The sequence below is a fragment of the Sprattus sprattus genome (genome assembly GCF_963457725.1).
Source record: "Sprattus sprattus genome assembly, chromosome: 4".
Taxonomy (NCBI): Eukaryota; Metazoa; Chordata; class Actinopteri; order Clupeiformes; family Clupeidae; genus Sprattus; species Sprattus sprattus.
In genome coordinates, this window is record NC_137923.1 from 6,753,955 (window position 1) to 6,826,043 (window position 72,089).

The 72,089-nt window shown below is 44.8% G+C and overlaps 2 protein-coding genes across 2 annotated transcripts in view; both read right to left on the reverse strand.

Moving 5' to 3' along the window:
• Positions 1 to 4,949: 4,949 nt before the first annotated feature.
• On the reverse strand, positions 4,950 to 58,809 carry b4galt2 (UDP-Gal:betaGlcNAc beta 1,4- galactosyltransferase, polypeptide 2; the record flags this gene model as incomplete). Its single annotated transcript, XM_080837890.1, has 6 exons — positions 4,950 to 5,100; positions 8,879 to 8,983; positions 16,348 to 16,470; positions 19,048 to 19,235; positions 35,805 to 36,040; positions 58,404 to 58,809. 6 exons carry the CDS (start codon positions 58,807 to 58,809, stop codon positions 4,950 to 4,952), a joined length of 1,209 nt encoding a protein of 402 aa, XP_080694016.1.
• Positions 58,810 to 71,314: 12,505 nt separating this feature from the next.
• Positions 71,315 to 72,089, reverse strand: part of atp6v0b (ATPase H+ transporting V0 subunit b) — a 6,319-nt gene continuing 5,544 nt past the window's right edge. Inside the window, exon 8 of the mRNA XM_080837167.1 lies at positions 71,315 to 72,089. This exon is cut by the window's right edge and continues 1,460 nt beyond it. The gene's annotated coding sequence lies outside the window, so the exon portion shown is untranslated.

Below are 72,089 nucleotides of genomic sequence, written 5' to 3' on the forward strand. Positions count from 1 at the left end.
TGCGCAGTATGTGGGCGACCTATCGCAGAACGGGTGAAGTTGGCGTATGTGCCGCCATCCGCTGGGGATAATGTTGAAAATGCATTAGATCTGTCAGTGGGGACAGCACACACTCACAGCTTAATTACACAATCTGCCCCAGTCTACACAGTCTGTGTCCCTGACAGTTTGGGGACATGATTTCCCCTTCTCTAATAAAACTGTCATGTTCTTTTTTTGTTGTGGATGGGATTTGACCCAGTATAAGATATCAGATTGAAATGAGTCTTTTTTCCCTCAGTAATGAGCCATCACATGAGCTTTTACATTTTGTAGACATAATTGTCTTGGCAGGATTTATATTGTACCTCATTCGTCCCTCAAGTGATGAAGAGCTGACAGGCTGACAGACTCACACTCAGCACCAAGCAGACATGCATGCATGGACACATACATTCACTCACCCATTCCACACACACACACACACACACACCCACACACACAAACACAGACACAGTCACAGTCACAGTCACAGACACAGACACAGACACAGACACAGACACACACACACACACACACACACACACACACACACACACACACACACACACACACACACACACACACACACACACACACACACACACACACACACACACACAAACACCTCTTTTGCTCTTTTGCTAGAAATGTGTGTCTTAGAAGGTGACTCAAACTCTTGGCTAGCCTTGAATGCACTTCAGTTGAAATTAGAATTTCAGTTGCAGTGTGGGTGTTTTTCTCTTTCTTGATGCTCTCTTTCCTCCCCCCCCACATCACTTCAAGGTGAGTCAGTGGCCTCTACACTAGTCAATCCATCATTTGGATTCATTTGTGAAATAGGCCTAATCATTTTCGTCTACACCAATGTAACATGAGCGCCATCAGTGGCAGTCCCATGGAAATGCTGACTCCCCAGTCATCACTTTGTCCATGTGGAATCAGCACAACAGCCTGGAAAAAGGCAGAGGTTAGTCCCAGTGCAAAGCCTTCCTGTCCATGCAAAATTCGGCCACAATGGGAAAAGTGGACAGTCACTTTAAGACACAGCCCCCAGAAAAAGACACCTCTGACAACCTTTAAACCATATTTGCCCATCAGATTTATTGATTGTATATAAAAAGTATGTTTGATATGACATTATGCATTCTATATAAGATATAACATTTTCTTGACATTCAACGTACAAAAACCTATATAGGTACAGTAAATCTTTAAAAATGCACCACAGGCTCCAATGCCCGAGGCGGTCAGTCAGTAGATGTTTGCTTCCAGTGCCTGTCATACTGCCCCTGTTGTGTGGTACAGCTGTCCTGCCCATCCTACAAATCAAATAAAGAGCTCGAAAAAAGAAGCTATCTTCCAGTTTAGTGAACGCCAAGCAGAAGAGCAAATTCCCAAGAATGAGAAAGACATGAGGAGAGAAAGGAAAGAAACAGAGGGACGGAAAAGAACAGGAAGAGCGAGAGATTGAGAGTAAATTCAGACTAGGAAACATGGCAAAAATAAAATCACAAGATAGAGAGAGAGCGAGATAGAGATAGAGAGAGAGTCGGAGGGAGGGAGAGAGAGAGAGAGAGAGAGTAGCTACCGTACATAGAGGACAATAATGTCAGGGACAGCGTGTCCATCTGTGGGCTTGCTGACCCAAGGCAACATAAAAGCAGAAAGCGATGAACTGGAAAGCCGACGGCCTCACCTCCCCCTGTGACCTGACTGGGCTCTGGGCTGTAAGATGACACCGAGACCCTGCGCTGTGGTTCTGTGTGCAGTCAGGAGTAGCCGTGATGGTTTATAGGCCCCAAGGTGACGGGGAGAAACTCAAGACTGGGCAATATGACAGAGTGTCTCATCCAGTTTCAGTGCAGCCTGTGTGGTTAAGCTGTGGCAGGTCCAACAGATCAGGCAGAGAGGCCAAACCATGCCATGGATTAGTGACATCAAACTCTAACATCCTAATTCAATTGGGATAGAGCCCACATACCCACATATGGGGTTTGTCATTAAAAGACCAGGGCCGCCACTGGCCAAATGAGTACTCTACACACAGATCATGCTTTAAGTACACTGTCAGTGACAACCCTGACATTGACATAATGGCTCATGCCACGTTCACACTCATAAGTATGTTTCAGTAACATTTCACCCTGTCCCATAGACCTTTTGGCATACTATGACTGCGTATTACTGCTAGATATGCAAAATCCTTGAATCGTTTGATAAGACTACAGAGTTTAGGTATGTGGCATGAATTGATAAGCATACAGTATGTGAGGCCAACCTATACAAATACGCCTAACATGGTAAGACGTTGATACATCTTGAAATTACAGCGTGTGGTAACTGCAAGCATAGCAAACCAACATTATATTGAGATTACCTTTGACATTAATATGCACACCGAGGACCAGCAGATATTCAGCTGCACATGAAATGCCAACAAGCGAGTACCGTCCTGTTTGTTTTTACAGGAAATGTAAAACGTTTTTTAAAATCAGGCAATTTTCTAATGCCAGATTGAGAACACACATGTATCAGTGGCATCTGTCAATTCATCAGTAAATGACAAGAATGCAACAATGCTACTTTTTTCAAAATTCTGAAAGGACTTGTTGACCACCATATACCCCACAAGGAAATAATGTTTCAGGAAATAAACTTTTTTAAGGCCTTTAGTGAACTGGAATTATACACTTTTTTTGGCCTCAGGTGAAACAAAAGCAATGATCCAGTGTAAGGAACAGAACATATTTTTTCCCAGCCACAGCAGTAGCACACTCAAACAAACAAACAGGCAGCAGCTGGACAGCCGAGATGGAGCTGAAGGGTCCTCCGAACATCCTGAACTCAATCTGTGCCCTCTTGTCCGGAGCAGCTGAATCTTCAGTTCAGGTCGGCAACAAAAAAACAAAAAAACATAAACAACTTCATATTCACACACAGCTCAATGGGAGGAGTGGCAACGGGTTGAGAGAGAAGGCCGAACAGGAAGAAAACAAAAGAGAAGAAAGACAGAAAAAAACAAAAAGGCAAATGCACCGAGCATTGATGCTCATCTGAATAAACAGAGAAAGAGAGTGATAGAGCTCACTGATAGTGTTCTCTTTCGTAAGGATGTGAGAGAACTGTCGAAAGTACAATAGAGATATCCACGTCACTTCACACAACAGAGACCTCAACGAAATAAAAATACTCCTATTCTTGTATTGGCCCTCATAACAAAAACAACTTGAAGGCATCAGTTTGGTGTTTCAGGCAGTACAAAACAAAAGAATGAACAAAAGAACAAGCTTAAGATTAAAAGAACTGAGGGGCTTCTGTAAACAATAAGTAGAGTTTGTGACATATTGCTACTTCCCATTGAGGGCATACAACTGTACGCCCTGTGTGATTTGAAATATCAACACAGCTGCTAAGGACCTCTGCAAAGCTTAATCAAGCTACCAAGATATCAGGTTCAAATCTGCTAATATAGCTGTAAAAATCCTTAAAAACAAGCCATTCTGCAGATGCCCAGTAGGGGGCAGCAAGCAAGAGATCCCATACAGGTGAATCTCCCCCAATAGCAGATCGATGTGTTTAAGAGATTTGGTGATCTGGGAAGATCAGGGCCAAATGCAGTAGAGAAACTAATTGATTGATTTCTGCACCAGGTTCCCCAGATTTAAAAAAAAGCCTTGCAGATCTAAACATCCAACCAACAACCAACCACAAACAAACAAAAATCTACTTCAAAACCAGATTTGTGAAAGCATTGAATATTCTTTTTTTTTTTGGAGGGGAGGACACTACAAAGAAAGGACCATTAGAAAAACTGTGTTCTCGGCACACACATACTTTGTTTACAGAACTGTTCCTGTGAAATTCACCACGAATCACAGAGGACAACCTATATGTCGTCCCTCCAGCAGGGCTTCCATCACCTGCTGCAGTAAATCTCCCCAGAATTCCAGAAAAATCGACCTCTGTCCATTTACAAAATATCTTCAGAGATGCACTTCATTCCGTGGTAAACAAAATGCTTTGTTTTCAGGAAAAGAAAGACATCATGAAACTAAGAAACAACTCAAGACAGAGCCAAAGAAAGAGAAAGAGAGACAAAATCACCCCAAAACTTATCATGTTCCATGAACATCCTTTCCAGCACCATTTCTGTCAAGCTCATCTATGTCCTTGGATATATGAACAGAAAGGAAGGAATTGAGAAAGAAAGAATGAAAGAGAGAGAGCGAGAGAGTAGGAAGAGAAAAGGAAAAAAGTCGAACGCTGCAGTCACTGCAGGTACAAGACACATTCATTCTGCAATATACAATATGTTCACACAGATTTACACCAGAGGAGCCGTCTGCTCTTCAGTCCTTTGATTCAGTCAGTTCCACCCCCCCCCCCCCCCCCCTTCTCCAGAACACCAGCAAAATGTCCTTAAGTGTGCATGAAAAAAGTCACTGCTGGGCTCCCTTCAAAGGACGACTCTCCAAAGTAAAGTTTACCAGTGACCGGCAATTGGCCCTGGCTGTTCAGTAGTGCTACTGCACGGAGTTACTGCATTAGTGGGAGGCCTTCCTTTCACGTCTGCCCCTCCAGGGTTTCTACAGAGAAATGAAGTGTGTGTGTGTGGGTGTGTGTGTGTGTGTGTGTGCGTAAGTACGTTCATGTGTGTATGTGGACCCTCTCCCCAGGTGGAAAGCTTGATCGTTTCCTGAGAGGTAAGCAACTTGATGTCCAGGTCCATGGCTTCCCTTGGTTTTGGATCTCTGAGAATGTCAATAAAGTGGATTTGAACCCTCTTTCTCTTTCTTCTCTTGGGTGCAAAAGCAGGAGAGTCCTGGTGTGTGTGTGTGTGTGTGTGTGTGTGTGTGTGTGTGTGTGTGTGTGTGTGTGTGTGCGCGTGTGTGTGTAGGATGGTGTGTAGCTGTCACCTCCTCGAGCTACTATCCCCTTAAGGGTCTGGGAGGGGGCTTGCCGATCTCCACGGAGATGTTGGTGTAGAGTGCGTACCTCTTCACAGAGACCACCCGGTACATCAGCGAGCTGATGCCGTCCTTCCGCATGGTGTTCTTCGTGTTCTGGATCTTTATGAACCTTAACCGCAAAAGACAAGACGGAAAATAACACCAAACTTTCAGTTATTCTGTCAAGCATCAGCATTTCATCTCAGTTGCACACATACCGACGGTTGCTGTTCCCGAGCAATTCATCTACTGTAAAAACCACCAGACAGATGGCCTGTGCTGGTGAGGTGTTTCTGATTGTCTGGGACAGCATTAGCCAGCAGATGGTGCACCACACCAGAGGAACTCCCCGGCCAAATGGTTGCTCCTTGCCGAGCCAGTGCGCTGACGAGGGGCTGCTACCTTCCCACGCCCTTTGAAACGGGTTTCTCTACCGCCTCCGGGGTGTTTGAGTGAACACGGCCGGGCATTTGCTCCAACAAGCCGGCCCGGACCGCGCAACCCCTCAGTCTTCAAAGAGTCACGCATCGATTTCCCAAAAAGCAAAAGGGCTTGAATGCTAAACGTAATCCATACGACAGAGAAAAAAAGAAGCATCCTTCAGCTATGCCTCTCATGGCTGTTGACAAAAAAAAAACTTGCACATTTACCAGAAAAGATCAGCAGTGATAAACAAGATAAAGTGAGAAAGCTTTAGGGACTAAAGTCTCTCAAGAGTCAAAGCCAGCATTGGAATGGTGGTAGCGAGATGACAGCCCACTCCTAACATCACATATCATCACTTGTGTAAACAGTACAGACAATGCTCCTATTCACACCCATGGCCTTTCTACTGGGTCCCAGAAACAAGCCCAACTAAAAGGCTTCAGTTACTTAGACTCTGTCATCAGCTTAAACATCTTTCATGTGTGGCCGCAAAGCGCAGCACACCGGCCAGGGATTACGGTTTATGCAAGCGTGGCGAATGACATTATGGTGCCAGCTCACACGCGCTCGGGATTAATATGCATACGACCGGAGTGTGTGGCTGGGCTGGGGTGGCTAATCAGGGAGATGGTGATTAAGGGCTCCGCCGTCATCCGCTGATGAGCACAATCACAATGTCTCATTAACCCAGAGCTCCCTGCATTTGGCCAAACAGAGAGGCAGGGAGAGAGCTATGAGAGCTACGGCCAAAACATTTATCAGTGCAAACGGCCCGCCCAGCTGAGCAGACACAAACACACACACAGACACAGACACACAGACACACACACACACACACACACACACACACACACACAGACACACACACACACACAGACACACACACACACACAGACACACACACACACACACACACACACACACACACACAGACACACACACACACACACACACACACACACACACACACACACACAGACACACACACACACACACACACACACACACACACACACACACACACAGACACACACACACACACACACACACACACACACACACAGACACACACACACACACACACACACACAGACACACACACACACACACACACACACACACACACACAGGTCACACCTGAGTAAACCAACAACCAGCCTCTCTCTCGGCAAGGGCACAGCCAGCCAATTTGGGGAGGTGTGTGTGTGTTTGAGAAAGTGTGTGAGAGAGAGAGAGAGAGACACCAGGAGGTGAGACACTGTAAACACTTTATGAGGCCAGAATTAGAATGCAAATAACTGTATGCACACTAAATTGTTTACAGTGAGGAGAGATTTCCATGGTGTTTATTTATGCCATGCTGTCCACGAGAAGACAGATGCGAGGCTGGCTGCTCACAGACAGGTCTAGGCTGTGCTATGCGGTGATTACCAGGCCTCTGCTGCACACGGACACTATGAGGGATGTGTGCCCTGAAGTGACTCAGTTACTGTAGCTGCGCTCGATGGCTTGACCACAGAATAACAACAACCCCGGATCACCACAGCGCCTAAGCCCACTGCACCAAATGCCACATACGTGTATGTCACACTTCTACTGTAAGCCTCTAGAATTTCTATCCATGACTTAAAAAAAAAAAAAATTAAAAAATCAAAATGTCTTCAGTTCGGGGAGCCTTTTTAAATCCAATACCCTTATTTTATGAAATCCCACTGGTATTTAAGTAATCCCAAAGTATTTTAACAAAGGGCCAAAAATCTAGGGAAATGCCTTAATGGGGTCTCTCCATTTCTTCCATTTTCATGGCAGCCATGAGCAGCTATGAATTATTTATCAGTCTCTTAAACGCACCAAGTCCATGTCACCTTTATAAAAGCTGAGCCTCCAGAATCCATACAACAGCAGGCACCCCGAACAGAGTGAGAGAAAGGAAGAAGGAGGGAGAGAGGGAGAGAGAGAGAGGTGAGGAATGAGAAAATGGAAAGTGAGCTGAAGAGATAAAGAGATATCCATCACACAAATGCCCCGTGTCACGGAGACTGATTTTCATAAAGTGCCGGTGCCCACTCCACACCCGTCTGCTTTGTCTATGCATCTCCATCGCCGTGGTCTGGACTGGTCATTTGTCCTGGTGGCTGATATTATACGGTACTGTGTCCACCGAGGCGATTGACGGCAAGTCAAATGACCCTTGGTCAGAGGAAGCTGACCACGAGGACAGGGGCCTCATATCAACGTTAGAGCAATGCCGAGAGGGCTGTTTAACTTAAGATCTAACTTAAAGTACATAGCACGGAAACTAAGGAGGACGTTTGAAGCTTGTATGTTCGTCAGCATTAACTGATTGAAAGGAGAAACAAAATGTCCACTGCAGATGTTTTCTCAAAAAAATGTTAACTGTTTGAGGAGAGCACATTTTTAAATATTCAACATTATACATTTTTAATGTATTTTTCAGAGCAAAACTTTTCCAATTCCAAATGTTACAAAAGCATGTCTTTTTTATAATATCTGATTAGCTTTTTCCATTTCCAATTAAGCCAACGCAGCTGCTTAATTGGCCCAATCTCTCGAGAGTCATTAGATACAAACAAACCACAATGTGCAAACAAAGGAAACTTGTTCACACAAGTGGTGTCTGAAGTCATTATCCTACTAGCGTCTCCCTTCCAATTCTGTCACCAGACTAACTTTCTCTGTTTGTTTGATGGTGCGCAAACGCCGATGCCGCGGGCCCACTTTGCCAAGTTCTGTTTCAGTTCAGAGGAACTCCTCCTGAATACTCTTTCATTTGCACTTGGCACACACTCTTTTCCAGAGAAGTGCTCCTGCTGTAACATCAGAGTGGAGTAGTCATTAGCATCAGTTGGTTGAGGCCGTTGAAGGAAATGTATTGAGAGAGAGTGTGAGTGAGAGAGATAGAGTGAGACAAAGAGAGAGAGGGAGAGAATAAGTGAATGAGAGGCAGAGAGAGCACTAAAGAGAAGTTTAAAGCTACGGGGGGCCACGAAGTATCACAAATACCAATCCAACTTCTGCGTCTGATAGGCATTCCATGGCTCCGTATCAGGTTTGGCGCCTCAGACAAAACTGCATGTTCTTCAATAATGTCTGAGACATGTTGCATACAGCGATGGCAGTCACTGATGGATGAGCTGCTCATGCATGAAAGAGTTGTCTTTAGCAGAGGATAAACACGCTCAGCGTTCCTTCAGCGAATTGGAAGCCAGCTGGGAGAGCAGTGGCGCTGACCTCACAGCGACCTTAAATGAATGCCGACATTAGGTCAGCGAATTCAGTCAACACAGATGTCAGGCCAAGCAAAAAAAAAAACAAAAAAAAAACATTCCTTCAAGGGCTGCTGCAGCGACAGTAATTTGACATCTTCATTAAACAAACGTTGAGCACGGGACCTGCGCTCTGGAGAAAAAAAAAGGCCCTTAATGATTGAAGTAATTATGAGACGCTAAAAAGAGCTGTACCTCTGTGGGTTGGGCTCGTTGTGCTTGTCTCTCTCGTGCTTGATCATCCGGTAGCGGCCGATCTTCACGTCTGGCCGGGACACCTTCATCCCGTTCAGTGTGATCCTGGAGAGAGACAAACATTCACATTTGCATTCACATTTATTTCTGTTTGCAGATGCCTTTATCAAAAGCAACTAAGAGTTAAATGCCAATGTGTATGTGTGCCAGTATGTGTGCTCCATGGGTACTGAAGCCCATGAAACATGAATGTTATCAGCTAACAAGTGGGTACTGGACCTACTAAAACAGGAGTGTTATCAGCCAATATGTGGATACTGGACCTACTAAAACAGGAGTGTTATCAGCCAATATGTGGATACTGGACCTACGAAAACAGGAGTGTTATCAGCCAATATGTGGATACTGGACCTACGAAACAGGAGTGTTATCAGCCAATATGTGGATACTGGACCTACGAAAACAGGAGTGTTATCAGCCAATATGTGGATACTGGACCTACGAAACAGGAGTGTTATCAGCCAATATGTGGATACTGGACCTACGAAAACAGGAGTGTTATCAGCCAATATGTGGATACTGGACCTACGAAAACAGGAGTGTTATCAGCCAATATGTGGATACTGGACCTACGAAACAGGAGTGTTATCAGCCATTAAGAGCTTATTGACCACTTGAGCTACAGGGACAGGCATGAGGGATGCTAGATGCTAGATACCCCCACTAAAAGAACACAGTGATGGCATCTGTTTATGTTCCTGCTGCTGAATGAACAGAGGGCGGCCTGACAGGGTAGCATTCTCCAGCTTTAAAGGGGAAGAGGATCCACAAGGAGGGGAGCAAAAAGGAAAGATAGAGAGGGAAGTAGAACAGGCTGGGTGCTGGGTGGTAAAGGATGAGCCCTTTTATACCCTGGAAGAATCGGTCAGATAGTCCTGGCCAAGCCTGATATTGCTGTTGGTGTCTTGGGGGGGGTTTCGGATAATTGACAACCAATAAACACAAAGCAGCTTGACATCATCAAAGGCTCATTCACCCAGTGGCAAGCACAGGCTGCAAGAGGGAAGGAGAAGCATTATCCGTCAACACCTTTCTTTGCTGCGGCCGCTGGGGATTTCCCGAAGAGGCTATACTCTAGCCGATAATCGCACAGCAGCACGCACACAAACAGACACACACAGAGACACACACACACACACACACACACACACACACACACACACACAGACACACACACACACACACACACACACACACACACACACACACACACACACACACGCACACACGCACACACACACACACACACACACACAATGTATATACAATCTCACACAAACACACACATACAATCACACTTTCTTTTGAAAGAGAAACCCAATTGTTTAAAGAGCAGCGGCTTACAGCCGCAAAGGATTGCCTGAACAATCCAACCATTCTAACCTCTTTTTTTCCCCCTTGGCTCTCAGACAGAGTACACTTACAGCGATTCTTCTGTTTGCCATGTCAGCATCACGTTGCCCCGGCCCAGCCCCACTGGTGCAGTTCAGGACAAGAGCGCTTTCTCACAGCATCTGATAAGATGGAAATCCCACTGTTGCGTGCCTGTGGTTATGGGGTTTGCTCCTATGCGTGTGTGTTTGTGAGATTGTTTGTGTTTGTGTGTGTGTGCCCGTCCATAAACAGTTTGTGCATTTTCCCTCATAATACAATGAGACAGACGGCATTGTCATGCATGATTCAGAAGAATTTAGGATTTGAAATAATCTCTGTGTATTCTTGACCCAGAAACAGCACAGTCATTTCAGACAAGGAGGAGGGAGTGGCTTGTGTGTGCGTGTGTGTCTGCATGTGCGTGCGTGTGGGAGGCAGCCCTCCATTTTAAGGAAGTAAACAGAAAGATGCTCGGAGCCAGATGACTGACGGTGATCACCAGTGCCAGGCTGGGGTTGCCCCTGCTCCTACAGCGCGGCCAGAAGAGAGGCCCGGCTGCACTACGACACGATTTACTTCAGGAATGGGCTTGGCCCGCTCCAGAGGCCACTTGGCAACAAGGTCCCGGCATGACTGGGGCTATTTTTAGCTCTGGTCCACTGCATGGTGAACATCGGAGAACAAGAACAAGAAAATGGATATATGGATGGAAATGATGATGATGGTGATGATGATAATGATGACACCGACAAATAGAGAAGTCACTGATAATCAATTCTGGTCATTAGGACTATATTACATGTTACTCTGGGGAGTGGTGGAAAGGACTTCAGGAGTGTGACCACTGCTTGTTCCTGAAGGAAGCGCTTTACCAGCACCTACACACCTGTGCTAAAGTGGCCATAGGAACACTGACACTGCTTAGCCATTTGTTGCTTGTCAAATCTCCTGGCACTCCCTCTTGAATGTGCACTCCTTTTCGTGAATGGTTTCATAAACCAACCAGATTGCAGACTATATAACATGCAAGTAGAGTCTCCTTTACATATTTTAAGTCCATTCTTCACATGCCCCCGAGATATACTAATGGATCATCCAGACCAATTCAGAAAAGGAGACCAGATGGACAACACTGAAGTAACCTTGAGAAAATAAATGCTGTAAAGCTACAAAGTATAAAGACTTCGCTATAGACTCATTTTGCCCTTGGAGAATAACTGACAGCAAAGACAAAAAAAAAGTAGAAAAGAACCCCCGAAATACAGCAGTGGCTTTTGTCTTCTGAGTGTTCGGCATGTTCTGACAGAGATAAAGAAATGGAATGTGAGTGGGCCATCAGCTAATGAGACAAGGCCTGATTCCGAAGGCTTTTCCTCCCTGAAACTCCAGCAGTAATAATTAATGCTGTAGACTGGCTATGCATCTGGGCCCTCTGGAAGGGCTTTGATTGGATTAACTGTGAATTTGTACAGATCTCCTTTCTCTTCCTCTTCCCTGCCGTTCGTTTAATTGCATTAGACTTGTGGAGTTGAGCGGAGTCAGAATCATCAGCATTACTTTATTTCTCCCAAGCAGGGTGGAAGAAAAACAGAATGAGAGAGAGAGAGAGAGAGAGAGAGAGAAAGAGAAAGAAAGAAAGGCAGAATGGAGTGGAAGGAGGAAAAAAGAAAACAGGACATAGATGAACATTTCTGTATGTGTGTGGGCATGTTACTCTGAGGCAAGGCAGCGAGAGACAGACAGGCAGAGAGACGGATAGAAAGAGAAGGAGACAGGTGCGATGGGACTGGCGAGATGATGGAAGTTGGTCTGAGATGACTGCGATCATTCACATGGAGCTACATGGATTCACCATCGCACCGGGCATGGATGAACACGCACACTCACTCTCACTCATACACACGCACACACAAAACCAGTCAAACCCAAACACATAATCTTTGTGGGAAAACGCCAGATGAGGGCAATTAAAAAGGCAGACTACTGCCATGACAGCTGCATGGTTTTGCACCTCTCGTGACAGACAGAGCTGTGGTGGAGGCGGATGTAAATGTGATGGCTGGTGGGTCCATCTGACAGAAGCTCTAGAGTCATGCAGAGCAGCGAACCACAGGAAGGTGAACACACACACACACACACACACACACACACAGACACACAGACACACACACACACACACACACACACACACAGACAGACACACGGCAAGTCTTCACCTGACCTCCACAGCACAACCGAAACTTTGCCAGAAATCAGGTCAGAGTCATATAGGCTATGTGGGTCTGGAGAAGAACACACAGTAAGCTGATTGGATGACCCTGTTCCCTCCATTCATCTGCAAGCGGGAATCTATGCCTCCACTGAGTCATCCACAAACCAACTATGTCTGCTGGGCAGATAGAGAAGCGAACGCAATGTCAAGACACAGATAAACAAGTCTGCCCTGGGCTTTCATCCGCAGGCACTATCACACACAGCTAATGTTCCAATTACTATAATTACAACTGCAGCTTTATTGGAAGCGACCGGAAGGTCTTGACATATGGACCCTGCACTAATGTCAGTATTAGATGAAAGTAATTGTGGTAATGGAGGACATATAGACGAATTTCAGCTCTTTTGTATGAGGCCTCGCTTTGCCAATCATAACTGCCATCTGCTGGCAGACACTTCAAGTGAAGATGTCTTACCAGAAACTGCCATTCTACATTTACAGCACACCTGCCTGGCTTAAAATATGAAGGAAAAATGTCCCTTCAGGGTTTCCATCCTCTTCCAGACCACAGATGCTGACAGTCAGTGAGTCGTGTACGGGTCTGAATCTGTCTAAACGTGCCCACAGGGAAGAACAGAACTCCCAGCGAGGGTGCGCACACACACACACACACACACACACACACGCACGCACACACACACACACACACACACATATGCACACACACACACACACACACACACACACACACACACACACACACACACACACACACACACACACACACACACACACACACACACACACACACACACACACACACACACACACACACACACACACACACACACACACACACACACACACACACACTCCCTCTCCCTTCCTTTTTTTCGTGGCTGGTCTGAGGGAACATTTGCCGTGCGCAACGGGAGACTGTGTCATCTTTGTCCTCTCTCCCCTTGACGGTCCTCCTGTCGGGGAGTGGTTTCACTCAGCCGCCACTCCTTCACCCTGTCTTCCTGTCCTCTGGCCACAGAAAAGGCCAGTGTGTTCCATTAGCCGCCATTCAGAGATTTACCACCCTGCTGCAGAAACTCTTTTTCTTTCCCGTGAGTGGAAAAGAGCATGGTTGTGGTCTCACAAAGGAATGGTTATTTTGCGAGTTTCGTTGAAAGATTCTTTTCAAGTTTCATTCACACTGCACACAATATGACCAAATTACGGGGGATTCTCCACAGGAAAATACCAATAATATGGCCACAATAGAAGACGGCACAAGCAAACACAAACACACACACAAACACACACTTGTGAATGTGGTTTCTGAGCAGAATTATGTGAACCAAACTCGGAGCAGACCATTGAATCGCTGCCATTTCCAGGACATAACAAGCTTTCTCTGGCTCCATCTTATATTATACTGCAATACAGAGAAGTGTAAAAAATCCATTTTAAATACATCAGCCAAGGCCATATTTACTGCAGCAGAAGCGCAGAGCTGTAGTGTGGGCCAGCACGGAGAGTCTTTGTCAGCGCGCTGCTGCGGAGATAATGAAATGAGGCTGCTGGCGCCGACTGTTGATCTCAGAGTTGCTGGGCATGTCTGACGCTGACCTCTGACCTGTCAGTACGCTGCTCCAACATGATGCAGCGTAACGGGAGATAACTCCTCCATGTTGCCAGCCGGGGGTGGGGGGTTGCGTGTACCAGCGTGCCTGGGAGGGGGGGCACAACACCTCCAGATAGTGTGGAGCAGTCTTGGGATGGAGCGAGACAGTGAGGACATCTGATTGGCCTGCGGACAGACTGAGACACCGCTACACACTGGCACAGAGGCAACCTGTCATCTTAAGTTGTACCCTTCATGAGGTGAGGCATCTCTCTGTGGAAGTGTGTGTGTGTGTGTGTGTGTGTTTGATAATTAAAGAAAATCAACAGATGAATTACCTTCTCTATTTTTTTATAAGAGAAAAAGCTTTTCCCCCGCACAATTTTGACTCTATGAACAATGCAATAATCGATGCAGCTTGCATTTCAACATAAAATGGATGTGTAAAAAAAAAATTTGGAACTTTTCTGAATCGAGACCGCTTTCCTAAAACGTTTAAGAGAGAATTGAGAAAAATCGAAGAATCAATTTTTTCCCCCACCCCTACAGGACACCCTGCCACCTCAACACCCTCCCCAGTGGGGTTATGAGCTATAGGACCTGACTGATGGAGGAGAGAGTGGAGAGAACTGCAACATGCAATATGCAGATCACTCTCACACATTAGAATTGTTTCAAATTGGGTTGTTCAAGATGTGCTGGATACCCCGGACTCTGCCTGACAGGAAACACCAGAGCTCTGCTAATGAGAACTGATCCGTTGTCAATTGTGCTTCAGACGTACAATGCAGTTTAACTTCTGCATCATTTTTACATGCTGGATTAACATACAGTAACGTCATACATGCATGTCACATCCTGAATCTAACCCAGCAAGCGGAAATCCGACACATCAAACACTTCCCATGACACATCCCATTAATATGACAACCACTCAGCCAACACAGATAGCTACCTAATTAGCTATCACAAATGACACATTGGAAATAATATTCCATTGTACTCCAGCGTTGGCTGCATTAAAAACAGTCTTGCTGAAAGAGTGATCATGGGGGAAATGTCGGCGCTTTAATTCATCAAAGCTATTGCAGCTATCGTGCTCTAAAAGCTTTTTTATATCATCCTTGCAATCATGTCGGCTCTATCCGAGAGCGAAGCAGCGGGCAGAGAGATGAGTGGAGACAGCTTTTATCACATCACTGGGTCTCGGCCCTTCGGTAGTCCAAAACTAAACAGCTAAAATGCTCATGTGTGAAACGGATGATTCCCAAGCAGTTTCTCCATGATATGCCCATATCTTTTTTTAAGGTGTTTTTATCACATTTCAAGGGCTGTGTGTGTGCCTGTACGCATATGTGTTTGTGTGTTGCGTGTGCGTACTGAGACAGCAAAGTCCCTCATCTGAGAAAGGAAGAAAAGATAACCGGTTCTAGAAAGAAGCTATTTATTATCCTGACGGACTAATGTCACGAGAGGAGACAGCTCTTGTGCACTTCCTGTAGGCGGGCAGGAGGGAGGGAGGGAGGGAGTACGTGTGAGACACTGACAGCGGGAGCTTCTCTGAGGTTTGGGAGCTACCACAGGAGTGTGAAAGCCTTGGCCATGGGAGGAGGGATGGGAGAAGCCTAGCTTTGCAACTGATGTGTGACTAAGAAGCCAGTAAATTGTTCATGAGTACGTCAGTTTTGATCTCTTCCCGCAATCCTTTGTTTTCCTACTTCATCAGCACCATTCTGCCACTGCTCTCAGCTGCTCAGAGAGTGCAGAGCTGATAAAAATAATAATGACTAATGAATAATCTATGGCTTTTGCTCACAAGAGGAGAACCAAACAGGAAATGAAAGCCCTCCCCATACGTGTCTGAGTACAAATACTTGATTACCAAGCAACAGACAGAGGCAAACAGACAGACAGACACGATGATCCTTGAAATAATTTTGAAGTCATTCTTTAAAATGCAAGTAGGTTTGTTCCCACGTGACCAGGGGATGAGTCTCTGACGCTCTGGGAAAAAAAGACAGTGTAGCATCACATGAGGAGCTACGCACAGACGAGAAGCGTCTGGAATACTCTCTGCAAAGCGTCTGGAAGACTCACTAAAAAGTCTGTCAGAGCCCTTTCCCCCCCATCAAGCACCTCACAAATGTTCCCTATCACTGCTTTCATATGCACTTCATAGCATCCCCAGCGCACAACCCACAAGCTCACCGGTTGTAGATGTCGTCGTCTTCCCCTCCCCATCCCCAGTACTCGTTGGGGAAGCCGTTGATTTTGAGAAACTGCTTTCTGCTGAGGCCGGAGACTCCACCAAAATAGCCCGCATATGGCAGCCTGTAGGGAATGGTAACAGAAAAGAGAAAAGAAAGTCTATTAAAGCCTGGTGTTTGTCACAAGATCAGCACTATCACCTCTTTGAGCAAACTTCTGCATGGAAGAAAAAAAAAGCAAAAGATTTAGATTGTTCTGCAGTGAAAACTCTGTCTGTGTGAGCTTCTTTCAGCTGGACAGCAGCTAAGCATTTACCATCTCCATACTTTAAAGCCCTTTACTGTACTTTAACTGCACTTTTTACGCAAAAGTCTACAAATCGTACATGCTCGGAAACTATGCCTCTGCTCTTGCTCCTTAAGTGGAACTTGGGGAACCCACTGAAGCTCTTGGATCTGACATGATTCCGCCATGCATGAGCACACCACACGCCCAAAAGAATATCCCCAATATCCTCTGGGGGCCTCAGCACTGGTAAAATTATATCATCTCTCTCTCTCTCTCTCTCTCTCTCTCTCTCTCTCTCTCTCTCTCTCTCTCTCTCTCTCTCTCTCTCTCTCTCTCTCTGTCTCTCTCTCTCTCTCTCTCTCTCTCTCTCTCTCTCTCTCTCTCTCTCTCTCTCTCTCTGTCTCTCTCTCTCTCTCTCCACGACCTCTTCATTTCATCACTGTCTCCTAAGGGGATCAGAGCCTGCCAGGAAGAAAAGAAAAGAAAAGAAAAAAAAAAAACGGACTGCGCTCACTCATTCACCACATACAGCACCACCAGACATACTCGTGATACACGACACACACCCAACCGAGGCTTTTCAGGTCTCAGCAGCGGGTAACAAAAACGAAACAGGAGCATTGAAAGCGGTGGGTACACACCACACGAGCGGCATAGGGTGTGTTGTGAGCAGAAGGAAAGTGCACATGTCTCCCACTGGTCAGAAATGGAGGGGAAGTCTGCCTGGAGTCTGAAACATGGCGCACGCAAGGACATTTGTCGAAGCGGGGGGGGATTCACACATACGTGTAGACCGAGTGACACAGCACGCATATGCACACTCGGGCCCAGGCCCACGGTAGAGAGACACAGGGAGGACATGAATGAATAGATGAATGAATGAATGAATGAAGCCATCTGCTGTGGGGAAGTGGTTGTGTTCACAGACTGGCAAGAGACTTCACCAGACGCAGCCCACTGAATGCTGACTCTACAAGGCTGGGAGGGGCATGTTGTGTGTCTGTGCCACTGATTAATGCTGATACGCCGATACGTCACCGTCTGAAATATCTTCAGTTCCAGAAATTTCAACGTGGATCATCACACTTTCTCCAATGGCTGTTTTAATCATTTTTGCACATTTGACTTTTCTTCTTCGTGCTATTGTTGAAACAGAGAGTGGGGTAGAAGAGGGAGTCAGAAAAGGAGATTTAAAATTGTATTAGGTTGATCAATTCCCAACCTAAAGGATTGATTCTCCTTGTTGCCCATCCTCCTTGTTGAGAAGAGCTTAGATCTTCAGTGAGGCCTAACAGCACTTCACTTCCTTCACAGCCCAATGCTCAGGCTGGAACTCCTCCAGTTCACTGTCATTAACATTTACTGGGGGCTGTCATACACACACCTATCTGCCCCCCTCACAATAGCGTCTGCCTACCAAAGGCCTGAAACCCTCTCAGTAACTACAGCACGGTGCTAATGGCATTCAGGAGGCAAGTGGATGAAATGATACGGAATGGCATGATCCACCAGGGGCTCCTCCTGTCAGCGGGTGATGGGGAGCCTGGTGAGAGAGAGAGAGAGAATATGAGAGAGAGAGAGAGAGAGAATGGGAGAGAGAAATAGAATGGGAGAGAGAGAGAAAGGGAGAGAGCACTGGCACATGTCTGTCAAAGGCCCCGGGTTCAATAGGTGTGCGACAGGAAAATGAAGAAGCAGCTGACTTTTGGAGAGTGCGAGCCGATGACATTTCAGATGGAGTTAGTGAGTAAATAACACAGAGTGGGAGAAGGCGGATTGGAAACTTGAGCATGGTGGGGTTGGGAGGGGGGGGATTCGAGACTGCACTTCAATTTCGGCAAGGTAATTATCCCAGGATTGGAAAGTGATGCCTAAAAACGAGTTCAACAAAAGGCACAGTAATATCTTTGATGAGGCGCCTCTCCACCTCTCTTAGCCTCAGGGTCTGACAGAGGCAGTCAACGTGTTCGGATGCGGCGAGGCCCCTCTGGCCCCAGCACAAAGACGGGAAATTAAGCCTCACAAGAGCAAAAGGCCAGGTTGTCTGGAAGCAGACACAAGACTGACAAATTTCGTTTTCAAGTTCACCAGCGGCAAAACTTCAGAGGACCTTTGGCTCCACTTTAATTTTCCCGGCTATTACGGCTTGAAAAGAGCGGAGGAGTCTCGCACTTAATAAGTTCTATCGACCCGGCTGCTTCCAAAGAAAGTCTATGTCCATCAAAATTGAAGTGCTTTTGTTCTAGTTCCAGTGTTCGCAGGTCTGAAAGCGAAAGACAGCATTCATCATGCAATGTGCACTAATCTTTACTACTTCTACTCCTTAAAACACAGTCACACAATAACCAATATATCCAATTGAAAACCAATCAAAATGGAGGGGGGGGGGGAAACAGAAGAGCAGAGGCTTACCTGAAGCCAAACTTATCCATGGCAATGGCGAAGTGCCGTGGCTGGTCATAGCAGTGGTAGAGGTTGCGGTCATCCATGGGGATTAGGTCCACATCGCTAAAGATGAAGCAGTCATACTCTCCGTCTTTCAGGGCTTCAGTGTAGCCCACATTCAGCAGCTTGGCCCGATTAAAGGTGTCCTCCCCCAACTACACACAAACACACACACACAGCACAGAGAGAAAAACACATACTTACATGATTTACTCAGAGACTGTGAGCTAGCAGAGGCATCACTGCTATATCTACTGCCAACCCAGATTGAGACTGTGCCCTAATGTGTGTGCCTGCTGACCAGAGACGAGGCCTAGGGCACTGCCCCTCTAGAAGCTTTATTGGTCACTGCAGTTGACCACACAAAAGCCCAGACCTTCAATGCCAACCCTCACTGATGAACACAATCTAAAAGAACAGTTAAGATAACCTTATCCTCAATATTGCATTATGCTTGTTTATATAAAAGTCTGTGCAGGCACAACAACGTGACAACTGCTTGGAGCAAGTTTTACATGTATCATTATACCTGTATCACAATTTCTGGCCGCATGTTCACTTCAGCTAATGCAAGGTATTTCAGGTAAGGCGATGCACCATGAGTAACATTTAGGGACGACGATCCTATGTGACAAATAATCCTGTGTAATCCACTAATACCTGAGATTTGACCCAATTATCTCCTGGTGAAAAATCCTGGCACAAATCCACAGGCTTTTGAAAGGAAAAGCACCACCCCACTCTATTTGCGTCAGACACACATTAGCATATCTTAGGGTAATTCACCTTGCAGGCACACAGACAAAGAAGTACCGTTTGCAGTCCTGCCACCATGGGGAGAAAGAAGGGAAATAAAAGATGTCAAAATCTTCATGTTCTTTTATTTTGATGCTTTCAGAAAAAACAGAGAGGCAGTACGGCATAGCTGCGGCAGTATGCGTCTGACTAACGTATGATACAAACACATACCAAAACCAGGCCCCATTTAACAGAGAGGGAAAATGGACATGACACATGTCACCAACATTTATGATTTAGTATCTAGCAGTAATGGGTATGCTACCTATTGCTATTGCTATATGAGAACATTACACTGCACACAGTTAAATTGTTATATTATCCAGTCACAGGAGAAAGGGAAAGTCAACACAAATGCACAAATGTATGCATTAAATAAAGGAAAAAATTGAGAGTACAGCATCAAAACACTTGTGTAGACTCTGCCTTACCCACAGATGGTTTTGATGAGCCCAATGAGATTAGACAACTATTTACAGATGCACAGTGTCTGAAGCAGACAGAAGTGCCTGAAGAGTGCAAAACTTCACAACCTCACTCCCGGTCTTTTGGTGCCAAAAAGGCCACAGAAAAACAGATGTTTACCTGAGACATCACTTTAAGGGGGAGGAGGGTGGGCACCCTCCCTGTGGGAAGAGCTGGAGCTTTCATTTAGTCAGGAGTTATAAGACAGTACCCAAACAAGGTTTCTGCATATTCATTATCCAGGGAGGATGCTCACAGACTTGCACACCAAACAGGATGACAAAGAGCCTAGTAAATTCCGAACGCCACTACATTTGTCATAGTCACGCAGAGACCGATTGTGTCCAGTGAAGTATGAGGAAAATCATTTCCAGCTTCTGTTGAGTAAATAAACCATCCCTCTGAATACTTGATGGGCCCATACTGAGGCGGGTTTGGTTGGGGGGGTGCCCCTTGTTACTGAACTTGTGGCTGCACCTGGCAAGTGGCTCGTTGCTGCCCTGTACCTAGCTGTGCATGCAAGCCCACTGAGAGGCAGTTAACCCCGCTGGCTCCCGCTGACCTCCACTAGAGCTGATCTGGGCGTCTGTCAGACCCATGGCCCCCGTATGTGGCCCTCACTCGCAGTGATCTGCCCTGCACTGCACAGATACCCTGCAACACCGGCAGCATGCAGGGTAACAGGGGGGGTGGGGGGGTTCTTTATCGGTCTCCAGCAGGTTGACCTTATCACCCAGCTGCACTATCGATGGCAGGCCAGAGAGAGTGGGCAAAATAGAGAGAGAAAGAGAGAGAGTGAGAATGAAATGAGAATGAACTTGCATCGACCGGTGGTCACAGATACCGTGAGTGTGTGTGTGTGTGTGTGTGTGTGTGTGTGTGTGTGTGTGTCTAGCTCATGTCTAGCTAGCGCACCTCCAGGAATCAATAATGTGAAAATGGCCAGTGTTCAGCAGCTCTACTCAACCTTCTCCCGGCGGCTTCTCAGAACGCATGCAAATGCAACAGCCGGACAAGGAGCAGGCAACACAGCAACGGGAACCGGGTCATGGTAAACAACCCTTCCCCCTGGTTGTAGCAGGGAGGCTGCCCTAATTTAGAAGCAATGCCTCATTACGGCTCCGGCGAGCACCTGGCAGGTAGGGTATGATCTGCACGCCTCAATTAAAAAACTCTTACTGCTGGTGTTTCCGCGGAGGGGCCTTTCACAGCTTAGCAACGGCCTCAAGAGCGCCTCGCACGCAGACTGATGAGGAGGCTCTGGCTCTCCGCCAGCAAAACTCATTTACAGTAATGAAAGCAGCGCATCTGAGCACAGAAGGTCCCCATCACACACACACACACACACACACACACACACACACACACACACACACACACACACACACTCTCACACAAAATAAGAGAAACAGCCGCAATTTCCAGGGATTCAATTTGAGTTTCATCAACAACTGCTCATCATGAGAGATATCAAACTGGAAACAGGAAGGAGATGAAACTGACTTATTAGGCATAAGCGCACAGCCATCAGGTGCATCTATGGTTTCCTCTGCTGCTCATCTTCCAGTTAATTGGTGAATAAACACATTACAGAGACACCACATCCATCTTTAAGACCATGTGAAATGGACTACTGTAAGTGGGTGGCCAATGCACTTAAAACCTAATGCCCTTCTGTGCTTACAGCTTACTGTAAATAACGTTTCTGGCATCAATGCACCGATGTTTTAGTTAAAAATAAATAAATATGTTATTGCAGTATAATAGCCAGTGGCAGGTTACGTCAATACAGTTCTGTTTGCCAAGGGTATGAGTCACACTGGAGTATGCATTCCCAAAAAATACTATTTTGAGCAGAAAAGGCTAAGAGTTGCTTCTCTGTAGACAGTGCATTGATTTACCTATAAGTGTTCTGTCTTTCCTGGGCACTCCCATTGAAAATGTAAATCATTAATAAACCCAGTTATGGTCCAGCATTTTTTACAAATGAATTTCGAGTTAAACAAATGTTCCATTTGCCATTGTACTGATGTGACAGGATAGGTCAGAGCTGCATCACAGGAAGTTTGATTCTGATCTCGTGTGTCATTTCGCCTGGCCCCGGCCACCAATCACCTCACCGGCCAGTGCAGGGCTTTCACAGCCTGGCCGTGGCGTGGACTGCCTGTGCCGGAGCTAGTCCCGGCAATGAGTCGGCTCAAGATGATGGACAGCTCTCAAACCTCAGTGAGCAGGTGGGGAGTGCCAGCTCACATATGACTCAAGCGTGCTCTCACTGCAGATGCATGGGGAGAGAGAGAGAGAGAGAGAGAGAGAGAGAGAGAGAGAGAAAGAGAGAAGAGAGAGAAGAGAGAGAGAGAGCAGGTTGTGCCTGTAACAGTGTTCCATCTCTAGCTACAACCAAACGGTTTGAACACAGGTGCCCTGTGCTAACGTGCTAACAGGCTGAGACTAGAGAGTGCATGAGACGGGTGAAGCAGACTGGGCCTGTGGAGGGCTGGAAATGGACTCTGGCTTGTGCTAAGCATGACAAGGGGTGACTGGGGTGAGTGTGATTCTGCTGTTGTCATTTCTGTCCGGAAGCACCCTCCACACTGCACACGCACACTAGGCTTTTTAAATCATCCTCACCCGACCCACTTGACAACTGCGAGCGTCTCACACGACTGCTCAGCAAAGCCGACAGGGAAACGATTAATCAAATCCAACTGAGAGAAAAGACAGTTGTTTTTTTCAGGTTTTGCTCCCATCCTTTTGTCCCGTAGACATGTGTGATATAGTAGGAGCCCTGTCACACTACTGCAGACCACTTCACTACAGCGCGAGAGCACTACAACACTAGAGCACAACAACACTACAACATTACAACACTACAACACAAGAGCACTACAACACTACAACACTACAACACTAGAGCACTACAACACTAGAGCACTACAACACTAGAGCACTACAACACTAGAGCACTACAACACTAGAGCACTACACTACAACACTACAGCACTACAGCACTACAACACTACAACACTACAACACTACAGCACTACAACACTAGAGCACTACAACACTACAACACTACAACACTACAACACTACAGCACTACAACACTAGAGCACTACAACACTACAGCACTACAGCACTACAACACTACAACACTACAACACTACAACACTAGAGCACTACAACACAAGAGCACTACAACACTAGAGCACTACAACACTACAACACTAGAGCACTACAACACTAGAGCACTACAACACTACAACACTAGAGCACTACAACACTACAACACTAGAGCACTACAACACAAGAGCACTACAACACTAGAGCACTACAACACTACAACACAAGAGCACTACAACACTAGAGCACTACAACACTACAACACTAGAGCACTACAACACTACAACACTAGAGCTCTACAACATTACAACACTACAACACTACAACATTACAACACAAGAGCACTACAACACAAGGGCACAAAAACACTAGAGCACTACAACGCTACAACATTACACTACAACACTACAACACTAGAGCACTACAACACTAGAGCACTAAAACACTAGAGCACTACAACACTAGAGCACTACAACACTAGAGCACTACAACACTACAACACTAGAGCACTACAACACTACAACACTACAACACTACAACACTACACTACAACACTACAACACTACAACACTAGAGCACTACAACACTACAACACTACAACACTAGACTACAACACTACAACACTAGAGCACTACAACACTACAACACTAGAGCACTACAACACTACAACACTACACTACAACACTACAACACTAGAGCACTACAACACTACAACACTACAACACTAGACTACAACATTACAACACTACAACACTAGAGCACTACAACACTACAACACTAGAGCACTACAACACTACAACACTACACTACAACACTACAACACTAGAGCACTACAACACTACAACACTACAACACTAGACTACAACACTACAACACTACAACATTAGAGCACTACAACACTACAGCACTAGAGCACTACAACACTACAACACTAGAGCACTACAACACTACAACACTAGAGCATTACAACACTACAACACTACAACACTACACTACAACACTACAACACTACAACACTAGAGCACTACAACACTACAACACTACAACACTAGACTACAACACTACAACACTACAACACTAGAGCACTACAACACTACAACACTAGAGCACTAGAGCACTACAACACTACACTACAACACTACAACACTACAACACTTCAGCACTACAACACTACATCACTAGAGCACTACAACACTACAACAATACAGTGCTAGCGCAAAGTCCCTCTGCACTCAGGGTCTCTGCCATAGAGATAAAAGTCACTGCAGTGGATAGGATCACATTTAGCAAGAGGCCAACCATTCTCTGTTGTTGGCACAGGGCAGAGTAAGTCGTTGCCCTCTGATCCTGTCAGAGAAAAAAAAGGAAAGTGAATAAATCTAAAGAGTCTAAAGAGATGGAAATCCATTTGAGAGTGTGACACAAGAGGCCTGTAACTTTTATGTGATACATTAAGTTTGAAGGAGCACATTACACTGTAATGGAAAAACAATCCACCTTATGAGAGATGATATGACTATTATGGAATATAATACACAGAGCTGCTGGAGGACCATCATAATGAAGTGTGCATGTTTCACTAAAGCTCTGTGATAATTATGTGCACTGCTGCTGTAGTTCTCTTTCAGCAGAGAAAATGACTTGGATAAAACCACATAAATATAGTTACAAAAAAATACACATTAAAAAATTCTTCAAGAGTGCAAATCAAACTGAATGAAATATGCCGGCAGCTTTCCCCTTATGCCGTCCATGTGATGCAAGCTAATGTGAATTTAATCCCAATCACAGTTAATTAAATAAAACCTGGCCTCGTCAGACTAATCCGCCCAGGCATCATTTGGCCGGAAGGCTGAGGGAGGCCCAGCTTCATTGGCTCATGATTAATACCCACTGGCCTATCAGCTAGCGGGGGGATTCAGATAAGAGTTTTACGGCAAAAAGGGCCCTCATAATTCAAAGAAGTGGAGGAAATGTGGTGCATTAAATGACAGCATGGTGTAGTGGGGTGATGTATCGAGACATTAGCGCCATTCCTTACTCATGCGCTAACAGGGTCGTGGCATCTTGCCGAGACGTTGGGACTATGGCGAAAAATCTGCTTGGTCATTAGGTGGGGAAATGCCACCTGAGTCAGTTATTTCAGAGTGAGTGGTGAGTTATGACTTAGTGCACATTCTTTTACACTTTAATGTTAGACGTGACTTTTAAGCCTGAGGGGCTAAAAGCCTCATTCATATGTTCGGTTCACAACTCTCTTCTGCACAAAGCATAACAGCATTTACATGTTTCAAGCACACCAGTTCTAACCCCTGCTATCCACCTGGCAAAAGCTACAACACCGTGCCAAATGCATGGCATTCTGAAATGCCCTGTGCATCAACCCAGTCACCCTATCACACAGGTCAGTGTCCAGTGCCACAGCCCTGCGGCGAGATCATTTTTATTTTTAATATATATATATTTTTTAAGGCAGACAGTGTGAGGGGTCAGCCCAGCTCTGCCTGGCTCAGGTCTCAGGAGTTAATGCTCCCCGGCGGCGTGTCCGGCGTGCTCTACTGTCTGCCGTGGACGACGGCTCATCTCCGCTCTCTCTGCATGGCTGACCTTGTCGGGCCACCGCCCCTCCACTGGGGCCCTCCTGCCATTCCATAAGGTTGTTTCATAACTGTGACATCCCTGCTCCACTTGGACTGAATTAAATGTGTATGTGTTTTCACTTGAGTGTGTGTGTGACTGAGTGTCTGTAGTTGTGTGTGTGTGTGTGTGTGAGTGTATTTGTGTGTGTCTGTGTGTGTGTGTGTGTGTGTGTGTGTGTGTGTGTGTGTGTGTGTGAGTGAGTGAGTGAGTGTATATGTGTGTGTGTGTGTGTGTGTGTATGTTCATGTATTAAGCACTATCGCTTCACTAATGCAGGTAACCTTGCGGTTCACTCTCATGGAAGTTTATGTGTGTAAAAGCAGAAGGAGAGAGAATGAGTGCACTAAGCTCCAGGCACTGAGCTCTTCCCAGCAGACTGATGGGGGAAGCATGCGACCCACTCCTGTCCTCCTAAGGGGCATGTCAGTAAAAATACAATATGCTCCGATAAAAGCTTCACAATACCAAGAGCCATATGTTAGGAGCCCAGAACTGGGAGTATACCTACAACCACCAACCAGAGTGGAGATGGTTACCTGCTGACACCATTGGTAAAATCTCCTGACCTCACCCTAAAAGCTACATTTATTTTAGTAACAAAAAAAAGCCCAATCTATTTTGTAAGCCACGAAGGCTTGGCAAAAGCAAATTTACTACCGGTACTGTCTAAGTATGAAACGGTAATGGTGTGCTCCTGTGGTGAAGGCTCTTGAGATCTAGAGCCGATGATGTCTTAAAACATCTGGGACACACTGTTCTCTGCCATATCCTGAAAAATGAGACATATCAGGGCATTAATGATGCCAAAGAAGAGCCATAAATCTACCTGGCTCCCACAACAGCACTGCCAGGATGGGTCTGGGCATCCGGATCAGGCAGGTCAGTGTCAGGTCGGGTGGAAAACTCATTCCTGCCAGAGCTTGAAAGTAGAGGACACATAAAATGCTGATTTCAGATATTTTGACAGACGATTTCAGATTTTATGTCTGAACAGTAAGGTTTTATTCTTTACCGAAGCAGGGATATGACTGTGCCAATACAGGGAAGTGTCACCGTGAAGCCTCCACTTCAAAGAGAGCTCTCGGATAAAAGCACACTTTCATGTAAAGCAGATGTTTCTTGAAGAAGTGTATGTGCTTTAAATGCTGCATGAGTTTGATGATACATTTGCAAAATTGCGAATGCAGAAATAACATGGATGATACCATTGCCAGAGGGCAGTTTGGACATTTTTGTTTTGCACCATTATTGATTTTACAAAAAGGCTGTAAATTCAACAGCTTTCAGAAGTAAAACAACATTCCTGTCTGAAGAAATCCTTACACACATTTCTGAGACATTTATAGTTAATCTGACACAATTAAAATGCCACAGAACTTGACCTCAATTTTGCACTGCTTTAAAGGTCAAGAATTATAAAGAAAATCCTTTCCGTGCTTCTTGCTTTTAGCGGTTATCTGCAGTCTGCCTTGGAGGTAAGCCTTTACCCAACTGATAGGCTGAGGAAGTACAATTTAAAACCGATTTGCTTCAATATTATTACGCCCAATTTTCCCAAGTCGTAATGGGACCAATCGTTCTATTTTGGTGGTAAACATGGTCTCTCCATCCCAGGTTCGCATATCCTTGGCAAAGAGCATCACACAGGAAAAGCCTATTTCACTTTTTCCATCATGTTCCTTCATCAAAGAGAGGGGGTCCTGTAATAACCCCTCAGGGTCAGCTCTCTACAGTTCTGGGCATCTGAGGGGGACAAGAGAAGATGAATAATTCCAGCCATGGTGTGCTGAGGGTAACTAGGGCAGCCTGATCAGCTGACATGCTATGATGAGAAGAAACGTCTGTCTCTCTCTCTCTCTCTCTCTCTCTCTCTCTCTCTCTCTCTCTCTCTCTCTCTCTCTCTCTCTCTCTCTCTCTCTCTCTCTCTCTCTCTCTCTCTCTCTCTCTCTCTCTCTCTCTCTCTCTCTCTCTCTCTCTCTCTCCGTCTCTCACTCTCTCTCTCTCTCTCTCTGACTCTGTCTCTCTCTCTCTCTGCCTCTTACTCTCTCTCTCGCTCTCTGGAGTCTGAAGGACAGACCCTTGCATGGCTACAGGCTTGAACTGTGCCGCCTGGCTGTGTGTGCAAAAACAGACCGGGATTCTGCTGACGTTCACAACCCCAGCTCATAGTATCAGCAAAGACGTCAGTGTCTTTGGAATTAGCATTGTCGAGGCGCAAGCCAAACGTCTCCTCTGATTTGCAGGGTTCCTTTTGATTGGATGCTGACAACAGCACCATTAGACTTTAATGAGTATCCGAGAGTTTGTATGTTTCTTCTCTCCACTCTAAAGAGGAGGTTCAGAATGATAAAAATAATGTATGTCTAATCTGTGAAGGAGATAATACCAAGTAAAGCTTCCTGCCCATACAAGAGATGCTGTATTATTGACGCTAACAACATACACATCACCGCTATTCCTACACCAAGGTGTAGATAGCCCTCTGACTGTTGATGGACACAGAGGTTATCAAAGGCATGAAACCCAGATATGGTTCCAAAGCCTTTCCACTGAAAAGCAAGGCCAAATAAAACACCCGGGGAGACGAGTCCTGCTCTCTTAACCAGGCGCTACAATGTAATTCTAGTTTGTGTGTTCAATTTTGCATGAGCTGCGGGTCATACCTTGATCCCATATCGAGCAGAGAGACCTTGAGAGAAACACTGCTCGGACACCAGACAAATCAATGTTATGAATTATGTTTCCAAAGAAAGAGGAGCACATGAGGAAGTTATCGACAGCTGGGCTTTTCAGAGCTTAGATAGGGAGAAGTTTTTTCACACCAGCCGCTCGATGGGATACCTTACTAATGCCCTTCACTCATTACGGAAAAAGTCTGCTCCATCACAAACCAAAGAAAACCAAACAAACAGCTGAATGCGAAATTAACTCGATTTGATGATCACTATCGAGGCAATGCAATGCATGTTGTTGTTGTACTCCACAAACAATAGAGAGAGCGGCAAGAAGCCAGCACAGCGTCCAAAAAACACAACCATATCAAAACTGTATACACTGCATCTTCTCCTCCGGGCGAGCTGAGAAAGCCTCTAGGCGAGCATCAGTTTTCTGTTTTGTTTTGGTGATGCGTGACCTCAATGCACTTCCCACAGGAACACTGTGGAGCTCTTTGATTGAATATCCATTTGCCACGGCACCTCTCTGAACGCACCTCACCCCAGCAGCGGGACGCCGGCTCAGCAGGAGCATTTCAACAGCAGCACCAGGGCCCGCTCATCTTACCGCCCCGCCTCTGCCCGTCACAGGCTGGCTCCGAGGGAGCCGATCAGAGTAGCGCTCAGCTCTGTATTGTACCTTTGTCTCCACACCTCAAATTCATTAAGAAGCTTTTTAATGGAGAAGCGTGGCTGGGGGGATTCATGCTAATGCAACAAGAAGCGAGGAGAGGGGGACAAAAAAGAGGAAAGGAGAGGAGAAGGGAGGTGGGGAGAGAGAGGTAAAAGGGAGAAAATAGGTTGGGCATCTCTTACTAAAGTCATTAAATAAAATAAAAAAAACGGCGTCACACAAAAGCCTGGGCTATCGCTTGCTGGTGCCGTCTGTTGTGGCACTAAGCCAGACAAGATCAAACCACGACTGAAGAAAACCACAGGAACTGAATGAAATTAATATCAACAGCCAGATGGAACGAATATGCATGGAAAATCGGAAATTGAAAACATCAATGCCAAACTTATTTTAATTATTTGCCTTGTCTTAATGTAATGGTAATGTCCATTCCAGCTACCGGGGGGAGACCAGTAACAAAGGGCTTTGTGTGAAATGCCAGCACACTCTGACCTTTGAACTAAGTCAGCTCCTATACAGCATCTGTGATGCCTGGACTGGGGATCATTTGAAAAGATGCCTTTGAATGTCAGAGTTTTAAGAAATATGGAAAACCGCCGACAATTGAAGGCAACACCCAAACATTGAAACACATAGTTTGAGCCTCACACGTATGAAGCCTCACTGAAAATGTACTATATTCATCCAAACTAAATAAAACATTGTCGTGTTAAGAGTGCAGCTAGTTCAACAGCATAAGACTACACCCTCTACCTTGGGTGAATGGCAAAATCTTAAGCTAAAATCGTTGCCTTTGACCCTGCAGAACTAGTCCAAAAAAGTAGACAGGAAGTGAACACAGTGGTCAGTGTGGTCACCTCCAAAACAAGCCATTAATCTAACCACATGGAAATATCCATCATTTCTGACAGTTCATTCTCAAAATAGCTGCTCTACCCCAATGTGTTTCTGCCTGTGTGAGTCCCATTTCTTTCAGACACACATTTTAAGGATGCTTCCCCATACTTTCAAGGTTCACACACTCAGATTTAACCTCTCCTTTCTGTCACACACAAAAACACAGATCTCATGCAGTGGGAGTTGTTTTTATTCAATTACTTTCAATTTCTGAGGTCGTTTCAGATCCCAACATAACACACGCCAGAGAATGGGAGGAGGAGGGGCGGAAAGGTTGTCATTTAGCTCCTTCATTCATTTTTCATTGCAGCAAAAGCAGCGCCTATCTCAGCAGCACTTAGCACCCTAGATCTAATAGTGCCATGGTCTGACAGAGAGAGAGAGAGAGAAAGAAAGAAAGAGAGAGAGAGAGAGAAGCAAGATATATATATATATACTGTATATATGAGAGAGAGAGAGAAAGAAAGAGAGAGAGAGAGAGAGAGAGAGAGAGGGAGAGAGAGAGAGAGAGAGAGAGAGGGAGAGAGAGGGAAATGAAGAGGCAGCAAGCTTCAGAGCAGATGGCAGGTTAGAACACTCCTAGAAGGTCACTCATGGGGGGGAAAGAGGATGCACCACTTCAACACTCAGTAGCAACATTCCTCCCATGATTACCCATCCAATCCCCTGCACCTCCCACCAGCCTCCTTCCGGTCTTTTAGATGACTAAGACTTCCCATTTCCCGGTAAGGAGACATCCATGCGACCCTCCAATGACCTCAAAAGAAAAGACGTCTAGCGATCACACAATCCCTCTAAGCACTTTATGAGTTGTTCAAAAGCTGGCCCCAGCTTCCCTGATAAGGTCATTATTAATGTGCCATTTTTTTTCCAAGATGAAGAATAGGCTGCTCCTATCCATCCAGTTTTTGGAATGAAGGGATAAACCTTTAAATACCAATCACAAAGGGCAGGGCGAGGTGGCAGTGATATGAAAATAATTTCCTGTAAAGAGCTCAAACTATTTCTGGGGGAAAAAAATCTGCCGCCAGAAAGGATATGAATATCATTGCAGAGGCACAACCTCAGAGAAAAAGAGGACCGTGAAGCCATGATAACTTAGGGCAGTACCAATATCTGAAATGATATGATGCCCTATCTCTGTGCTAAAAAGGTAGAGTCTACGAACTAGGTGATTTAAAAGGCATGTTTTGGAAATTACAAACTTGCTATAAGCATCACATGGTTTGTTGTAGCCTTTTCAGTTTTTAACCTTCTTTTCTCTTTGTAGGTGGCCCCTGAAAATGAAAGAATTAAGCATCTGGCACAACACTTCCATCACTTTCACACCACATGTGCGCTAGGGGAAATAAGCAATGCTCAGAATGAAGTTGGACCGCCAATTCGCACCAAGCCAAACACTCATAACATGAATGTCCCAAGGATTCTGCAGACATAATCCAGCGAGAGGGACTGGATGACTGCATGAGTGTGGTGAGGGTGGGGGTGGGACGGGGCTCTGGGTGTGAGATGCTGGACCGCAATCAGAGGCAGATTAGACGTGGCACTGTCCGTGTCACTTGTGCGGAACAACGCAGGGCCCTGAGTGATTCGCCCCCTCCACTTTCTCTGGGATTTGCCGTCCTTTCGCTCGGGAAGCGCCTGAATCCAGCTAATCTCATTAGGGCGACAGTGGCACAACAGGGGCATTGTCGCCGCCGCCGCATTTAGCTCCAGTCGACGACGATCTGTTGCTCCATATTTCTCCCGTCCTGTCACTCTGTCAGGTTTCACAGCGCCCTGGCAGGACCGCAGCAGCAGCAGCGCCAGACTGTGGCAATTACCCGATTTCTCCTCTCGTAGGGACACACATATCGCTGACCGTCCGCTCTGGCCCAGTCGGATTCCTAGAACCCGACTCCCGCCAAATGAGGAAATAGGATGGGTTGGGGTTGGGGGAGAGTGGGGGGGAGGGGGAATTAATCCTCTCTGACTCCCTTCTCTAAATTCCCCTCTGAGAGGGAGAGTGATGTATGGATGGATGGATGGGGTTGAGAACTGACAGAGCGACACTTTAATGGCTCCGGGAGGTCAGGGGTCAGTAGGGTCCAAGAAGCTGTGTTGTAAATCCCAAATAAACTTCAGCGCATCAGGGGCCATTGCTTGTCGGGCAAGCACTCAATCTAGTCCGCCAGAACCTTGGTTAAGGCCACTGAGCATCTTATCATGCTAACAGTGCCCAGGTCACAGGGAGTCCACTGCTCACCAACTGTCACTGCACCATCTAGGAATGACACATCAGGGTCTGTGTATGTGAGTCTTTACAGTTTTCCAATATGCAAATCAAAACATAAATGCTACCTTTCAGATGACCGGTAGAAAGGCTTGATAAAGGGTGACCCCATGGGATAAAATGAGGCAGTCACATTGTCAAAAGACTAAACGGTCACCCACATCCACATGCATCATAATGGGATGTTGGAAAGAATGGCATACACCTTGGTACTAGATGGCACATGCAAATGCAAATTAGTAACGTCACTTATTCGTAAGGAGGTTACGCCACCATCTGACACTGCACAGCAACTATTCTGTTTCGTAAACACGCACTAATTGAAGCTTGTGGTTGCCCTACCTTTAGTATCTTGGTACAAATCCAGTAAACAAACTGCCTTTTCATCTTATGCAAATGGTATTTAAGGCATGAATGTGCGACAATGCTGGCCCTTCAATCACCCCTGTGCTAGGTGTGCCAACGGTGGTGCCCGCCAGGGCCAAGGCACTGGTAACTGAGATGGAAGGCAGGATAATCCATGGCAAGGAGTCCGGCTGACTGCCACCTAGCCGCATGACTGTGGCCAACCTATTAGTCCAGTTACGCAAATGGGCACGTTGCCAACTTTTTGTTGAGCAGCATCGTCACAGCCAACCCTGGATGAATGGCTGACATTATAGGCTCACGTCCCCTTTTTCTCTGCTCAATACAGTATTGGAGTGGGCACAGCTGATATTGAATCTGGCCCAAACATAATGGGCCTTTTTAACACTATCGAAACGGTGCAGAGGATGCAGATTGATTTGGAGCAGGACAATGGCCGCATTGCACAAAAATGAAAGGTGTTATCAGCCTAATGTATCTCGACGGGACCATTATTCCTGCGAGTATTATGTGACAAACTCTTCTGATAAAAGAGTAAGGGGTCCTTACATGACCCTAGACTTGAATGGTGATAAACTGGGATTCTTTACTTACCTTGCATTCACAGTAGAGGCCCAGGCTTTTCTTTAGAGATTTTCTCTGATTGCGATCAGAGATTGGCACACTTTGGTCTGTCTTTCAGATTTTTTTCCCTTTAGTCGCTCATCGACCCACTACCTCTTCTCAATATCGAGTAGGGCGAGACATCATCCCTGACTGTCCAACCACTGTCCCTCACAAACCAATCCTCTGTCCTGCAGAACAAATGGGGCTTTTACACACACACACACACACACACACACACACACACACACACACACACACACACACACACACTTCTGCCCATTTCCAAGCTTGAAGAGCCTACTAGGAACCTTTTCAAGCTTGGTTCAAGCTAGCCTTCATTCCAAAGGTATGTGAGAGCAGCGCTGCTGGTCAGGGGTGAGCAGAGAACATTCCCAGAGGAGTGTTCCCCTATCTCCAGCCATTATCTTCCAGAATGAAAAAGCGGGAGAACAATTACACACAGAGAGCCGCGCCGCGCATGCAGAAAAGTGCTCCTCACCCTTCATCCCAGTGAATGAGAAGTAGAGCAGGGAAAATGTGTTAGTACAGGACCACTGTGGAGCTTCTTAGATCCAGTGACCCTGAGTTACAACCTAGTCCTTCAGGTGAAAAGCTACTGTAGAAAAGCAAATTGCAGAATGGTGTGTTATGGAGAAACAGAGTCTTTATTTCAGTTTGTCTCTGTATTTCACTGAAGGCTGTTACTGAGAAAAACAAAGGAAAAACATGCAGAGAAAAATCTTCTGTGAAAGGAACCTTAGTCATTGAATGCACTTCTGTAAAACACAGAGATAGAGCAAGTGCATATAACTTGGAAGCGCATTCCCGAGTAAATTAGTCAAACGGCTCTAATTAAAATAGAAAAGAAATCAAAACACAACCTTGTCCTGAAGCGACTGTAGCGTAAAGCCAGAGAACAGCTCAGTGGGGTTCTTTGCTTTGTCACTGCTGATAAAACACTGGAACTCTGCATACATCTGAGCGGAGCAACATGACTAGAACGCCGACTGAATATTCAGGAAGGCTCCGTTCTGGAACACTGGCCTCTGACGGCATAAACAAGAGCACTGCGCATTCCGCATTCTCTTTTCTCGCATATGCAGAAACACTTCATCAAAGGGCTACAAACACGGGATGACAAGAAAGGGAATCTTTCCTTGACCATGGACCATGAGTTTGAAAAGAGGCTTTAATGGCACAGCTTTTGCCAGGGTAGGGGAAAACTGATTATCGAGATAAAGGAGTGGAAAGGAGAGAGAGTGAGAGAGAGAAAGAGAGAGGGGAAAAGAGAGGAGGAAAGAAAGGAGACGCGAAAGAGACAGAGTGGAGGAGAGAAAGCAATCACCTGCTACGCATGCAGAAAACAGCCTCAGACTTGTGGAGAAGCAGACGGTAATTTCAATGCTAATGACTCAGAAGACTCTTTCTCCCTCTTTACCTCCCCTTTTCTTTCTCCCTCTCCCTTTTTTCTCTCCCTACAACTGATGTCCACGATGAAGAATATGAACTTCAGTAGGCCATGTCAGTAAGCAATGGGTTATATTTGGATAGACCCTGTTCTCAAAGGACTTCTCTCTCTCTCTCTCTCTCTCTCTCTCTCTCTCTCTCTCTCTCTCTCTCTCTCTCTCTCTCTCTCTCTCTCTCTCTCTCTCTCTCTCTCTCTCTCTCTCTCTCTCTCTCTCTCTCTCTCTCTCTCTCTCTCTCTCTCTCTCTCTCTCTCTCTCTCTCTCTCTCTCTCTCTCTCTCTCTCTCTCAGGTCAAGTCTGTGCTGGCCCTCAGTGCAATACTGTGCAATACAGTACATCCTTCATTACCTCTCAGTCTCTCTTCTTAGGCGGCACCCAGAAAACACAGAAAACACAAAGCTAAGAGTTGTGAAAAGGTGGACGATCCAGTTTACCTTGACATCTAGTTTTCTTGACATCCCTTTTTTTCCACTCTGCTCACCTTACAGCACCATGAAAGAGCTGCCACTCAAAACCCTAGCAAAGAGCAGAGCACTTAAAGCTTTAAAAGCACACCACTTTTTCAGCTTAATAAAGGCAGGACAGGACCTTTCTTTCCCCCGTTTGTGTAATGACAGTCTGTGAACTTCGTGGCCTTAAACTGTCTGGACAAATGATGGCACAGTCTGAAGGTAAACAGCAATAGCACTGTGACGCAGAGCAGAGGCAGGGGCAGAGGAAAGAGTGGTAGCTCTCGAACTGACCTGGTTGATAATGTAGATGCCGTAGTCGATCTTCTGTCGGCGCAGGATGGGGTGAAGGTAGTGCAGCCAGTACTTGAGGTGGTGCTCGCGGTGGCGGAAGGGGATGATGATGGCCACCCTCTGCTTGGCCCGGCAGTCATGCGGCGAGTACTTTCCCCCCTCCGTCACGTTTGGGTTCTCCCTCAGCACACGCTCGAATGTCATCATCGAGCTGAACTCGATGAGCAGGCGACCCACTGTTCAAAAAAAGATAAGGGAGAGAATTTGTTTTTACAATACCCCGCTGACGTTGCCCACGCAACATTTTATATTCATGAGCAAAGTGTTAAGACGGCTACTGCAGTTTTTTTTTGTCTGGTTATGATGCACAACACTGCCGTCAGGACCAGGGGCATTACATGGCATGACAATTGAGATAATTTGGGTGACAAATGAGGACAACAGCTAAGGAGGAAAACGATTCAGAGTCGAGCTAGACAGCTACGGATGACGTGGAAAATATGCCAAACACATCCGCTTCCACTTCCACTTTGGGGGGGTGGGGGGGGTCTGGGGAGGTCGTACATACTGAGAGCCTTCAAATCTAACCCTCTTTTGACCACAAGAGGGCTCTATCTCGTCCACCAAGCCCACCCCCAACCTCCTCCCCATCTCCCCACAGTGTGTTCTCCTCCTCCTGTACATTGATTCCAAAGATCCAGAGCTAAGAAAATAGATCAATAGAATGATTGAGGGGAGCTTCAGCACATGTTACATAAGCCCTTCCACTCCACTGGAGTTTTAGAATGGAGGCCGGATCCAGAGCCGTTCCTGATGCTCGCTGTTGCTCCAAGAATTTGTATAGTCTCGTTAACGCTTGTTAACTCTTTGAGATGCAGCTTTGATATTTATAGGGAACCCTCTTGGGCTCGACTAGTGAGACGGTAATTGGATATTGCTCGAAACTTCTAATTACTGCACGGCTACCATTTTAACCAGGCAGGCTTTTTGTGCTCAACAACGGCTCTGGGTGACCAAACATGGCAAAGTCAGTGCACCAAAAATGGATGCTGTAATTAGGTCTTTTCAAACAGCGCATAAGGACAAACATTGTATGAATGCTGCACGCAATTTGCTGAAATAAGTTTTATTTGCCAGTGAAACAAGTGTACTCCTGCCTACCTGAGAGACTTTCTGACTGAAGTGGATGTACCACAAGCTATATTAAACAGCAAGTCTATTTAAAATCAGAATGTGTCCCTTGAGATAGTTTTGAAGTCCACTGAAAAACACAAGAATAGGCCTACATGTATTGATGTGGCAGGACATTGTTAAGTGCCAGTGATGTTAGGTACTAAAAAAAGATTGAACTTTGTCATCTTTCTGCTGCTCTAAAGCTAAAGGAAGGGAGGAGTTGGCTTCTTTAAGAAAATAAAGGCCACTTTAAGTGCTACTCTTGTGGAACAATGACAAAAGCAAGGGTGATGAAAAGCATTTCTGTAAGCGTTTACTGAATTAGAGGGCTGATCCATGCAAGCCTCTGTTTCTGCCGAGCGCGTATTATTAAAATCAACAGTCTGAGGTCTGAAGGGTCAGGATGCAGGAGACATATTGAGGATGTAATTGAGTTATCAGCTTGGCTGTGGATTACAGTTTTTCAGCAGTCGCTTTGGCATGTTTCTCAGATCAGAATTAACATTCTCAACACTGCTTGTTCAATCTCCACTCCATCTAGTAATTTGTTCACATCATAACTGCAATTTCCCCCTTCTTTTGAACATTGCAACATCCAAGCAAATAAGTATGTACAATTGTACGCAGTCACTTCCAACAACAAACTGCTCCAACTCCCCCACACAAAGGGGAGACACTCTCCTGGAAATGTGTCAAAGCAACTAAAAAAAACATTAATTTGCCATCGCTCTCTCTTTCTCTCTCCATCTTCCTCTCTCTCACTCTCTTTCTCTGCACTGCTCACTGTATTCACATTACTTATGTTTATTGTTGCATCGTGACTGCTACCTGTTTCTGCACTCTGGCTGCAGTGCCCTATGTAAGTATCTCCATAAGGATGGTGTAATTGTTCTCTCTTAAAAAGAGATTGAGGGAAGGTGAGACTGTTGTGTCTGGCAGACATGCAGGCCGGTCACCCACCTAATTACCACCCCCCCCCCCATCCCCTCTCTGCACTCCCTGCAGAAATCCACAGAGCTGCTTGACGCGCAGACCGTGCTCCGCTCCCCGTTTCTCTGAAGGTCTCTTTGAAGTGATCTGACTACAAAGGCAGATTGGATCCAGCCAGTTTTAATTAGCAACTTCACGAGACGAAGAGAAGGGAGAAATTAAATAAAGGAGAAAAAAAAGAGCAGTCAAAGCACCACCTACGCTTCCTCACCTCTTCCAGAGGTTCTCTGGGGGAAAGGTCTCTATGCAATACCAACCCTGGCCTTCGCTTGCCATCCCAGATGCAACATTGCCTAATCTGATGCAACAACACCTGTGTGCACACACACACAAAAACAGACTGACAAGCAACAGTGAACACGTGCCAGTGAGTGAATGGAGCTGCCACTCTCTTTGGCATCAGCTCTGCTATCAGTTTGCATGCGTGGCATAAAGTTCAGTGATACAAATTTCAGCAGGTGTGTATGGGGCTGAACCACAGGTTAACACAGGCAGAGGCAGCGCCGGCGCTGAGCTGAGCCATGGAGTGGAGTGTATGCAAAACCAACACTCAGCAGATTGGACCTGGATACCGTGTCCACTCACCCGTCTGTCTGTTTCCCCAAGTCCCTCCAATTCTCCACCCAGCGCCATGCTGAGCGGGGGGGTCACTCTGCCAGCTACTTCCTAAGCCATCACGTTACATAACACCCCCCACAAATAATGCAAAGAGAGAGAGAGAGAGAGAGAGAGAGAGAGAGAGAGAGAGAGAGAGAGAGAGAGAGAGAGAGAGAGAGAGAGAACTGAGAGGGTTTGGAAGAGGGAGGGAGAGAGAACAAAAGGAGAGGGGGAGATAGACAGAAATAAGGAGAAAGAGCTAAAAGATAAAGGGGCGCTGAGAAAAAGCAAGAGTATGTTCCTTCCACTAGTAGGAAGATGAAAAACCAGCCCAAAACATTACAGCAATTACACTACCCACGGTGCAAAATGCAGACACAGGAGTTTTTTTTCCTACTAAAAGGCAGATTAGCAGGATCTGTAATTCTGCTTAGCGCAAAACGAGAGGCAAGTTTAATCCAATCATCCCTCCACGCGATGCGCGTGCTGAACCAGCCCAAACACCCAGAGATGTCTGGGACGTGAGACAACAGGGTTATGGAGGGGCCAGAGTGAGCAAGTCACCTTGCATCCAAACAACAACAAAAGACCAGAGGGATCAGTTTACTCTTACTCTATGCTCTACTCTCCTCTCCTCCCACTTTATGTTGGTGCATTTAATACAGGGTCTGGAAAAAGGTGGAGTAACCTTGGCGCAAACAGAAAAGGTGCGCTGTTAGTGTCCTGTTTGTTTTGACCAGTGCAATGTGGAGCTGGGTGTGGCAGCTGAAGCATGGTGAAGGGAAGAGAGAGGGCGGGGGAGCAGATGGACGATGGATGTCACACGATACTGCTGCCAGGCAGCAAAGAAAACTGAAGCAGGGATGGAGGGAGAGAGGGACAGAGAAACCGAGTGAGTGAGAGGGAGAGGAGGACAAACAATCTAAAGACATAAAAAAAGACAAAACAGATAACAGTCAGAAAGAAAAAGCCAAAAGAAAACAAATTGGGGGGGAGGAGAGGGTTTTAATGGATGCTGCCTTTTCTTGGCACTGTGCGAGGAGACCCCCTGACCCTCCGCATTGGGGGGCTTGGACGGGCTTATAAACCACTAATCTGGGCCCAGAAACTCCCACAGACCTGGCAGCTACAGGCCAAATATCCACCAGATGTCCCTCCCTATACCCCCACTATCCATCTTCCACCACCCACAGGTCCCCAGCAATGTCTCCACACCACCCTGGTGGCACAACAAGCAGCTTCAACTCCCTGACACAAAGGGGAGAGACTACCCTCGGCCATCTCAGGCCACAGCAGGCCGTTTGATGTATAGCACAGAGACCTGAGGAATCCCAAATGGCAGCTCCAGAGGAGACAACTCCATTGTGCACTTGGGCGCTACCACCGGCTAAATTAGCCCCGCTGGGCCACAGGAAGACAAGACAGCTCACATTTGTGACAGGCTGATTTAATGCCTCTCCAGTTGAGTTGAAGCAGGCGGCAAAGTACTCCCCTCTGCAGTCGGCGACTTTATCTGCGCCGTCTGTCACATCATCGATTTGTAACACTCCCATCGCCGTCACCCACTGATGTTTTTGAGCTTGTGCGTACAACGGTCCTCTGTCTGTCCGTCACAACGTCAATTTCACACAATACTGACTCTCTAAACGAATTAAAAGGCATCCCTCAGCCTCAATAATTCATCGACTCCATTGACTCAATAATTCAAAAGTCTTTGTTTGTGGTTGGCCTACTTTGAGGGGATTAGTGTTACGAACTGCTCAACGGTACATTGTTGCCCAGGACATTGCTTTAAAGGTGATAAAGGAAGACCGGTGATTGCTTTTCATGCCGTGTTAAATTTCACCAACCGCCACCGTCCTGCCAGGTTCCTGCTGATGGACAGAACACTGCCCTATTCATTACTGAGAGAATCACCTTTGTACATTAACTGTCCAATCAAACCTTTAGAAAAGCATGAGACGTCACAACTGCACACCTGACTGTAAGCAATGATACAAAGCTGAGCTGAAGAGCAGTGTGGCGCTTCAATCCAGAGAAAAGGAGACCCTCACACAATAAAGCTTCCACAAAAATACACACACACACACACAAACTAGTCAATCACAGTCGATCTGCTAGAAACCTAAGGTCTGCATCCCCCAAACCTCCACAATCTCTCCTACAGCACTGGGTCTTTTATTGATATTGTCACTGAACAAATCACCAAAGTCTCTCAGGCTTAAACAAGGGACTTGTCACACCAAAGCCCACAATTACACTCAGTGAGTAAAGACCTACAGTTATTCCCACCAGCTCACTCTCTCCGCTCTTCAACATCCTGTGGCTGCAACACTATGATTTCTAAGGCCTTCTCACTGTGCCAGCGCAGCACAAATATAAATGGCAAACAAATTGAGGCGTTAAAGTACGAACATGAAACCGGCACCTAAAATGAAGGGCTGAAAAGTGGAGCCCACTGTGCAGAGTCTGAATGTCTGACGTCCCTCCTTTCTCCCTGCTAGCCTATTTGGCTGTTGCTGGCGAAGATGGATGCCTTCCTGCAGTAATGATGGTTGTCAGGGGAGAGGGTCATGCCGTGGTTCATTCTGAGAGAGCGATTCCGTCGGAGGAATCTAATTTCGCCTGAAGGAGCTTAATGAATCGGAGGCTGACTGGGTGCTGTAGCGATGCTTCTTAGATACTTCCACGTAAGGCTTTTCGAATACTGAGCAGCAGCATGAGGAGGTAATATATGCATTTCAATGATCAAGCATAGCCTTAAAATGTGCTGATGTCAATTATCCATGGACTCTATATAACGCGTTCGGAAAAGCAGAGGCACTTTACCACACAAAGCAACACTGCCTATGGATTTGAGATGGTGTACTATGTGAACAAGGAACCGTGAGGCTGTGGGTCTCGAGAGAAATTTGTCAAGGGAAATCTGCAGCGTTCACAGCCGAATACATGAATGAGTAAATCCATTATTATGTATGCTTGTTTAAAAAATATCACAAAAACAACACAAAATGCACACTACATTTACCTCACAAAAGATTCTAAAGATTAAAAGATTAGATCAATAAACATGCTGGAATTGATGTCCAACTGGACATGAAACTCCTCAGACCTGGACAGAGAAACTCAATCAGATAGTGTATTAAAAGGTGAATAAAAACTTAAAGAAACAGGGCTGGAACACAGGTGCATTCTGGGAACACTTCTCCAGGGGCTCTGAATCGGTCTCTCCCCTCACGCCACTTCTTTGAACAGAGTTTTTGCATTTCTCTGCGCCAAAACCACGGCAACCGGATTCCATCTTCCCTATTGTCCGCGTGACAGATTTGATTCCCAAACAGGCCGGAGCCCTGGCAATAAAGGGCCAGCTGAAAGGGAGACCGGGGGAGATAGAAAGGCTGCTTTTGTGTGAGGCCGCCAGCTGCCATCTCCCCCAGTCAAACCCGCCCTTTCATGTGGAGCCACGGAAACGGAGCCAACCGGCCTGGGGGGAAGGGGGGGGGGTGGGGGGGTATGTGGGGTCTGTGGGGGTGTGGAGGGAGTAGTTGGTGTTGGGGGTGGCTCACACCACCGTTCCTCACTGCCACCGCCACCGCCACCGCCACCGCCACCTCCATTGGTGGCAACAAACAGGACAGGGGATGGATCCACTGCCCTCTCACCCTCTGCCAGGCTCTTCCGCTTGCCAGCTCTGGCAACGCCTAGATCAGCAAAACACAAAAAACACAACCACATGCCGTGGATGGATGCACAGGTTTTCACTGGCATAAGGAAAAGGGCCTTTTTTGCTCACATGCACTGGCACAAACACAGCTCGGTGGAGCAGGAGGAAGACTTGTTTTTGTGGGGGGGGGGGGGGTTTTCTTCTCTTTTTTAGAGCACGGAGGACAGAGCTGCCCTCTGCTCAAATCTCTTCCCCCCCACAGGCTCTGATAACAAATCTGTGGGCCGCTGGAGGGACCAGCACCGTGGAACAATCTGGTAATCCTCCTCCTCCTCCTCCTCCACCACCACCACCACCACCACCACCTTCTCCGCCGGCAATCTCCGTAACCCGCTACTGCCTCCGTCCCTTGCTGGGAGCAAACCGGTGTGAAATTGTGCCGTTTCCTTTGAGTGCACTTTGAGTGTTCCACTGCGGCCTGTCCCTTTCTCTCTAAAATCTCAAGGACGCCAGCAAGTGCTGAATTACTGCACCCTCCAGAGTTGAACAAAGTCACGCCGTTATAACTAAGGACAAAAAGAAAACGATAATGACAGCTGTAAAAGTCTCTCACATTCTAAACCCCCTGAACAAGTGCTCAGCAAAGAAGGGGAGAAAAACCTTCTTATTCGCCACCCATTCCATGTCCTCCACCTCGAAAATTACAATAGCTTCTGCATATTAGTAATCAGGCTCTTGATAAGCTGCTTTAATGACTGTTTAATGATCCATGAGTCAATTACCAAGTTTTCTGGTGACCAGAATCGCCCTGACCCAGATACTGTATTTAGAATTGCTTAAACTGTGGGGTTACAGAGAAACAAGGCAATCAATAATTGATTAAAACATTAAATGAAGCAAGAAGAAAAATCATTAGAGCCGACCTCTTGTGCTGCATATGATAAATACAAACTAAAGATCCCATCTGTTTGATCACAGTAATAACCCTGCCACCAGTGCACAAAGTAATCTAGTGGAACCACAGGATGGTTTACTTTCTCGCATTAGAACCATACAAAAATGCTGACAGTAGTCTTTCAGAATGCTTTCTAGCCTTCTTGACAATGTCAATTCCTGGTTAAATGAATGTTGCAAACTCTTCCTTTCACTGGGTGCTATCGCTCCCATGCATTCTCACTCTAAGACCTTGGCCAATAATACATTCTTCTCCACAGACCACAATAGAAAAAACAAAGCCTCAAGTCATCATTCAACACTATGTAACTGTATTGTATGGCTAACGACATAACTCCACTATGCACTATTGGTAAACCATTTCCAAGATTCCTGGCGTGCTGAATTGGACACAGTGGAACAAGCTATAGACTGACTGTGTCTACCTTACTAAGATGGTGTAATGCACCGGTAGAAATTGGCATCTATACAAACCAACAGATGACTCTGAATCAAAAACACGAGACATCGAGCAATCCCTTAAAACCATTCTGGCAGCAGTGAGCGTTAGTGTCAAAGGGAATTAGAAAGATTGCATGCATGAGCCGGGGAACTCCACTCCATCATAAAGCCTGCATAGCCATCCAGAGCACCTGAATTATCTCATCACATGATGTATGGCGCAATGTACTGCACATGACACCTCCACTTAATGCGGCCATTACTTTAAGTAATGATAGTCCAGCTAACGGATGGCAGCTCTACTGCAGGTCACCACACCACAGAGGTCGAGCCATCCCACTGCCGCCAGACAGAAATCGAGCCTCAAAAAAAAAAAGTCTGCTGTGACTTGAGTTTTGATGCCAGGCTGGTGACCCATTTTAATTAAGGTTTATGTTTTCTTGGGGAGGAAAAACAATGCGTGTGGAGTGAAAAGACACTAGAGGGCGAGATTAAGAGTACAATTAGAATTCAGAGGACCGTTTTTATCATCCGTGCTTTGCTCGCTATCTCTCCCCAAGCACACGCGGCCCTTATCGCCAGCCACACAAACGGCAGATAATAAAATAATTTTAAAAAGGGGGCATAATCAGGGGAACTTTCAGGAACTAATAAAATAGCGTGACTTGGCTGATGGGCGGGGGGGGGGGGGGGGGGGTATCAGTTGGGGAGCTTTTGTTAAAATGCACACTGTGCTCACTCGCCCAGAGTAACATATTCTCAGCCATCATGTTGGACACTTTCAATTAATAATTAGTGAGGCTTCATTTGGCAAGAGTTTAGGTAGCGGCCACAGTTTTGTTTGCCCCCCCCCCCCCCCTCCCCCAGAGAGAGAGCTTTTTCTAATGCTTCCCCTAGATCATTTGGCACAGCGCATTGATTCCACTGTCCTGTTTGTGAAGACACAGTGTGTACATCGTGCCAACCCCCGTCCCCTCCTCTCACGCTGAAGCCAGGTATGCCACCTGGGAGAGAGCGAGAGAGCTCAGAGAGATGTCGCCAACACATGATTGGAGCCTGAGCCAGAGGAACAGCTCTGTGAGTGTAATAAAACACTGCTCCCAAATTCATAACCTCATAGTGTCATGAAACCAGAACACACAGAGAGAGAGAGAGAAAGAGAGAAAGAGAGACAGAGAGAGAGATCAGTTACACAGATAAAAGCAAACATATGAGTATATGAAATACTCAGACCAACGCACATGCACCAAACATGCATGCACAGTAAACAACACCTCTACGCAGTTACTACCCCAGTTCCTCTTTGTTCTATGTATTTGCCCCTAAAATTCATCCAAACTAAAATCTGTCTTTGATGTAATTCAAAGTCGAAAAGGATCAACCAACTGCTAAAGCAGCACAGACAATACAGCCCCAACAAAGTTCTAATAGCCGCCAGTCATGACAGTGGCACAGTGGCAGAGGGAAGCTTGCTTGTCCCAATCAAGCACCCACACCAACAGTTTTGTTTTTAATTGGAACATGGGGCATAAGGTTTCAGGGCCTGATGCCAGTCCAGGCCACACCAGCCTACAGCAACAGCAGAGAGGGCCGGCACTTTAACTGGACCACATGCAGCCTCCTCCTCCCCCTGCCAGCTGGATGTATAACTGAGCAGAAGGGCCTGTAACACCAAATGATTTGGACTGAAAGCCTCAAACTGGATGTTTGGTTGCAACCAGCAGCAGCTCTGAACAGCATCCAAAGAGAAGATTTGAAGCGCAAGGTCCAGGGCAGTATCTCTCTCTCTCTCTTTCTCCTTCTCTCTCTTTCTCTCTCTTTCTCGCTCTCTCTCTCTCCCTCTGTTCACCAGTCAGCCGCAGGCCTCACTTGATATAAAAAAAAGCTTTTTGTTTTTCTTTCTGTTGCACTGAGCTAGAGCTCTAATGACCTCAATTAAGTTCACTCTTACTCACTAGGTTAGACCTCTCTGTGGAGTAGCAATGTTCTGAATGAAAAATTAGCATGGAAAAGGCTACTGCAATGAGGTTCCTAAGGGCCTCTTATCAACATGGCCATGCTTGGTCTGGTTGTGGATCATTTGGCACTGTGGTCAGCTTTTCAAGTGCGGAAATAAAATATTTTATCATTTTCTTGTGAGACACACCATTTTCAGTCTCTTCAATTTAAACGTCTCATCAAATTTGCCCTTGAAATCCCTCATTCATCACTTGCTGATGTGCTGTTAACTCCATAGATAGCCTACTCAAGGCATCTGATGACCGTCAAATTCATAAAAATCAGTCAAGCAAACATGACAAGAGCCCTGCTCATTTCTCCGATGACCTTATACCACTACTGAGACCTTTTTCACCCTGCATCAGAGCACCTCCCACAAATTCTATTAACAGCACAACCGCTGCATGAGACCAAGTGCCCTCATTTACGAGGAGGAAAAAAGGCTTTCCAGCGGTGTCTCCAGACACTAAAGGGATATGATCAATACCGTTGCTGCTGCTGCTGATGCTGCTGCTGCACTTCAGCTTGAGTCCCTCTGCTGCTGGAATAATCTTGCACTGACCTACTTCACCAGCAAAACACACCTCCTAACAACACACATCCTGGCAGATACCTCAGGACGCCACCACTAGCAAACGTCTACAAAAGCTTCCATGGCCTGGGCTGCAGTTGTGCATGCTTGGTGAACAGGAGTGGACGCAGAGGCTGGTGTTTAAAACAGCACTGTCTGAAGTGCCGTAACATCTATAGGAAAAAGCAACGAAGCAGACTATAACCCTCCCAAATTATTATTTTTTATTTTTTATTTAATTGAACTGAACGGTTATAGTGATTCTGGCAAAGCATCAGAGACATATGAATTCAAGTCTGCAGTGTTTAGGTACCTACTCAGTCTGATATAATGTATAGAGTGTATACATGTAAGACCTACTACATATAGTACTGCTTATTTGTGAACACCTTGACACTTTTGGTGAGTGTTTCTTTCTAACCTTCTCTGTACCATCCCCTCAGAGAGTCTGCTCTGTCACTCCACCCCTCTGACTGCTAGGCATTCTGGGCCATGCAGCTCAATTCTAACCAGCTTCATTACTGTGTGCGTGTGCGGAGACTCCAGATGATTTATGAGGCGGTCCATAACTGCTGGATGTCTTTTACTACGTTTCTCTAAATCTAATTACCTAGAGCTATTCAGCTGTGGCCGAAATAAACTAGTCCTGGCAAGTTTTGCAGCGGAGGTAGCCTCTCAGAAACTTTCAGCCGGTGGGGTTTATTAATAATGCAGGAAAAACTCACATTGTATCCTTTCCATATCAGGTTGAAAAGAAAAGAAAAGAAAACATGCATACATGCAAGAGCTGATATCTCTGCTTGGATTTCCAAATCCATTTTGGCCACAAGCTCAAAGATTAGAAGAAATCGAGTAGACTGGATTTTGGAAATTTAGATATTTTTAGAAAATGATCCAAGTTCAGTAAATAATCTCAGAATTTGAAACCTTGCCATCAACTAGACCAGAAGTCCTAGTCCTAGACCAGAATCACGTCCTTAAAAGGCTTATCGCGTTAATCCGTTTTAAAGCTGCAGTAATTTTAATGAAATTAATTTTGTACATGCTAACTGGCTGGCCGTAGCATTCATTTCTCTCCTGAACACATGGACAAACGTGTAAATACCAACCCCATTTGTTAAATATACTAAGCCCTAATTTATAGATGTAAAGTGCAACTGGTCAAGCAACTGTCCCTGATAATCCACAGTGCATTACTGGTTCAAACTGGATTAAAGATGACATGTCCATGGGGAACTGTAATGCAGTACTGTGGCCAGCTGGCATTACCTGATGCCCTGCTTTACATGTCCGCTGCGGAAAACAGAGCCTTATCTCCAGTGATCAGTTTTGTCTTGGCACACGCCACAAAAGAAAGAAGGGGGGGGGAGGGGGGGGGGCTCCTTGCAATGGACAACTTAAAGAGGGAAAATCTAATTGGAAATTTCAACATGATCAAAAACACAGCTACCACTGCAAAAATGCACTTCTGGTCATCTAAGTCAAAAGCTTCTGGTCAGCTAAGCAGAGAGCAGAGGGGAGTGGCAGATCTGAAAGGATCTTAAATAGACCCCCAGGTACCTGACCGCTGGGTCTGAGACCAACCCACCCAATCACAACGTACCATCAAATATGCTGAAGGAAGACTTAAAATAGCTAAAGCTGAAACCACCACAACACATCGATTATATAACCTGTTTATGACTATAACGCCATCTTGAATGTTTTGATTGATATCATCTGCTAACTGTATATAGAATTCATAAGCAAAGCAAGCTTTACATTAGGCATAATGGTCAACAGCCACATACTGAGAAACGCTGAGAAAGAAGAAATCCTCAAATAATGCCATTACTAACAATGCCTGTTTACTGTGCTACTGTGCACAGTATAACTGGTAATCAAACCAACTGTGAATCACTCACTATAGCCGACCCTGAAATTGGCTTGCAACAACAACTTGGAAAGAAGTGCAGATGTGGTTCACAGACGTGCACAGCGCAACCTGTTCTGAGGGTGTTTCTCACTACTGGGGGGGGGGGGGGGGGGGGAGATGGCAAAGCAGTATTATTGCTTGTGGGAAAAACAACTACATAAATTGAGTGTGGCAGTTATTTGCTTTCTAGTGAAAAAGGCTGTGTACGTTTTTAGCCAGCGCTGTAAGTGGAGGTGGCAGATATACATGGTCAGTCCACCACACTCACGGCAGAACACAGCCACCCTCAGTCCAATGGCCCCGAAAGCTTAGGTAAGGAAGAGAATGCCAGAGCCATGCCATATATTGCAGGTCCCTTTCTACGAGTTAAACGTTATTATTCTTCTCTAGCTCTTCAATGATAAACATTTCCTGTGAAAACTGCAGTTAGTTATTGGGAGCTATTGCTGTAGTTCATTTCTAGTATTTCATCGAATGTCTGGTGTGATTTTTTTTTTTACATTATCTCCAGTAAATTGCCAGAAGAATGTCAACAGTAAGTAATTGTTATAGTTTTCAGTACTTTACTGTTTTTGAATCTACATTAGAAATTCGCCTATTGTAAAAAAAAAAAAACTAAAACATCAAGTATCTTACTGGCAGCTATTTGCCAGTAAATTATTGCAATGTGGCTTTAAAGTGATCTACTGTTTAACATAGTAGATTACCAATAAAGCTACTGTCATATACAGAAAGGCTGAAATGACTGAACCTCCAACCATTAGACCTCCTAGTGATTCTTTCTCAGTGCACTCAGCTCAGGGACAAGGCAGTCTTTTTGGGGAGTCAGGCCTTTTAAATGTGACTAGCTTATAGAGTGATTATTTAAGTAAAAATTATTTTTGTGGAAAATTACATTATTACTTGTTGTATGGCGTCACAAACAATACTGTGAATGATGATATAAACGTCTAGCAGATAATTTACCTTTACAACATACACTTCAATCAGCATGCATGCAGGGTATTGAACCCATGGTCTTGATGTTATCCCCCTGCTCTGCCAACTAAGCCACAGGAATTCACATGGGTGAAAGCATACAACGACACATCTACGTTTAGTATCTCCTTAAAATGAATTCTACTAAAATCTACAACAAAAACAATGATTCACGTTGGAAATGTACCATTAGAAAAGCTCTGTTAGCTTATATTTAACTTAAAAATATAATTTTGAAAAGGTAATATCCAACTATTTTTTGCGGCTTTTCTTGTGCTCTTTTTGTAACCCTTTGGTGTGTGAAGTGTGAAGGTCTGTTTTGTTGTTTTTGTATTTCAAACTGAGAGCATATTGTAATAATAATCAACCAAGGTCATGGGTGTGAATTCTGAGAAAAACATAATGATTAAGTCTATATGATACTCGTATGTTCCCTTTGGTAAATAAAACAGCTAAGACTGCTAAGGAAGTAGAGAAATCCAGTACTGTAGCTTCTTTGGGATGCAGATTTGACAAATCCTACACCTGTAAACACATCGACACCTGACCAGCTTATCATCTTCACATAGATATATTATCTAAAAACATATACTGTTTCAGAGATGTACAATTTCCTAAAATTACAGTTATTGTATGGAATTTTTGTTGACATAAAATACTTTTTGTGATTTATTTATACATTTTCCAGGGCGTGCAGTCAACCAATACTAGAAACGTCCTGAAAAACTAAAGATGCACGCAGTCTTTCCTTTGAGCCTTAAAATAACATCAGTGTAAAAGTAACATCAGATCATTTTCAGTTCAGGGCAATGAAGACAAAAACAGACTCACTTCTTAAGGGGACCTAAAGCAAATGATGTTGCAAAAAAAACCCTCAATCAAAAACATCAAGCCCACATGCTATGTAGTGCTCACCACTCTGGCCACAGACTGATGTGTACTATGTAGTGCTCACAACTCTGGCCACAGTCTGATGTGTACTATGTAGTGCTCACAACTCTGGCCACAGTCTGATGTGTACTATGTAGTGCTAACCACTCTGGCCACAGTCTGATGTGTACTATGTAGTGCTCACCACTCTGGCCACAGTCTGATGTGTACTATGTAGTGCTCACCACTCTGGACACAGTCTGATGTGTACTATGTAGTGCTCACCACTCTGGCCACAGTCTGATGTGTACTATGTAGTGCTCACCACTCTGGCAATTCTGTGTCATTAGTACTCATTTATATGTCCCTTTAAATACTAATACAGCAAGGACATGTCAGAAAAGACTCTTAGTTCAATGCATATGGTCACATCTGTTGTTTGCGGAACTGGACTATTCTAGAGGGGGCAAGATGTCATTACAAAAAAGTACACACACGAATAAACTCTGCAGAAATGCACAGAGAAACATAACATATTTCATACGTATATACAACACACAGTAACAGACCAAAGCTGTACTCTGTCACTCAGGGCATTGCATGCTTTACTAAGACACCCACTCACTAATTGTGAAATGTCTACTTCAACGTGCTATTATAGTTAGCGGCATGCCACTCTCTGACTGACACCTAAGAAGTTAACATCACACATTCATATCTAAATGCTTATCTTCTCAGGGTAACACCGTGCATTGGTCCTCTGCATTGGAGATGAGAGAGATTTCACTCATCCAATTAGCTTACTCTCATAGCAATCTAGCCAGTCTTATTGCATTAACAGGTCTAAGCGCTAATCCAATATATCTCTCTCAAATCTTGTGATCTTTTTTTAAAAAAAAAGCCCTACGGCAGGCTCCTGCGCAGGGTAGGCGTGCTGTAAATGTGCCAGCAATGAGAACAGACTTGAACAAATAACACTTGTAAATAAATAAGTGCATAAATAAACCAAAGAAGACCAGTTCTGGCCTCAATAAATGATGAACTCAGTCTCATCCTCCTCCTTCTCCTCCTCCTCCTCCTCCGCTACTGGGTTTATACATCAGTGAGTTGTGAGCGAGCCAGGCATTTCATCATGACCAGGATAAAGAGCTGTGCATTCACATGTATCTGTAATACAGCCATCCATGCACCCACAGCATAACCCCCCCCCCAATTCAAGCAAAGATGTAAGACAAACATGGACTCTGTCAATCCTATACCAGTTCAAAGCTCAGAGGAGGGAGAAGGAGAAAAAGAAAGCAAGGGCTGGCAGAAAAAAAAGCCCTCTGCAATCCCCTTACAGATGACAATACCATGCTTCTGTTTTGCCATTCATCATTTGTCGTCTATCTAGTTAGGGACAGGAACCTCTTAATGGCTGCATTGAGGTAATGAGAAGGATGGAAGCAATTTTCCAGCACGAGGCCCAATTCTTCCCACGCCACAACGTTCCTCCTCTCCCATTGATTGTGTCCACGGTGACAATGACCCGATGTGACAATCTAAATGGAAGCCACCACATTATAGATCAGCTGAACGAAGGAAACATCCATCTATGGAGAGCACAGACGCTCATAAGTCTATGATACCACACTCACGACTCGAGGCACCTGGTCAGGATATCGATTCACCCTGCCAATGATGTTATAGTGTGTTCACAAAGCATCTGGTCAGGATAAAGATTGGACATTACGGCTACCATGAGGGAACAGGAAGATGACTTATTTTCAATGCAGCTAATACAAATGCGAGGCGACTGCCATCACTGTCAGGGTCATTCTGTACCTTCTAATTATGGCTGACTCTCTGCACTGTGCACATGTGAGGGAGGGAAAAAAAAGATTTCTCTGGCATGTTTCTCTGCAAGCAAGCAGGACTCCATTGATAGAGTCAACACACACGTCCTTGTTTGGCAGTCATGCAGGCATTAAAATTGATTTTGTTCATCAACCCATTTTTTAGCAGTCCTCCTCAGTTTAAAACAATGAACAGTATGTGGCTAATGTACTGTGTAACCACATACTATGGCAGTTCATTATTTACCTCAAGGGACTAGCTGCCCATCACATAATTACACATTACTGCTGCATGAGGTCTTTAAGGTTTGAAAAATTAACCCTGCACAGAATTTTTTTCAGTTTTGTATAAACTGACAGTGATCTAAAATGAAAATCACCCATGACAAAGTGACAAAAGCATTTCACTGTTACAGTGTGTGAATGTTTTTTTTTAAATACAGTGAGGTATTCTGGGCACTCATAATATGTCTTATGTGCTCTACTGTGCCTCCTGAACTAAATATTCAGTGCGGACTTTGGCGGAAGCGGTGGTCCTGGGAGGGAGGAGAGGGGGCTCCAGTGGGCTTAGGGCCCGGCTGATGTTTCACGGCTATTTATAAAACGCTCTCTCTTTCAGAGAACCTGGCCAAGCCCTGGGGTGCCAGAGCACAGACTTCAAATGGCATTTAGCAGGAACTAAGATGTAGAGAGAAAAAAAACACAAAGACGCTGAGGAAGAGGAGAGCGGCGAAGAATATTGATGAATAAGTAAAGAGAGCCTCCTTCGTGTAGTAGACAGAGCAGGACATGTTTTCGTGGATGTTACTGAGTGTGGATTCACTGGTCCCTGAGCAGAGCTGCCTAGAATGGAAATTGTGTTCTTGGGCTCTCTTGGAAAACATGAACTGAGAGTACATAGTATATACAGTATAGTACATGCTTTATACTGACTATTGGACATTTCGACAGAGAAACAAAAATAAACTAAATAATGAGAAAAGTCACCCAGGGTCAGCTTTTAAAGGACTTTCCCTGCGCAGCGGTTCTCTCTTCCTCCCCTGGCAGGGGATTGATCATAAAAGCGCTCCTACTGAGCCTCGCTACTGAGGAGTATATAGACAGCAGCCTGGGGCAAAATCCAAGCCTTGTGATTATAACGGGTGCAACTGCTCAACCATCGAAACACCTTCACTGTTTTTCTCACACCCACCCCTCAACCCCCCCACCTACACACACACTTACTCAATCTAGTTCTCCAAAAGCATTTCTGGATCTCTCCTCTCCTCCTCTCTCTACACTGTGGCCCTGCTCCACTGCTTCCTCTTCGCCTCAAATGAACACTTTCTCCTGCCTAACTCCCCTCCCGTGGTGGTGATTCCCCCGAGGCAGGCTGGAGAAAATGATCTGTCCACACTCATGGGCGCAGGTGCCAGTCTCGTCTGGAGCACGCTTGGCCCCTGAGGCATTACTCACCGGACACTGTATGTGTGTGATTGTTTTTATATAGAGAGAGGGAGAGGAAGTGGGATAATGGTGGATGAGGGTGGGTGCGGCAGCATGAGTGGGTCTGGGACAGCTAAGAGAAAAGAGGCTTTTCTGTCGTAATACAAATCGCGTTTGGCAGACTGTTTAGTCTCATTAAGATGGTTTTGGAGGAGAGGTGTAACTACTGCACAGATAAAAACAGCTTCTTTAAAAAAAAAAGCAAATCTACATTGTGAGCTCTAGGTCCCTTGTGAAAAATAAAGCTTAACTAGGTCAATGTGAGATAACATTTCTTTTCTTCCCTTTAATTTTATAGGCTTTCTTGTCTTTTCTTCATTTGGTTTTATCTTCTTACCTAGTCTGGTGCCAGTTCTGTCTATCTGTCATTAATGTCCATCCTCCGGTGTAGGAGGGCTGGCTCCTGCACGCAACCACCCACCAGCGGCACCTGTCAGCTGGGCCACAATCTACAGATGGCCATTGCTGCTAGCCTAGGGTCTGCTCCTTCATAATATCCATGACAGGCTGCACCTGGGACCAGCAAGCACACAGGCATCACAGTCTTGCCGCGTGTTCTTTGCACACATCATTCCTCCCATCCTGTACCAGCCAGCAAAAGTGATAGCCAGGTTTGCTAATAAGTATCTGCCCACATGATGGCCACAGGCTCAATGCATTACTGCTGCTACAATAACTGCTAGCGCTGTCTTTCAATACGATAGCTTGAACGAAGCTGAGCCAGGTGTTGTAATTAGGTCATGTATTATCTATGATTATGTACTAAGACTATCCATGGCTTTGCATGTGCTGATTTTTGACTGGATCAAGGCACAAGAAAATCTTGTGCCTTGTGTTGTCATCAGATTGGTTTGTCCAAAATCAGCAAAGCTCTATTTTTTGGTCTACAACTGAAAAAAGGCCAAAAGTAATTGAATTTGTTGAAGGAATTCTTAAAAATTCCAGTTAAAATTCCTGTGATGTTGAGTAAGATAAAACCAATTGCAAATAGATTGCAAGGGTTGTATTTACAGATATAGTGCGGTAATAAGAGACATTTACAAATTGCAAAACCTAAAAACGATTCATAACTTTAAATAATGCTTATATGAATTACCTTTGAGGTATTCATATGAGGCATTTCAAAAGCACAAATAGAGGCAATTATGTGTTAGTATTATGTTGTTAGACAGATTGTCCAATCACATCTTTCTTTTGCTCAGTTTTCATGTCACCTGTGCTGCCCACTCTGAGTCATACCCAGAGGTTAAATTGGGCCAGGGCTGGAGTTCTGCACAGCCGATTTTGGCAGTCTGCCTAGTCCATTCACAAGCAATGTTGTCCTACTCATTTACAACTTTTCCATTGCAAATCTTTCTTGTTTTAAAAAACAATTCTAAATAATGGTAGGGATAGGCTGGCCTAGACATCTGGAGCAAGTTTGAGAAGTAGGCATATCGCGCACGAAACTTGCCCAGAAGCTCCTCCTCCCAGATCAGACAACACAACGTCAATTCGGTCATCATCAGACATATCGTAGTAGACAGGTGAATGGCGAGGTAAGAGAAACTAAATTAAAGGTGCACGGTATTTGATCATCACCGATAGGCTAATATCATTAGATATGGGCTTGCATTTTCATTAAGCAGGAACAATTAACCTTAGACATGCAGGGATAGTCTGCTACTGGTGTGACAACTCGCAAGCACTAGTTAAAAAGAACAATGCTGCTAATTCTAAATAGCAAGTAGTCTATGCGATCTCCGAATCACATTTCTCATTCCTAGCTGGATGAATTTCAAACTTATTTGTTTCTATGAATCAGCTCTTAATGTGACCTCATTAAACACACTCAAAATCTACAGAGTACATATTAAGCAACATATAAAAAATGCTGGAGTTGTTGGCTGATAGCTTCACTGCTTGTGGATGGTTGCTCAGCATCTGAATCTTCCTCCTGGCTATGCGTTGGTCCTTGAACATACACTATTCACAAAAAGTGAATAAAAGGCTTTCGGGTGAGTAGTGTATTTTAGCATTGACCCTGTGAATATTTTTTAAATAAAAAAAATGTGATCAGAGAAAAGTAACCTAACACTTTCCATTTCCCACCACTTGTTTGTCATGTCATCCATTCATATGGATGTGAATCAATCAATACTAATACAACTTTAACGGTGATGTGTTTTTTGTTTAATTTGGCAACTTATTTACTGCATAATCCACGAAAGATTTGTGAAATTTGCCCCTCCGGATCAGAGCCCCCCCGCATAGAAAATCCCAATTTAACCCCTGGTCATACCTCCAGAGACCCGCCTCTGTGTCTAGCACTTCAGCTCACAAGCACCTCGCCTTTGCATTAGTATACATAGGTACACAGTCTACATTGCATTGCTGGGCAATCCTTCGCCAATAATGGCTTGTATCTATTGAAAGGAAAATGAATAGGAATAGTAAATCAGAAGAGCCGCAGGGTTAACCTTTAATCTCGTCTATTTTGTCTACACTGACATGTTGTTTCCCTGAAGGAGAACACAACGTGTGCAGGACAAGTGTTTCTATTTCAGTGACAAAAGTGAATTAAGTTGTGCCTGTGTTTAATTGAATGCACATTCTTGGTAGATGAGCTGGGAGAAAAGTGCTCCCTGTCAGGCAGACTGGCATTAATTGGTACTTTGTCTCTTGCACACAATCCTCAGTTCTCATCACTAATAAGTAGTTGGAGGTATAAAACACTCAGTCCTGCTTTTCTGAAATGGTAATTTGCAAACCAACCACAACACCTCGAATACACGGGCTCTCCTTGAGACGGCCGAGGCACAAAGTGTCCTCTGCACGATTGTCTCTCTGTAGAGGAGCCATACTCAGATATCTCATATAGTGGAGCCATACTCAGAGATCTCATGTAGAGGAGCCATGCTCAGAGATCTCATGTAGAGGAGCCATACTCAGAGATCTCATATAGAGGAGCCATGCTCAGAGATCTCATGTAGAGGAGCCATACTCAGATATCTCATATAGTGGAGCCATACTCAGAGATCTCATATAGAGGAGCCATGCTCAGAGATCTCATGTAGAGGAGCCATACTCAGATATCTCATATAGTGGAGCCATACTCAGAGATCTCATATAGAGGAGCCATGCTCAGAGATCTCATGTAGAGGAGCCATACTCAGAGATCTCATATAGAGGAGCCATGCTCAGAGATCTCATGTAGAGGAGCCATACTCAGAGATCTCATATAGAGGAACCACACTCAGATATCTCATATAGTGGAGCCATGCTCAGAGATCTCATATAGAGGAACCACACTCAGAGATCTCATATAGAGGAACCACACTCAGAGATCTCATGTAGAGGAGCCATACTCAGAGATCTCATGTAGAGGAGCCATACTCAGAGATCTCATATAGAGGAGCCATACTCAGAGATCTCATATAGAGGAACCACACTCAGATATCTCATATAGTGGAGCCATACTCAGATATCTCATATAGTGGAGCCATACTCAGATATCTCATATAGTGGAGCCATGCTCAGAGATCTCATGTAGTGGAGTCATACTCAGAGATCTCATGTAGTTGAGCCATACTCAGAGATCTCATATAGAGGAACCACACTCAGATATCTCATGTAGTGGAGCCATACTCAGAGATCTCATATAGAGGAGCCATGCTCAGATATCTCATGTAGTGGAGCCATGCTCAGATATCATGTAGGGGAACCATAGAGGCCTGTGTGTCCAGTCTGTCCATTTGTCCACCACTGTCTTGCATCATACGGAGTGTGGAGGTGAGCTCCAGACTGGAGGACGTGGGGCCCTGGATCAGGCTTACAGCCAGTCCATCAATCGCTCGTTCCAGAGTGATGAGAGGAGAAGGATGGCCATAAACAACCCACCATCCACGAACGCTGACGTGGCCCTCAACAAACAGCAACTTCAAAGAGAGGGCCAGAGGAGAGTGTGAGAGACAGGTAGAGAGACAGAAAGAGAGATAGAGAGAGAGAGAAAGAGGGGAAGCGAGAGCAAAAGTTAGATGGAGAGACAGAGAGAGACAGAGGCGGTGGGGGGTGGATGAGGTAAAAGAGAGCTGTGAAATTGTGTGGACCGCTCTGACTCGGCATCCACCCCTAGGCTCCCCAGGAGCTCTGCTTGAAACTCATTAGTAGGATACGGGTAGCACAGGCATGCTGCTCGCAGCCATATCAAATTCATTTGAAAATCGACTGCTCATTATGGCTGCTGAAATGCCTTACAATGACATTGGGGTTAATGAGTGTTTTATTATTATCATTATTTTTTTTCTGCTGATAAAGGTGATTCTTCAAGGAAAGGTGTTCCCCTGTACAGCAGAGTTTTGAGCTGATGTTAGCAAAAACATTCATTAAAGCACCACAGGCAAAAAAAAACATGGATGACAAATGCATTCAATGCAATGGAAATCACATGGATTCAGTGGATGGGAGTAAAAACAAAATTGTAGTTTGAGTGGGATAATAAACTAAAAATCCTGACAGAGACTTCTGTGTTATTTCTTTTCATTTTCTGTGAAAGTCAGCATAGTGCATGTTGTTGACCACTCTTCTTTACTGCTGTTTTAAGAACGATAGTCGTAGCTTGTTATGTGTTGTGAATGAAATACAATCACATACTGTGGAGAGTGCTGACACTAAATCCATATTACCCTTGCCTTGAAAACAGACAGAAATGATGGCTTTTACAGTAATTGGAGTCTGCTGTGAATCCTCACTAAATCACCGCTCTGGACTCCATGTATTGACCATCTTTGGCCACATCTCACGACTGTACTATTAACACTTTCCCCTCTTTTCTCCTTCAACTATCTACTCATGACTCCATTTCATCAGAAAATCGACCCGTTTTCTCTCTCGCTCTGGTATTTTGAAAGCTGCTTTACTTGTATTATTAAGACACCTAATAACACACAGCAGTGCAGGCCCTGTACCAAGCCAGTAATCCTCCATGACTGAGGGTGATGTACTTCCAGAGTTCAAGCTCAAATAGGATTCTGATGTCTGACAACTTCCTCAAAGTATTTTGACAATTTACTCCTTCCTAGAGGAAATGAAGAGGAAGATTAGCACTGCGGTTGAGGTTGAGGGAATCTGCAAGGGTAGGATTTCTTACCCAGGCCGGGGGGCACCTCTGGGCATGGCGGTATGGGCTTGGGCGTGGGCGGTGTGTGGTTGGCCTCGGGTCTGCCGCTGGCCAGCAGCTGGTCAGCGGTGGCCAGGAAGTTGGCGAAGGTGGCGTTGGGCCTGGTGGAGTTGTAGTAGTAGTAGTGGTGGGCCCCGGCGGCACGGGAGGCGTTGGCGCCACGGCCGTTGTTGAAGCGGCTGAAGATGTCGAAGCGCTGGCTGTAGACGTCGAAGTAGAGGATCATCATGATGACGAAGTGCACCAGGCACAGGAGCAGCACGCCCTTGCAGATCCGCTCCAGGGTCCGGCCCAACATCAGCCGGGTCATGGTCGAGGCCGTGGCCGCTGCTCGGCTACGGGCATCCGGCAACCCTCCACCCCGTGCCAGTCCCATGGGCCACGGCTCGACAAAGTCACCTGCAGAGACACACAGACAGCCGACTTCAGACAGGTGGACCTAGGATCTGGGTAAGGTTTGCCAGCATCACAATATTATGTCATTGATCACAACTTTATACCGTATATGGTTGTATACAACTAAATCTAAAACACAAAAACACAAGTTCGGAGGACCAGTGAAAGCTATAGTGATACATTTTGAGGTTAGCTTTTTTGAAACTTTCAAAGAAAAAAACACATTAACCCCTGCCACTGTTCCCACCAACGTCCCTCCCACTAAGGACATGGTTGCCCTGGGTTACGATTAGGGTTAGGGTAGGGCATGACTGACAGGCAGGTTCTGCCCCTCATGACAGGTTAGATGCTAGTGTTTTTCAATGAGAGCCTTCGACAGCAGATGCTTCTATCTTAAAGCTAAACTATTTTGCCAGTTCCTTTTGAAGAGTATTTTATCTTATATTACCATATGCGCTTTGAATTAAAATAGCCTACATCAAATGGCTCATCCAAATTGCCAACAGCTACTGTGGGGAGGCAGCCATTTGCATCCAGCAGACAGTGAATCAAGAGGATTGGTTGAGACTGCTATTGTTGTGGATTGTGACAGATGGCAGTCAAAAAGCACAAACAAATATCACTGTTGAACATGAGGACGGAGTCATCAAAACTGTATTAGTGCTGCTCTCCAAGAGAGGATCCCAACTCCAAGCATGTGCACACACACACACACACACACACGAAGCAGCAGTAAACAAATGCTCTATAAAGTCTACTCCAGGCATGGTGATTTCCTCAGCGATGGTGAGAAAATGACTTTCTTTAGGCTTGATGGGGCTGGCGCAGGGATAGACTAAGAGACACACTGGGTGGCCATGAAAACCTTTCAGTGAGCAATTTCAATGTTGATGGGTTTTTCCAATCAGGCAGATGAGGGGGGGTCCATGGATGGCGTGTGAGTGAGCGAGGACCCAAACAGACTGGGGTCCACCGCCTGGAGCTAATTTCTCTCTCGCTGGAGGAGACACAGAGGGGAAAGCCTCCTCATTTCACACTTCACTGACCACTGAGGGACCCTGGGGCAAAGGGGGAGGCATTCTTTCACACTGGTAGTGTTATGCATCTGCAGACACACACACACATACACAGACCACAGACATACACACACACACACACACACACACACACACATACCACAGACATACACACATACACACACACACCGTGACCAGAGAGGGTGGCATTGGGCATTTATATATATATATTATTTTTATTATTTTTTTAAACACACAGCGTGCTGGCCATGCCAAGGAAGACTTGTCTGTAACAACTCGAGCAGCACAGTCTGGTTTTAGTGTCATTTTTGCCTACCGTCACAAAGAAGAGGGAGTCAGTTGCTTACAAGAAAATTGTGGCAATTTCTCAAAGCTTTCTTTCTGTCCCGCAGGGGTGATGTTTCCCAAGCATTTGCAATGCCATTCAGGTAACATTGATGCCAAAGATGAGTCATGTTGGGACAAAGTACGCTACTCTGCTGTTGATCCATAAATGTGAGCAGACTGAAAAGATTTAACAATAGCTGTGCTTTTGCTCACATCAATACATCACGGGAGCACATCACAATCTGGGCCATCATTACGCTGAGTGACTTAGAAACAGCTGAGGAAAAGTGGAGCAATGGAGAGACAGACGTGGTTACTGGCGTGAAATAAAAGGCACTAGACTCAGAAGGGAGCATCTTCACTTTCTTCTCCCATTTACCCATTTTCTGCACACTATGAAGAATCAAACAATGAGACTGCATGCTTGCCTTGTATTACCCAAACTACGCACTTCAGAAAATGTGACAGAAAGACACCTTTGTTGGTTTTCCCTTCTTCTGTCAGACTTCCATGACAATACTTTAACTAAACACGCTGATAGAAACACTTTAACCTTGGTCAAATAAAAACAACACTCTTTTACATTATGATTTGGCCTTATGGCAACAATGACCACCGTAATTTCCCCAAACAAGGGCTAATCAGCGCAGTACTTCTGTACTGCAGACCAGTCAGGGGTTGTGTACAATTACACAACAAGTATATAATGGCCGCCTATCAGTCATATTAGCTCCAATGTCAGAGTGAACCTAAACTGAGCTAAATGTATTTCCTTGGCTGATCAAAGCCTGTGAGTAGCCATACAATAACCAGAGCCTACAGTCTGTCGGCATCTTTCGGCAATGAGTCTGCCCTGTGACAGGCCAGGAATACTGTGATGAATATTTCACCCAGTGCTTTTGTGATACACTAATGGATGCTCGGCTGCAGTCTTTTAGGTTGACATGAGGCGATGGTCCAAAGGAACTGGCAACAAAATGTGTACAGCATGTATGTGTTCAAATTTTTATAGCAAGCAGACTGTTCAGTGGCAAACTATTCATCAGCGGCTGCATTTTTAATTCACTTCTAAAGATAGTGCCATGTTAAGTTGTGGATTCTTCCAAAGGCAATCAGGAAAAGACACAGGAAAACAGGTGTTAAAAAAGGCGTGGTGTGTTTGCTTGGTGTGTTACCTAGTATCCATGGCACCATAACATGTAGCTGGAGCACCACTAAAACTCTGTGCTTTATGTTCAAATCTGCTACACTCTTTTTGACACATTTTGACACACTTCTCGATGTGCCAGAACCCCCTCCAAGGCACTTGCGGCATCTTACTGCTTCTTTTTCGAAAGGAGTGTTGAATGGCATCCAAAGGGAACGGCATTAAGTGTAACCTTCAAAATAAAAGGACTGGCTGTCAAAATAAACCCTCACAATTGCACCTCACACTTCACACTGGCAGGGGAAAACAGACTTGCACCCAGTCAACTTAAAGTATGAAGTATTTTAAGTCACACAGATACATAAGAGCAAAGTGAGGTATTGCAAGCACAATGTGTGGTTAGAGGGCCGTGCCAGCCGCCCAGGAGTGGAGCTTTAGGGGGGCCGTGGAGAGAGCAGAAGCAGGTGAGGGGAACAAAGGTCATGTCCTGCAGCTGGACCATCCAGCAGGCTGAGGAGGAGGCTGGCCATCCTGCCCGCCTCGGGGTGCACAGCTGGACCCCTGCTCCAGTGGCTCTGCCTGGAGACATGTCAGTGCACAGTCAGTGCTACTGTACACACACACACACACACACACACACACACACAGACATGCTCAGATGCACATGACGGAGGGCAAACATCCTCATACTCAGCTGGACAGACATGCACACACATCAAAATGACATAGATACACACACGCACCAGTGGGTACACATTCACACAAACACACACCGACCCAGACTCATAGTCACAACAAAACATTTGGTTATGTACCAAGCTACATTCCCAGCTCGTTAAACATAAAATTTACTCAAATGATGGAAAGTGGAACAGTAACTAAAGTGATTGGGTGTATGTGTATGTGTGTGTGACAAAACAAAACAAACCTTAGTCAAATGGTTTGGCACCTGACGGACCCCCACGGAGATGAGGCTAACCTACAGCGTTCCTATCACTCTCGCCATGCACAGAAAGCCCTCACTGTTCTCTAATCCTTTTAGTTTTGTTCAGTTTTGTTTGTTTAGTCTTTTTAGGTATTTGTATCTATTTTGCCCATAAAATACTGAATGGAGCTTCTGACTCCTGATATCCCTGTGTGGTTTGTGTAATACAGTAGTGGCATGTCACTTCTCCAAGTGTGGCTACAGGTGATTAAATGGCTTAAAACAAGAGAGAAAACAAACACAAAGACCCAGTTACCCTGGCACTAACCCACCTCTCGCTGGGCTGTTCAGGCCTGAGGAAACACTCCTTTCTGGAGTACCTTAACACTGTATTTATTCGCCCATACAAACCAATAACTCCTGCTGCAGCAACTCTATCAATACCTCACACAGTCTCTCAATCATCGCCATTTTATCCCCTTGTCTGCACAGGTTCCCCATCATTGCAATTAAAGCCTCAAATCTACTGAGGGGCTGTCAGCTGCACACTTAAGGACGCAGCAGGTGCCAGTAATTAGACTAATTAAACAACTCAAATAAACAAAATACAATTGATGTGTACGGATGTGTATGTGCATGTACATAACAACATGCGCACACAGACACACCCCAGTAGGGCACACACATTCATGCAAACACACACCAGACCACATGAAAAATGAGGATGCACATTTCAGGGGACAGACAACACACAAATACAAAGAGATGCACACACACACATCATCCTCCCACATGAACATCAGTCCTGAAGCACTCTATTTTCCTCTCCTCTTCCTCCAAAGAGAGAGAGTGTGTGTGTGTGTGTGTGTGTGTGTGTGTGTGTGTGTGTGTGTGTGTTTTTCACCTGTGGTCAAACAGCCTGATTTCCTAACAGAGCCACATTTAAACTCATGTTTCATTGCAGACTGACTGTCTCTGTCAAACACAGCACTCACGAGCCCCAACATCCATCTCTTTTCCACACTCCAAGTCTACATCGCAGCTGACATCTTCAGATCAACGTGTGGGAGACTTGCATTGTGAGGGAGACTCAACGTCTGGCCAATCACTGCAGATGACAGCTGATCGTGTACCTCCACCCGGTGGGTAGTGTTAGGCTGACTGAACAGCGAGAGGCTCAGTTCTAGATTTGCAGCCCTGCAGCTACCAAGCCTGAACAAAGAGACGAGGCCCACTGTGATGACCTCACGCTGTATTTTTAGACATATGCAGCTGGGAGAAAAAAAAGCAGCAGGAAAAGCAACTCAAGTAACGAGCCACGATTCAAAAGACATGTGTAGTTTTGCTTTGGAGCAAGTGGTGCATTCCATTGGCAAAGCCTCTTTTGGTATGCAGCGTGTCCGTGTGTGTGTGTGTGTGTGTTTTTGTGTGTGTGTCTGTGCTGTGTGTCTGTGTGTGTTTGTGTGCCTGTGAACAACCAGCGAGTCGGTGTGCGGGTACTTAGGGGACGATATCCAACCCAGCCAGCAACCAAGACGCACGGTCACACCGCTCCCTTGCTCCCTCATCCAAAATTCATGAGATCCCTGCTGCAACTGATAGCCCTGGACGGCCAGCATTAACCCTAAAGTGCAGCCAGGCTTGCACAGGCCAGCGTTACACCTTACGCAAGACCTCGAGCCAGAACACCAAAACAGGCAGAGACAATATGGAGAACTATACCACCTCATGTGAAATGAATAACTAGAACGTTATCATCCCAGCGATGCCGTGCTGGCTCTGATGTCTGACAGCTCCAGCGTACTCATCAGAGAATCACCTAACACACTGACACATTCCCAGACGAACAGATTTTCCGCCAACAGTGAGTTTACGACGCAGTCAGCAGGGAGTGTAAAATTAATGAGAACGGATTTGGCTCCTATCTGATGCGTCTTCTTCCACACAGGAACTTGGTTTCATGGTCCCCTTCCCTGCAATTAGGCTTATTTCAAACACATTTCCGATGGAAACAAAGCAGGGCAGGCCTTCTTACGACACAACATTTTAAACAGCATATAACTACATGGTACATTCAAATGAATCACTGTTAAGTGATGAGGCACATTTAGAAAAAACTGTAAGTCAACAATTTCATTTGAAACACAAAGTCCGGCTGCAATTGTGCAATAAGCTGGTTAGCAGCTCCTTTCTTAGCCAGATATGATACTGTGTGGTGAAAAGAGAAGGAGCATAAAGCACTGCTGGACCAGAGCTCGGTGCACGCTGTGGGCATAAAGCCCTGGGAGCTTAGTGAAGGTCATTAACACGGCTTGTCAAATCACCGTGCGACTAAAGAGTAGATAAACAGACACACAGGGGGCGAACGAAGCCAAGCTCTGAGTCACTGGCCTTTGACTTCCGCCTCCACCGTGCACAAGTCCCTCAGGTATACTGCACACAGGCCCAGCAGGGCAGGGTGCCAGACTGGGCCGTGGTACCACCAGAGAGTAAGTGTGTACCTCACTTTCATACTTCTGTTCACTAATTGTATTTCCAGTTATGCAATTCATTGCATAGTTGTTGTGATTCATGGAGAGTTGATGTGCAGTGTACATAATGTAGGCCTATATGAAATTCAAAAGGAATAAAATTAGATTAAATAAACTACACATGACTGGGTTGTTTTCAAGAGGTCAAGGCAAAAATATACAGACTACAACAGATACAGTAGTTCTGTTAAATAACCCGCAGCTCAACACATTCAGATTCAGATAATCTACTTAAGTAGCAATGTTCACTTCTCCTTCAGACGTTTAGTCAAACGTTTGCCACATGAATCCATTTGGACAGTTCTTGTTGCGAAATGAATGATGGATTATGGAGTGATAAATGAATTGGTGGAATTCATCCATGGGTCAATCCAGACCTTCATTTCTATACAAACAAATGTATGCGTACTGAATTGCTACATAAATATAGTTTTGTTCTACCAAAGGTTCTGCAAGACAAATCCATTACTTGGCTCCCCTTATGTGTACAATAAATATCTACCTCCCAGCAAATCTGTGAAACTAAATCAATTTTACAAGATATACTACAAATAATAACTCCACCATTTTGGAAACATTAGCTATTTCATTACATGCCATACTTTACAGCTGAGCAATACTGCTGCTGAAATATGAAATACAGCGTACAATAGATCTAACATCTGTAGTTTGGTCAGATTAAAAGTCTAATAGGCAACATTGACTTTAGGCAAAAAAAAGTGGGTATAATTTTAAACGGTGGGATTAAATGGAAGATGGCAGAATGCAAAGGGCCAAAAATTATTCACAAGGGTTTTGTCTTTTATTTCATGCATTACTCATCTTAGTGTCAATACTGTTGAAAATGCTGGGATGGTTAACCAGCTAAATATTGGATCACACTTCACAATTTGATGTATACACATTATTTGATTATTTTCTGCAATTAGCTTCACGCCTTCGTACTAACACCCACTCAAAAGGGCTTTCAGACATCAGGCTCCTTTGAGACGTCAGACAAATAACACACACAGAAGAGCACAATCATTCAAAATCCATTCAAACTAGCACTTTCACCTTTCACGAAAAACAGCTACGAGCAATCAACAGTCCCACTGCTCTTGGGGCTGCTTCTGTTCGAGTGCAGTTTGCGTGACAACACATAACACATGCAGAGCCTCTGTGGCATCTCTCCAGGACTGATCTAAGCTGTACAGCCTTGATCCTTGGACTAAACCTTGCCTCAGCCTGCTCCATCACCCGCTCCTCCTCATCCCCATCTTAAGCCAACACACAAATTAAACCTCCACTGCTCAAGGCTGCATTAGAGCCGTGGTTCTAATGGAGGTTTCTGGGGCATTCTACCCTAACACTATATAAACCTCTTTTGGACTGATATCCTAGCAAAGCACAGAGAACAAGGTAACTTAAACTGCACTGTATTTTTCCAAATCACCGTACACAGGCGGTCGTCCTCTTTAAACACTGAGGGAGAAGGAATCTCAAGGCCACTGGACAGAGATGGTGAATAGCTAAAAACAAAAGCAGCCTACTTGGCAGCACCACCTTTGTCGCTGGAGTCTCTGTTCCCATGACAACAATTCCCAATACCGCTTATGAAACACTCCTCAGTCACCAGTCTGAAGCAGAGCAATATGAGGTACACATTACAAACTATCAAGAAATTAAGAATTCATCCCACACCCTGTTTATTGTCTGATGTAGAAAGAGAGAATTTCAGTGAGAGAGAGAGAGAGAGAGAGAGAGAGAGAGAGAGAGAGAGAGAGAAAAAATCCTCAGCTGGTAGGGTGGAGCTCATCAATCTCATCAATTCCTTCCAACCTTCAAACAGTCATTCAACTGAATAAATTCATATTGCCAACAGAAGAAGTCTATCGATGCCCCTATCTAGCTGGTCATACAATTTTATGAAGTACAACGTATCCTCATAAGCAATACTAATCTAGTGACCAAAACAAGCATGCAAAAGAGATATAAAGTAAGAATAGTGGGTGAATAAATTCCTTGCAGGGGGAAATGAGTATGTGCCTGCCACTCCGTGAGAACCATAATTAGTGTTTCATCATTCAAAATCTGAGTTGCCAATTCGATTGTACAACTGACCGTGGCAACAATTACTGACAGTCATTCAGTGTTTCTGTTTTTTAAATTGATTATAATCTCAGTAATTAGATCAATTATCTGCAAATATTGCCGGTGCCATGACTCACAATACCATCTTCTATCATTTTTCTGCACAGGGAGTGCTTTTAACAATTTAGAAGCATTGTTAAATGATGATTCAATTTGTGCCATGCAAATAAAACATTGTGAGTCAAATTGGAAAGAGAGGGAGAGAGGGAGGGAGAAAGGGAGGGAATCCTCCAGCTGCCGGTTACCTGCTCTGGCCAACTCCCAGTTCCCTGAGTGTATGCACCAGTGATTTGCATGCAGAGGGTCGAGAGCTACCACACTAGCACCCCACAGCGCAGACTGACAGTATTCTTCTCACAGCAGTTGCACCATCCAGCCATGAGCCTCCATAGGAGGCCACACAGCGGTTGATGAATAAGTTATAATATACGTACATCATATAGAAGTTCCAGTATCTCACAAATGAAATCTGGATAATGCTGGAGTTTGTTTATATTTATATAAGGAAATGGTGGCAGTTCTACTGTCTACTCCAGGGCGATGGGAGTTGGTTTAAGGATTCAAATGAACTGCAGACTGATGCAGAGTACAGAGTGTCATTAAATGGATTGGCTGTAGAGAGACCCTTGAAGCAGAAACATCTTCCCATGTCATAGCTGGTTCTTCCCGTTTCCATGCTTTCATTATTATCTACTAGCAAATGAATCTAAGTAAGAAGATATAAAGAATAGACCATGACTTGCATTTTTGTTTCCCAGAAATGGTGTTGCAAATTGCTGTTTGCTGTTTGCTTTAACAGTGGCATTAATCTTAAACGTACAGATCAAGTGTGGCAGACAGTGGTCTCTATAAGGAATGGCGATAACCTGATAGTGGTACCAGCTTCTAGTGAAAATGGTCCAACCCAGAATTTTACTAACTTATTCTGGCAGCAATGAGAGGTGCTGAAATGCCACTTTCTCTGTGTAGTTTCGCTGCACAATTAGGCAACAATACCATTATACAAGTTTAAGTTGTACTGTCAGTTGGAATAGGGTTAGGGTTAGGGCACGTCATGCCATACTCAAAAGGAGGATGCAAGGGTGGCTGGATGGGAACTGTCATAAAGTCTTGAGTCAGGAACAACGAAAGGTTCCTGCTCAACTGCATCGGGTCAGGAAGCGCCGTTTTTGAGTTCTTATACTGCACGGTTCCTCTATGCCCAGGTGGCCTCGCGCACAGTATTTGGAGTTATTGAACACCTATAGGGCAGCTCACCCAAAATAGTAATGTAAAGAATCAGAATAGGTTTACATATTGGAATTACGCAGTTCGAAAAAAAAAAAAAATGCGAATTGGACGCAGTGTGAGGTAGTCTAAATTGTCCATTGTGGTGTAGCCCACCTACCCTTTTCAAATGAAAGAGACTGGGAACATCATGTACCGGAGTTGCATAGTCTATAGCCTAATTGCAAATAAATTGCAGGACATTAACATGGATAGACAGCCGTTGAGGGACTACTACCTAGCCGACATGAAGCACAACTGAAAACATCACCTCTTCTTTTTTTTACAGAAAAGGTCGTAAGCCATTCCATCTATCTGTGCACCACGCGGACGATAACATAGAAGCAGTGCATGGTTTAGCAGTTGCGAGTCCACTGCAATTGTGACAAAGAAAAGCGAAAAACGAAGGGATGCTCCGACTGTGCAGTGTGCACACATGTCCTCAATGTCTGTATGGAGCTTGGTAATTACACTGATTGACCAAAGAGTTACAGATTGGTAATTGAACCAACACAATCACCCAACTTAACCAGTGTTTAAAACGATTAATCATACATTGATATTCCGAGTGTACCATTGTTCAGTGCGATATAGTCTACCTACCAATACCAACCTACCAATGAATCAAAATGGCAGGCAGCGTATAGTCTATCTCAAATAATAAAGAGATGCAAAAGACCATATAAAACGTTACACAAACATTGCATAGGCTTAACCAGGCGGCAAAAATATCTTATGGCAATTCTTACCTCGTGATAACAAGCGAGCCAGAGCACCAATGCTGTTCTTATGGATGCATTTCTTTGTTGGTGTTCAGCAGACTATCAAAATACCAGACTGTCAGTTCAGCCAAAAAGCTTGATGGGCTGGAAAATGCATAGAATATGCAGTATAAAGCTACATAATACCAACGCAATAAAGCAGCGCGTTACCGTTATTTCCAACAGATGATGGTATCGGTAAATTCATTTTTTGTCAAGCCCTGCACACGCATCAAAACGTCTTGGAAAATAACAGACAGTTCAAATGGCTCCCTCATCTTCTTTAAGTAATATATTTCTACTACCTTAAAATCAACTATATATTTTCCGCGAATTCCTGGTAGGCATTACATATTTTCTCATAAGCTTCATATGAGGACAAATAATACAGCCACTGGAGGCTGTGTTTTTTCTTTCTGGTACGGAGAGTCGGATGGTTCAAACGTCATCAGTAGCAGCCTATTCCACCGCAAGACAGTATGAAAGCCTTGCCAGCCACTGTTTTCGGTCTAAATCCAAAAATGAATTGATCAGGTCGTTTTCCAGAAAAAAGATCCCGCTGTTATGTGACGTTCATCGCCACATCAGTCCGAAATGTTTTTTCAGAACTCAATGTCAGCATTTTCTTGATTTTTGCTGTTTTAAAACCAAATTTGAACGCACACTTTATGTATTGTTTTCTCATGTGACTTCACAGTGTATGTAGTCAGAGTAACACAAATCATTGATGTTTTTTTAATGTTTGATTATCATTTATGGATTTGGCTGCAATAATCTTGTATTTATAAGTGATAGGCTATGTGTAATGTGCCCATTTTGTTCAATAAAAGAATACAATTACATTTGTGGACTGTCACCATGGTTTGAATGGTGTAATCAAAGTAATTTTCATTGTATTTAAAAAAAAAAAAAAAATCTTTTTAGGGGGTGATATATATTTAAGAGCTCTAACTACAAGGGTGAACAAAAACAATCACTTTGTGATAACCTCATACAAATAAAGTTAAGCCATCTTTTTTTACCAGAAAGAGGATGTCCTATTGAGTGTTTGTGTGTGTGTGTGTGTGTGTGTGTGTGTGTGTGTGTGTGTGTGTGAATGATACTGTTGGTAAGAGCCTCTAGAGGCAGATCAGAGGATGATATCAGGTAGGTCATATGCAGTTGCCTCATACTCTATATGAAATCCAGTGAGGCATGATCATTTCAGAATGTGAATGTGATATACAATGTCTTGACCATGAATGTGATAACAAAGTGAATACTATTTGCACCAGTCGGTGATAGGAGGATCCGATCCTAATTTTAGTCTTCAATGATACCCAAACAATGGTGATGAAGAGAGGAGTGGTGCAAGGAGGAAAATCTGGTTTGGAGTTGTGGTGGATGCAGTTTTGATCTTTTAATGGATTTTTGTAAAGCTACAAGTCAACATACCAACGAATGATACCTATAGAAGGAATTACCATTCAAACTTGCAATGTGGTCTTTGTAAAATATGTTCTGACAGTTACCTACTTGTTTGCCTGACCAGGTGGCATCTAGAGAGTTTTGATGCAGATATTAATTATTTGGTAAGGTTGTATTGTGTTGATGTACACTTGGCATTTCATACGTACAATTACACAGACTTAATAGAAGTACATGTATTCCTGTATACCTTTCGACCACTATGTGGTCTTAACTGCCAGCTAAAGTACTCTGTTGCCCTCTAGTGACAATGTTGAGATATTGCTAATGTTCAATGCTGGTCACAACCTCTGAAAAAACAAATCATACATATACACTCAGATTGTATATTGTAAACAAAACAATATAGCAAGTAATAATGCAAATATCTTTGATTTCTTTATATTTGATTGAGCCAGAAGAAACCTGCTGTTAACCTGTCCAGTTTTTAAACCACTATGTTATTAGTTGGGTAACACTTCAGTCAGGGTTGTTGAACAAGGAACTAAATGCATTGTGTCAAACGAGGACATCAAACTGGTCTTACAAGGGGAAAAGGTGTGGCTTTTCTTGGTTGTGGAAGAGGAGTGGAAAGCCATTTGAATATGCCAAATTACTGTGCCATTGTCATAGAACACAACCACTGCTAAACTGCAACATATCAGATGACCACATATGCCATCTCAGTCACCTTACTCATGTGTATAAAACTAAATGTTACTGTATTTATTTGCAAAGCACCCTCAAAAATGAGAAGTATAATGCACAAGCATTACATTACCACTACCTCTGTGAGTGTTCAGTATATATTCTACGTTCATTTAATTTTCTACATCCCACAGGCTGATTAGGAAACATATCTAAGTATCTAAGGCTGATGCATGAAAACTCTATAACAAAAAGACTAAGGTCTTGATTTCACCAGTTTTTTTATTTTATTTTGCTCAAGGACAAAGGAACCAAGAGGATTCACTTTTACACATCAAAACAATGGGTTCACCACAACCACAGAGCAGACAGCCACATTTTAAAAAGGGTGGGAGGCCTATCTTCAGTTCCTGGAGAGCATCTAACTAAGACTACCGATGATGGTCTTGGAGAACCTTCACACAATTAGGATTATCAATCAAGAGGCTCGGAGAGATTGCACGGCCATAAGCACAATCCCCTCCACCAGAAGGTTTGTGAAAGCTCCAGCTTGTGTTCTGACCGCCTCCACAGGCATGTAAAGCAGCGTTGGCTTTTGCTATGAGGACGGTAATGGAATGTGTAAGAAAAAAAAAAAAACTCTTGAGAGCTAAAATAAGCAACAACAACAAAAAAAATGTCAACACGCAACTGAGCTTCTTCCAGCCTTGTATATTTGAGGGCAAAGATATCGTTGGTACATATCCACAAGGAGAGCACATTTCTCTTCTATGTCTGTCAACATATTACTGAAAACGGTGACAAAAAAAAAATACATTTTTCACACACACTCACATAGACACTAACAAAACAAATCAACACAGAAAATACAAAATGAAACAGAAGGCAAACTGGTCGACTGTACTACTCTTCTAAGTGTCTGTAAAAAAAATGGGAGAGTGATTCCTAAGTGAAGCTGTGAACCACAGTACATGTACACGTCAACCCCTTCGGTCGCCCACCTGTAGAACCCTCTGGAACAATTCGGAAAGTCCATAGA